This window comes from Ahaetulla prasina, chromosome 1, assembly GCF_028640845.1.
Source record: "Ahaetulla prasina isolate Xishuangbanna chromosome 1, ASM2864084v1, whole genome shotgun sequence".
Lineage (NCBI taxonomy): Eukaryota > Metazoa > Chordata > Lepidosauria > Squamata > Colubridae > Ahaetulla > Ahaetulla prasina.
This window is the reverse complement of record NC_080539.1, coordinates 10075849-10147937: the sequence shown is the minus strand read 5'-3', so window position 1 is coordinate 10147937 and position 72089 is coordinate 10075849.

The window sequence follows — 72089 nt, the reverse complement described above, 5'->3', positions numbered from 1 at the left end:
TAAGACCATAGGCAGGGACGCGGTGGCTCAGTGGCTAAGACGCTGAGCTTGTCGATCGAAAAGTCAGCAGTTCAGCGGTTCGACACCCTAGTGCCATGTAACGGGGTGAGCTCCCATGACTTGTCCCAGCTTCTGCCAACCTAGCAGTTTGAAAGCACGTAAAAAATGCAAGTAGAAAAATAGGGACCAGCTTTGGCGGGAAGGTAACAGCGTTCCGTGTGCCTTTGGCATTCAGTCATGCCGGCCACATGACCACGGAGACGTCTTCAGACAGCGCTGGCTCTTCGGCTTTGAAATGGAGATGAGCACCGCCCTTTAGAGTCAGGAACGACTGGGCACACGTTCAAAGGAACCTTTACCTAAGACCATAGGAAGGAAGGGAGGGAGGGAGGAGGGAAGGAAGGAAAGAAGGGAGTGAGGGAGGAAACAAAAGAAGGAAGGGAGTGAGGGCGGGGTGAAATCCAGCAGGTTCTGACAGGTTCTGGAGAACCGGTAGCAGAAATTTTGAGTAGTTCCGAGAACCGGCAAATACCACCTCTGGCTGGCCCCAGAGTGGGGTGGGAATGGAAATTTTGCAATATCCTTCCTCTGGAGTGGGGAGGGAATGGAGATTTTGCTGTATCCTTCCCTTGCCATGCCCACCAAGCCACGCCCACAGAACTGGTAGGGAAAAATTTTGGATTTCACCCCTGAGGGAGGGAGGGACAGATGATTTACAACTGATCCTTGGACTGACCACCATTGAAGCAGCCCCGTAATCACGTGATCACCTGAAGGCAGGACAAGAAACAATGGATGGAAACTAATCAAGGAGAGACCCAAGCTAGAACTAACCAGTGGAACGGCTTGTCATCAGAAGTTGTGGGTGCTCCATCACTGGAGGTTTTAAACAAGAGATTGGACAACCATTTGTCCAGTATTGTTCTGTCTCCTTCCCCACTTTGGAGCAACGAGCTGGCCTTCAGCCAGTGGATTCACGGCTCTTATCAGTCCTGGCAGAGAAATTGCAGCTGCCTGCCAAAGTTCAAACAAATGACTCACGTAGCAAGACTTTCAGCTCTCTTTGAAACGGTTCAGCTAATTTTTGCTTCCCGTGGAATGAGAGCAGTCCCAAAGCTCCTTATATATCCTGTGGGGTGGGGCTCCTGCCCCACTCTTCCCTTTGATGACGCCGCCTCTCTAATCTTCTGAAGCGCAGGTCGATCCAAGCTTGATTATTATTATTATCAGCTGTGTCTGAAGGCATAGCCTGGGGAAGGGAGGAATCAGGGGATGACGGCCTCATTATGTCCTCCGACTGGTCTGGTTCTGGCTCCTGGAGCCGAGCCAAAGGCACTGGTGCTCCCGGGGTAAGCCTTATCAGCCCTTCCCCCTCACTTTTGGAGTCACTTTCAGGCATGGGGCCAGGTTCAGGGGCTGAAGTCACAACAAGTATAGTATAGAAGCAGTCACCAACTGGTGGTCCGTGAGAAAATTTTGGTGGTCCACAGAAAAATTATTTGCATTTTTTATATTGCACTAAATCAGGAGTCCTCAAACTAGGGCCCCCTTGGCCGGATACGTGCAATGAACGTTTGTGTTGCTGCAGAGAGTCTCCCCCTTTGGGGTCTTTTTGTGCAGGTGGGAGGGGGGCAGAAATTCTGACTCAGAGTCTGCTTCAGCGTCCTGGTACGGGGCTCTGGGCAAAGGCTGGAGGGAAGTGCCACTGGTGGTGAAGAGCCGGAGGGCCTCGTTCCAGTAGAACTGCATCCATGGCCTGGGAGTGGCTGACCATCGCAGCCCACTGAGCCTGCAGGCGCCGGTACCTGGCCTTGCACTCTCGCAGGTCTTCCGTCTGCTTGGAAAGCCTATGCTCCTAGTCCTAAGTGAGCTGCTTCCTTCTCAGCCAGATCCAAATTGAACTGAGCTGTTTTGCCAACTCTTTCTCGCAGTGAATGCTTAGCTCCAACAACTGCTTCCTGTTAGAGCCCTAAGGAACCCGGGCAGGCAGGCGAGGAGAACCTGGGAGAGGAGGGCCGAGTAGAGGCCGGCGAGGTGCCCCTCAATGTGAGTGACATTGAGTTGGCCACGCTCACCCAGTCACCTGACCATCTAGCCACGCCCACCCAGCCGGTCATTAGACAGATCATATTAGTGGTCCGCAGGATTTAAAATTATGAATTTAGTGGTCCCTGAGGTCCGAAAGGTTGGTGACCCCTGTAGTATAGGGTGCCCTGCTTGAGCAAGGGGTTGGACTAGAGGACCTCCAAGATCCTTTCCTATTCTGTTACCAGAATTGAATGAGAAGTAATCATAGAACAAATGCAGGATCTTTTTATCCAGCTGGCCGGTGTCCAAACCCCTGTTGTTGGGAGTTCCTATTTGGAAGGACCACGGTTAAAGCGAGTCCGTTTCTCTCTTTTTTCCCCCCCAACCTGGAATTCTTTCAGCTCCGCAGACAGATTGAACCTGCTGCTGAGACTGTTACAGTGATAAATGCACACTTGTGATAATTATCCAAACCGTGGAGGTAAGAGAGGCCAACAGAATCTGCCTCTTGTCTTGCTTTGATTAATTATTAGTTTAAATGCCATCCTGACAGGGAGTTCTCGTCAGAATAAAAGCCACGGGGAGGCCCTCCCTCACTTAGCCTCCCCCTGTTCTCTAAGGCTGAGAACCCGGAGTTCGAATTAAATCCAAAAATCTATTGGGGGAGGTGGAGGAAGGAAGCCGATTGTTCTGCCCCCGAAACGCAATGTTTCTCAAACTTGGCAACTTGAAGGTGAGCGGACTTCAACTTGTCTTCAGGTTGCCAAGTTTGCAAAACACGAGTTTAGAGTCTTCTTCATAAGCATCGTATTATCCAAAGACATTGTCTTCCTTGACTCATATTCTAAATCTCTATATAACTCCCCCTCTCTCGCTATCATCTATCCATATCTATCTGTCTGTCTGTCTGTCTGTCTCTGTCTAACTCTCTGTCTATTATCTATATCTATCTTTCTGTCTATCATCTAGCAATCTGTCTGTCTGTCTATCATCTATCTTTATTTCTGCTTGCCTATCTGTCTGCCTATCTACCCTGTTTCCCTTAAAATAAGACATCCCCTGATAATAAGTCCAATCAAGCTTTTGAACGCATGCGCTAAAATACCCCCACCCACCCCGAAAATAAGCCCTCCCCGAAAATATTTAACCGCATGCGCAGCCAGTCCCCACCATTTCCTCTGGTTAGGGTTGGGGAGACAGAGCTGGAAATCAGGTAAGATGGCAAGAAGAGCCCTGTCTTGCTCCATGCACCCCAAAATAATAAGACCTCCCCGAAAATAAGGCCAAGCGCTTATTTCCGGGTTCCAAAAAATATAAGACATATAAGGCTTATTTTTTGGGAAACACAGTTTCTATCTACATAAATCTGTCTAGCTGTCTATCATCTATCTGTCGGTCTGTCATCCATGTATGTCCATCCATCCATCCATCCATCCATCCATCCATCCATCCATCATCTATCCATCTTCTATCATCTATCAATCATCTATCGATGTATGTCTGTCTGTCTAGCTATCCAGGTCAGAGATGGTATACAGTCGGTTCGGACCGAGTCAGGTGCACCAGGAGCAGAAATTGCAGGTGTCCCCACCCCCCAGCTCTATGCCGTCCTATTTAGGCACGTTTTTTAGGCCAGGTGCATGCGCAGAAGGTGTGCACCTGAGCAAAGGGCATGCATGGAAGGCCAGGCACATGTGTGGAAGGCAGGCGCGTGTGAACCAGGCGCCTGTGCGTGTGAAGCGAGTTTGCGCGCAGCAAACTGGTAGTAATAAAATGTGAAACCCATCGCTGATCCAGGTACGTAGCTGTCCATCTGATCATCCATCCATCCATCCTTCCATCGGAACAGCAGATAAGAGATAGCACAGCCCTCAGCGGCGTAATAGGCAGAGAAAGAATGTCAGGAAAAATCCTCCCTAACTTCTCGGGTTAGAAAAGAGACAGTGGGAGATTTGTACTTTCAGACTTGCGAGCTTCTTAAAACAAAGTAGACTTAAGTTTGTCTGCTCCTGTTTCCTCTCCCTTCTACCTGGGAAGCCTGACATAAGATGATGGTGGGTCATTTTAAAACTGCTTTTAAGGGGTCAGAGAGCGAAACAGCGACAACACAAAAACACATTTACTTCCCTGTTTTAGGATGTTAATCTCCATTCGTTTCATTCTCATCTGGGATGCTTATTTCAGCTAAACCTACAATATGAGATTTTATTTTTAAGTTTTTATGCCTTTTTTCTGCCCGCCTGCAGCTTGAGTTCTTTATATTCGTCACTCTGTCTCTCTCTCCCCCCTTTCTCCTTCTCTTTTCTAATCCAAATATACATATAACCTATGAAAATGAAAGTATTCAATCTATCCCTGATCAAGCGGTGCCTGCTGAATATGTCATTTGATTAAAGAATAAATACATTAGGGATGGTATTCAGCCGGTTCAGACCGGTTCAGGCGAACCGGTAATTCCGATGATCAGCTGGCCCCACCCACCCTCCCCCCTATCTCCCCTCTCCTGTCCTATATTTCCTTCTTTCTGGTTTATCTGATTTGCGCAGCGCAGCTGATTTCTGCGCCTCCGCTATTCTACTTACCGGGGCTGCCTTAGAAGGTAAGCAGCTGAGCTTCAAATTGCTGTATTTTGAATGCTGCACGCAAGCGCATTAGGCGTACGCATGCTCACCGAACCGGTTGTTAAACCGGTTGCATCCACCACTGAAACAGATATAGGAACAGCCCCTATGCAAGTGTCGTGTCCCACTCCTCCGCTGACGGCCGGGTCAGGGAAATCCGAATCAGGCTTGCATCTGCAGCTCTGCCCAAAGTCCTAGCAAAGTCCTCAGAGCAGGCAAGAGACCAGTAAGTGACTTCAGCAAGATAAGTTCGACTTTGCCTGACTCAGAGACTGCCAGAAAGCAGATCCTTTATATAGGCCATGGGGTGTGGCTCCATGACTCAGCACTCATTAAGGCCTGCCCCTCCCTTCCTTCTGTTGCCTCCGCCTATCCAGTCTTATGATGCGAGGGTCACTCCAATCAGCTGTTGGAAGTAAACTTTCCTCAGACTCACATGCTGTGGAGGAGGGGGAGGGGTCTAGCTGCTCCGTTTGCCTGGGCATGGAGCCAGGGCTGGGGTCGGGGGATGCTCCCTCCTCTGCAGCCTGCTTGGGCATGGAGCCAGGGCTGGGACCGGGAGGTGCCCCCTCCTCTGCAGCTTGTCTGGGCATGGAGCCAGGACTGGGGCTGGGAGGCATACATTCCTCCGTGTTCGGGAGCAGATAAGCAGACCCCGGCTGCGGTGAGAGCGGGCAAGACACAACAGCAAGGCTGTACAACAGTTCAGATCTGATCACTTAGGATGCTTCAAAATGCACGAGAACATCCATCTGGAGGAACATAAGAATCAGGGTGGCCTAGTGAGGAAGATGGTCTAGAGATGGGAAGATCAGATTCCAGGTCCTCCAAGTCATGGAACCTTCTGATGACTTTGGATCACTCCTCCTCTCATCCCAAGAATCCATCTGGTCTATCCCTGGCTTATTATTGATATGCACCTGCTTGAAGTGAGTTTGCTATCTATGCTAGAAGGAAGTTATCTGATTCACAAAGTGGTTGTTGAGTTTACATTCAATGCTACTTCACCATTCTATTTCTTTTGTTTACTGAGTTTATTAAGTTGCCAAGGACATCATATGCATTGCTCTGGACATAACTCTACACTACTAATGTACAATTTTATGCCTGATTATCAGATTTGAACCATTTATGACCAGAAAGATGACTATAATCTAAAAGCAATATAATAAACCATGGATGTGTGGTCAAGAGGGCCTCTGGTGGCTCAACAGACTAATGCAGTCTGTTATTAACACAGCTGCTTGCAATTACTGCAGGTTCAAGTCCCACCAGGCCCAAGGTTGCCTCAGCCTTCCATCCTTTATAAGGTAGGTAAAACGAGGACCCAGATTGTTGGGGGCAATAAGTTGACTTTGTATATAATATACAAATGGATGAAGACTATTGCTTGACATAGTGTAAGCCGTCCTGAGTCTTTGGAGAAGGGCGGGATATAAATGCAAATAAATAAATAAAAAAGGAATCTTGCAGTGTTTGTTCATTGTGCTATGCACTTTATTTGCTTGTCCAGTGTAATAAACATTTTGTCGTGTCCCACTCCTCCGCTGACGGCCGGGTCAGGGAAATCCGAATCAGGCTTGCCTCTGCAGCTCTGCCCAAAGTCCTAGCAAAGTCCTCAGAGCAGGCAGGAGACCAGTAAGTGACTTCAGCAAGATAAGTTCGACTTTGCCTGACTCAGAGACTGCCAGAAAGCAGATCCTTTATATAGGCCATGGGGTGTGGCTCCATGACTCAGCACTCATTAAGGCATGCCCTCCTTCCTTCTGTTGCCCCCGCCTATCCAGTCTTATGATGCGAGGGTCACTCCAATCAGCTGTTGGAAGTAAACTTTCCTCAGACTCACATGCTGTGGAGGAGGGGGAGGGGTCTAGCTGCTCCGTTTGCCTGGGCATGGAGCCAGGGCTGGGGCCAGGGGATGCTCCCTCCTCTGCAGCCTGCTTGGGCATGGAGCCAGGGCTGGGACCGGGAGGTGCCCCCTCCTCTGCAGCTTGTCTGGGCATGGAGCCAGGACTGGGGCCGGGAGGCATACATTCCTCCGTGTTCGGGAGCAGATAAGCAGACCCCGGCTGCGGTGAGAGCGGGCAAGACACAACAGCAAGGCTGTACAACAGTTCAGATCTGATCACTGAGGATGCTTCAAAATGCACGAGAACATCCATCTGGAGGAACATAAGAACCAGGGTGGCCTAGTGAGGAAGATGGTCTAGAGATGGGAAGATCAGATTCCAGGTCCTCCAAGTCATGGAGCCTTCTGATGACTTTGGATCACTCCTCCTCTCATCCCAAGAATCCATCTGGTCTATCCCTGGCTTATTATTGATATGCACCTGCTTGAAGTGAGTTTGCTTCTAAGTGATCTATGCTAGAAGGAAGTTATCTGATTCACAAAGTGGTTGTTGAGTTTACATTCAATGCTACTTCACCATTCTATTTCTTTTGTTTACTGAGTTTATTAAGTTGCCAAGGACATCATATGCATTGCTCTGGACATAACTCTACACTACTAATGTACAATTTTATGCCTGATTATCAGATTTGAACCATTTATGACCAGAAAGATGACTATAATCTAAAAGCAATATAATAAACCATGGATGTGTGGTCAAGAGGGCCTCTGGTGGCTCAACAGACTAATGCAGTCTGTTATTAACACAGCTACTTGCAATTACTGCAGGTTCAAGTCCCACCAGGCCCAAGGTTGCCTCAGCCTTCCATCCTTTATAAGGTAGGTAAAATGAGGACCCAGATTGTTGGGGGCAATAAGTTGACTTTGTATATAATATACAAATGGATGAAGACTATTGCTTGACATAATGTAAGCCGCCCTGAGTCTTTGGAGAAGGGCGGGATATAAATGCAAATAAATAAATAAAAAAGGAATCTTGCAGTGTTTGTTCATTGTGCTATGCACTTTATTTGCTTGTCCAGTGTAACAAACATTTTGTCGTGTCCCACTCCTCCGCTGACGGCCGGGTCAGGGAAATCCGAATCAGGCTTGCCTCTGCAGCTCTGCCCAAAGTCCTAGCAAAGTCCTCAGAGCAGGCAAGAGACCAGAAAGTGACTTCAGCAAGATAAGTTCGACTTTGCCTGACTCAGAGACTGCCAGAAAGCAGATCCTTTATATAGGCCATGGGGTGTGGCTCCATGACTCAGCACTCATTAAGGCCTGCCCCTCCCTTCCTTCTGTTGCCTCTGCCTATCCAGTCTTCTGATGCGAGGGTCACTCCAATCAGCTGTTGGAAGTAAACTTTCCTCAGACTCACATGCTGTGGAGGAGGGGGAGGGGTCTAGCTGCTCCGTTTGCCTGGGCATGGAGCCAGGGCTGGGGCCGGGGGATGCTCCCTCCTCTGCAGCCTGCTTGGGCATGGAGCCAGGGCTGGGACCGGGAGGTGCCCCCTCCTCTGCAGCTTGTCTGGGCATGGAGCCAGGACTGGGGCCGGGAGGCATACATTCCTCCGTGTTCGGGAGCAGATAAGCAGACCCCGGCTGCGGTGAGAGCGGACAAGACACAACACATTTGCTAAGATTGTGGCTAAGCCTTTGGACCACTCCCCTGCCCTCTCTTAGCCCAACCTGCCTCACAGGGTTGCTGTTGCAGAGAAAATGAGGAGGAGGGAATATTTTGTATATGCCACTTTTAACTCCTGAAAGAAAAGCAGGATGTTAATCTAAGAAATAGGAGAGCCAGGTGGGTGTGATGGTAAGAGGGTAAGAGAAGGAGTAGGTAAAACCAATAATAAGCGTACAAAGCTAACAGATGAAGCCGGATATAACACTAACAAACCAATAAATAATAATCTGAATAGTGGTAAAGTGGTAAAAGTGGTAAAAGAGGAACAATGGGGAGGAAGAGGGAGAGGGAGAAAAGGAGGAGGAGGAGAAAGAGAAGGAGGAGCAGGAGCAGGAGCAGAAGGAGCGGGAGGAGGATAAGGAGGAGGAGGAGCGGGAGGGAGGAGGAGGGAGGAGGAGGAGGAGAAGAAGGAGAAGGAGAAGGAGAAGAAGAGGAAGAAGAAGGAGGAAGAGGAGGAAGAGGAGGGAGTAGGAGAAGAAGGAGGAGGAGAAAGAGAAGGAAGAGGAGGAGGAGGAAGAAGAAGAAGGAGAAGGAGAAGAAGAAGAGAGGAAGAGGGAGGATAAGGATGAAACAAGTACATAGATATTATCCAAGGTTATTTATTCTCAACTTAGTTTTTTGGGTCTTCCAATGTTGTTCCCATCTCTTCTAGAACTCAGTTCCTCCACCTTGATGCCAGTCATCCTCTTCTCCTTCTGTTGTGGCTCCAGCCCCCGAACCTGGCCCCATGCCCGAAAGTGACTCCGAAAGTGAGGGGGAAGGGCCGGTAAGGCTTACCTCAGGAGCACCGATTCCTTTGGCCCGGCTCCAGGAGCCAGAACCAGGCCAGTCAGAGGACGTAATGAGGCCGACACACCCTGATTCCTCCCTTCCCCAGGCTACGCCTACAGACGCAGCTGATAATCATACTAATCAAGCCTGGATCGACCCACACTTCAGAAGATTAGAGAGGCGGCATCATCAAAGGGAAGGATATATACCACAGGATATATAAGGAGCTTTGGGATTGCTCTCAGTTCCACGGGAAGCAAATTAGCTGAACCGTGTTGAAGTGAGCTGAAAATCTGTTTGAACTTTTTGGCAGGCAGCTGCGTTTTCTCAGCCAGGAGCCGTGAACCCACTGGCTGTAGGCCAGCTCGTTACTCCAAAGTGAGGACGGAGGCAGAACACCTTCCTTCTACCTGTCATCAGGTAGAGATGTCTAGGGCATTGCCTTCCCCACAAACGAAACCAGTGTTTTTCAACCTTGGCAACTTTAAGATGGGTAGACTTCAACTCCCGGAATTCTGATTCTGAATTCTGATTCATTGTTCTCGCTCTCAGGAAAATACTGAGAGTTGAAATTCACACATCTTAAAGCTAGCAAGGTTGAGAAACAGTGGTTTAAACCAAGGGTCTCCAACCTTGGCCACTTTAAGACTTGTGGACTTCAACTCCCAGAATTCCCCGGCCAGCTTTGCTGGCTGGGGGATTCTGGGAGTTGAAGTCCACAAGTCTTAAAGTGGCCACGGTTGGAGACCCCTAGTTTAAATCAATTCGTTCTGAGCACAAAGGAGTTTTGAGAGTACCCCTCCCTAAGTGTAAGAGATTACACTTCCAAAGGTGAGGAATTAAAACTCCAATTATAAAGAAGATGCACATTTTAAGAAAGGGCCTGTCTGCCCTCTACATTACAGCATTAGAGCCAACTCCCTTTGTTTCATGAAAACTGCCAAAAAGGAAAAAAATGGATGAGTTTGCCTAAGTAAGCTCTTATACACAAATTGCTGTTGTGTTCCCCACTACCATGGATCTTCTTTTCCAGATTTTATGGCTATAAATAGAATAGAATAGAATAGAATAGAATAGAATAGAATAGAATAGAATAGAATAGAATAGAATAGAATTTTTATTGGCCAAGTGTGATTGGACACACAAGGAATTTGTCTTGGTGCATATGCTCTCAGTGTACATAAAAGAAAAGATACGTTCATCAAGGTACAACATTTACACACAAATGATGGTCAATATATCAATATAAATCATAAGGATTGCCAGCAACAAAGTTACAGTCATACAGTCATAAGTGGAAGGAGATTGGTGATGGGAACGATGAGAAGATTAATAGTAGTGCAGATTTAGTAAATAGTTTTGAAAGTGTTGAAGGAATTATTTGTTTAGCAGAGTGATGGGCTTCGGGGGGGAAAACTGTTCTTGTGTCTAGTTGTTCTGGTGTGCAGTGCTCTATAGCGTCGTTTTGAGGGTAGGAGTTGAAACAGTTTATGTCCAGGATGCAAGGGGTCTGTAAATATTTTCACGGCCCTCTTCTTGATCCGTGCAGTATACAGGTCCTCAATGGAAGGCAGGTTGGTAGCAATTATTTTTTCTACAGTTCTAATTATCCTCTGAAGTCTGTGTCTTTTTTGTTAAAAGTCTGGTCTCTATATTTACAGGAACTGTACAGGTAGTCCTCGACTTACAACCACAACTGCGCCCATAATCTATGTTGCTAAGTGAGACATCTGTTAAGATAAGGCAGTTTGGCCCCATTTCAGGGGTGAAATGCTCCCGGTTTGGACCAGATTGCGCGATCCGGTAGCGATGGGGCGGGTAGTTCAGAGAACTGGAAGCAAAAATCCCTGCCCCCACCCCCCACTACCCACGCCTCGCTGTTCCTCTTCTCTGTCCCTGAAGCTCTCGGTGATGATATAGCTGCAAACGGCCTTAAATGACTGCCACTTCAAACTACAGCTGATCAGTGCTGTAGGCGGCTAGTAAACTGGTGCCTCTATTTTTAAAGAAGGTAGACCGGTGCCTTCAAAAAAAAAAAGCAAGTAGTAGACCAGTGCCTCTATTTTTAAAGAAGGTAGTGTTGTGTCTCGTCCGATCTCACCACAGCCGGGGCCTTCTTATCTGCTTCTGAACACGGAGGAATGTCCTAGTATGCCTCCCGGTCCCAGCCCTGGCTCCATGCCCAGACGGGCTGAAGAGGAGGAAGTATCTCCAGCCCCCAGCTCTGGCTCCATGCCCAGGCAAACGGAGCAACTAGACCCCTCCCCCTCCTCCACAGCATGTGAGCCTGAGGGAGGTCAATTGCCAACAGCTGCAGACTGGAGTGACCCTCGCTTCAGGAGAATTGATAGACGGAGGCAACAGAAGGAAGGGAGGGGCAGGCCTGGATAAGTGCTGAGTCATGGAACCACACCCCATGGCCTATATAAAGGACCTGCTTTCTGGCATTCTCTGAGTCAGGCAAAGTCTAAACATATCTTGCTGAAGTCACGCCGTGAGCTGAAAACACACTTATTTATTCAAGCGGGACTGGCCTAATATTTTTAAATTTTAACTGGGGTTTTATCATCATTTTAGGGTTTGGAATTTTAAATTTTAAATTTTTAATACTGGCCATTTTTTTCTAATTTGCTCGGTTTTAAATTGTTGTTTTAATTGTATATTTTTTATATTTTTTATTCTTTGGCTGTGCACCGCCCTGAGTCCCTCGGGAGAAGGGCGGTATAAAAATTTAATAAAACTAAACTAAAACTAAACTTTCTGGTCTCCTGCCTGCCTTGAGGACTTTGCTAGGACTTTGGCAGAGCTGCAGAGGCACGCCTGATTCGGATTTCCCTGACCCGGCCGTCAGCGGAGGAGTGGGACACGACAGGTAGACCGGTGTGCTCCCAAGTTTTGTATACTTTATTATTTTTATTATTTATTATTATTGGCCATTCCCATTCAGTCACAGGTAGACCGGTGTGCTCCCAAGTTTTGTATACTTTATTATTTTTATTATTTATTATTATTGGCCATTCCCATTCAGTCACCTGACCACCAAGCCACACCCACAGAACCGGTAGGGAAAATTTTTAGATTTCACCCCTGCCCCATTTTATAATATGTCTCGCCACAGTTGTTAAGGGAACCAGTGGTTAAGTTAGTATATGGTTGTTCAGTGACTTCCTCATTGACTTTGCTTGTCAGAAGGTCGCAAAAGGTGATCACACAATCCCAGGATACTGTAACCTTCTTAAATATGAACCAATTGCCAAGCGCATCAATTTTGATCACATGACCATTGGGATGCTGCAACGGTCATAAGTGGGAAATAGGGTCATAAGTCACTTTTTTTAGTGCCATAGTAACTCTGAACAGCCAATAAAGGAACTGTTGTAAGTCAAGAACTACCGGTACAGGTAGGTCATAGTTAGTGTGTGTTCGAATGAGATAATATTTGACTTCTTGTGCAATTTTGAGTGACAGAGATGGGGAGTGATAGGGAAAGAGTGTCATCTTTTTTTATACATGTGCGTCGGTACTTATGCAGAAGTAGAAAATCTAGATATACCGTTTTGTGGAATCTCCCCTTTTCACAAGAAGCGTTAACATCAGTGGTGGGATTCAGCCGGTTCCGGCCGGTTTTTGGCAAATCGGTAGTTAAATTGCTGGCTGGCTCCGCCCCTTCCTGCCTCTGCCCTTTCCTGCCCCACTTCTTTCAGGAGTCCCCACGTGCCCCATTTTGGCTCCAGGTAAGTGCAGGGAGGCCTCCTAGGCCCAAAATGGGCCGTGGGGCGGCAGAGTGGCGGGGTGTCCCCGGCGGCCCATTTTTGCTCCCATGGGGGTGCAGGAGGCCGAGTGCTGGCTGTCACACCCCCTGGCCATGCCATGATCACGCCCACCCTGCCAGTCGTTAGGGCCGAGAACTGGTTGTTAAATTATTGGAATCCCACCACTGGTTAACATGTAAACCGAGCTCATATGGAAACAGCCTTTTCCCATTTGACACTGGAGATCTTTAGAGAACATAGAATAATAGGGTTGGGACGGACCACAGAGGTCTTCTAATCCAATCCTCCGCCCATGGTAGGAGATCCTACACCATTGTTGTCCAATCTCTTCTTTAAAAAACCCAGTATAGGATTCATTCTGGAGGCAAGTTGTTCCACTGGTTAATTGTTATGTCAGGAAATTTCTCCTTAGTTCTAGGTTGCTTCCCTCCTTGATTAATTTCCATCCGTTGCTTCTTGTCCTGCCTTCAGGTGCTTTGGGGAATAGCTTGACCCCCTTTGCTTTGTGGCAGCCCCTCAAATATTGGAAGACTGCTATCATGTCTCCCCTAATCCTTCTTTTCATTAAACTAGACCTTCCTGCCACTGTTCTTCATATGTTTTAGCCTCCAGTCCCCTAATCCTCTTTGTTGCTCTTCTCTGCACTCTTTCTAGAATCTCAACATCTTTTTTGTATCGTGGTGACTAGAATTGGATGCAGTATTCCAAGCGGGGGTCTCATCCAGAGCGCCTTTGATTGCAAGGCTCTATGGGGCTCTTGATCCGAGGCAGAATTTGCACACACATCCTGTCGTTCATTAAAGAACGGGCACAGAAATCTTCTGGGCCATCAACCACCATGCAGTTTGGGTTTTGTCGTGTCCCACTCCTCCGCTGACGGCTGGGTCAGGGAAATCCGAATCAGGCTTGCCTCTGCAGCTCTGCCCAAAGTCCTAGCAAAGTCCTCAGAGCAGGCAGGAGACCAGTAAGTGACTTCAGCAAGATAAGTTCGACTTTGCCTGACTCAGAGACTGCCAGAATGCAGATCCTTTATATAGGCCATGGGGTGTGGCTCCATGACTCAGCACTCATTAAGGCCTGCCCCTCCTTTCCTTCTGTTGCCTCCGCCTATCCAATCTTCTGATGCGAGGGTCACTCCAATCAGCTGTTGTTGGAAGTAAACTTTCCTCAGGCTCACATGCTGTGGAGGAGGGGGAGGGGTCTGGCTGCTCCGTTTGCCTGGGCATGGAGCCAGGGCTGGGGCCGGGGGATGCTCCCTCCTCTGCAGCCTGCTTGGGCATGGAGCCAGGGCTGGGACCGGGAGGTGCCCCCTCCTCTGCAGCTTGTCTGGGCATGGAGCCAGAACTGGGGCCGGGAGGCATACATTCCTCCGTGTTCGGGAGCAGATAAGCAGACCCCGGCTGCGGTGAGAGCGGACAAGACACAACAGGTTTCTGTTTCTGATACTAAAAGGAAAGGAAAAATAAATTAAATCAATTTTGAGTCAGCTTTTGGTAAGCCACCATCACCCCTTAACACATTTATGCCACCTATATTAACTTTGATAAATAACCCAGGGCAGAGAGTTGTACTAATATTTCTTCCCCTTCCTATTATCCCCAGAACAACCACCTTGTAAATCAGGCTGGGCTAAGAGAGAGAGAGTGATTGCCTCAATGTGACCCAGTTGGCTTTCATATCTAAGGCGGGACTAGAACTCACTGTCTCCTGGTGATTGGCTCAGTGACCCAATCGGCTTTCATGCCTAAGGCGGGACTAGAACTCACTATCTTCTGGTGATTGGCTCAAAGGGACCCAGCCTGCTTTCATGCCTAAGGCGGGACTAGAACTCACTGTCTCCTGGTGATTGGCTCAGTGACCCAGTCAGCTTTCATGTCTAAGGCGGGACTAGAACTCACTGTCTCCTGGTGATTGACTCAAAGTGACCCAATTGGGTTTTATGCCTAAGGCGGACTAGAACTCACTGTCTCCTGGTGATTGGCTCAGTGACCCAGTCGGCTTTCATGCCTAAGGCGGGACTAGAATTCACTGTTTCTTGGTGATTGGCTCAAAGTCACCCAGCCGGCTTTCATGCCTAAGGCGGGACTAGAACTCACTGTGTCCTGGTGATTGGCTCAAAGTCACCCAGTTGGCTTTCATGCCTAAAGTGGGACTAGAACTCAGTGTGTCCTGATGATTGGCTCAAAGTCACCCACTTGGTTTTCATGCCTAAGGCGGGACTAGAATTCACTGTCTCTTGGTGATTGGCTCAAAGTCACCCAGCCGGCTTTCATGCCTAAGGCGGGACTAGAACTCACTGTCTCCTGGTGATTGGCTCAAAGTCACCCAGTTGGCTTTCATGCCTAAAGTGGGACTAGAACTCAGTGTGTCCTGGTGATTGGCTCAAAGTCACCCACTTGGTTTTCATGCCTAAGGCAGGACTAAAACTCACAATCTCCTGGTGCTTTGTTCTGAAGTCACCCGACTGTCTTTCAGGCTTAATGCAGACTAGAACTCACTGTCTCCTGGTGATTGTCACCCAAAGTCACCCAGCTCTCTTTCCTGTGCAAGGCAAAACTAGAACTCGCCAGCTTCCCTATCTTAAAGCGAAACTAGAATTCACCGTCACCTGGTTTCCAGCCTGGTGCTCTCCCCACTAGTCTACAAAGTGGCTCTTTCTACTCCTCTGAGCTCATCTACCTATAACCAGTGTTATCTATCTTCCCACGGAAAAGCAAAACTTTGTTTTTTTTTTAAAAGCCACCCCAACTCGGGGGTGGGAGCGGGGTGGTGGTGGGGGGGGAAAGGGAGATTTGCCTCTCCATCCTCCTCCCCCACATCCCTATTTTTTTTTTTCCAGTGGAACAAAAAGATTAAATTGTTTACGAGAGCGAGGAGCTCCCCGTCTGCCTGGATGAGCTGCGAGAGACAAAGGCGAACCTCCCAATTCCTCCAGCGCGCCTCGCGCAGTGCTTCCTCCGCCGTTTGCCTGTAATTCTTTTATCTGGCCTCAACACTCGAGGCATTATGCGGGTTTTTTTTTTTTTTCCCCCTCCGTTGAAAAAAAAAAAAGAAGAAAAGAAAAAGAGGCAAGCACGAAAGCAAGCAAAAAAAAATAATAAAATAAAATAAAATAAAATAAGGAAGCCAAGCTTGTGACTGAAGCAGGCAAAATTACTGTTCCCTCTGCCGTCCTCCGATTACTATCTCCTGAATGCTGATGAGTTTTCCTCTCCTCCTTTTTCTTTTTCTCCCAATCCCACCCCCCACCTCTTCGCAGCGCAAAAAAAAAAAAAAACCAACCCAAACATACACTGGTATTTAACCCTTTATCTTTAGCAAGCAGAAAAGACATGAAAACAACTCACTCAGTCAGAGAGGCGGGGCGCAGGGAGAAGCAAGGCCAGCGAAGGGAGGAAAAGGGGGAGAGAGAAGGGAAAAAAAAGAAAGAAAGAAAGAAAATAGCGTACAGGAGAATTACTGTTATCTCCTCTGCAGAAGAGCAACAGGGATGATAAGGAAAGCTGGAAGAATTAAAAGGACCCCATCATGCCGGCTGTAAATTCACACGCAGGACCGGGTTCCTATTTGTCTATCGCCGGGGCCCATAATTTCCCCGAGCTTTGATTTGATAGACTTATTGTGGGGACTGTATAGAAAAGTCATCATCAGCCCAGGGAAGAGGATGAGGCTTATTGTTGGGACTAACCGTCTGGTTACAGGCTGGGGGCAAGATAATGTGTGGACAAGTGATAAAGTCCAGCCTCTTCTCATTAAGAGTATCTGCACCTTTGCAGGCGGCTAAGAGTGGGAAGAGGGGTGGAAAGAGAGACCGGGCATAAATTATGGCGCTTGGAGGACGGTGGGTAGGGGGGGAGGAACACACCCAAGCAGAACCTGGTTCCAAGAGACGACGGCATGTTTGGGAGATGAGGACGAAAGCTATCCTGACAAGCCACCATTGGCTCCGGATATAGATGGGCGACAAATAGGATTGGGAAGATGGAAGGAATTAACCGCCGACGCTGAGGATGTTACCTAGTTGGGCCATGAAACGTCTGTGGGGAAAACCACCAAGTTCAGAGAGCACCAAGGACCCTTCATTTCAACGCTCAGCTGCAATTTTACTCTTTCATTGGAAGTAAACCGCTGCTGAAATCTTTTTTTTTGAAGGACGGACGTTGGTCTTTGAAGCGTGTCTCCTTGTCATGTTTTAATTTTTGTTTTGCAGAATGTGGGGCTTGCTTTATTTGTTACGTATTTGTTTGGGTTGCCCATCTCACTCTCCGAAGCAATTTGTTCTCCTCTCCCTGTTTAGTGGAATCTCTCTCTAATACTAATTCACTAATAGTCCTCACTTAACAACCACAATCAGGAGTGTCCTTAGCTAGATGGCCAAGGATGCAGATGCCCCCCATTTTATTACACAATTATTTCTCTTATAGTGTGCAGCCTCTTTACTTGCGTGAAATATCAGAGGAAGACCTCAGGAAAAAAAGTGCTGTCAAAAATATTCCTTCATTGCTTGTTTGTTTGTTTTTTTGTTTTTTTGTTGGTCTAGTTTAACAAAAAGAAGGACTAGGGGAGACATGATAGCTGTGTTCCAATATCTCAGGGGTTGCCACAAAGAAGAGGGAGTCGGGCTGTTCACCAAAGCACCTGAGGGTAGAACAAGAAGCAATGGGTGGAAACTAATCACGGAGAGAAGCAACTTAGAACTAAGGAAGAATTTCCTGACAGTGAGAACAATTAACCAGTGGAACAACTTGTCTCCAGAAGTTGTGGGTATCCACCTCATTGGAGGTTTTGAAGAAGAGATTGGACAACCATTTGTCTAGAATGGTATAGGGCAGAGGTGGCGAACCTTTTACTCACTGAGTGCTAAACAGGTATCGCTTCGCATGCTTCGTGCGTGCACATGTTATCTATGCACACGGCTTTTGCGTGCACCCCCCGTGCGCTGCATGCGCCACCACACCATCTGCGCATGCATGCGGCTTTTGCACGGCTTCCTCTCTCAACATTAAGAAAACTAAAATTATGGCATCCAGCTTTCTCAATTCCTGGCAGATAGATGGTAAAGAAATGGAGGTATTTATTTATTTATTAATCATACTTTTATACCGCACCATCTCCCGTAGGACTCAGGGCGGTTCACAGGCATATTAAAAGACAGTATAATAAATAAACATTAAAACCCAATTAAAACTAAATATTATCATAGCCAAATCACTAAAAACAGTACAAAACCAGTTAAAAACCCGTTAAAATTTAGCTTAAACATTTTATTCTTAGGCTAGTCCAGCGCGTTGAAATAATAAAGTCTTCAGTTCACGTCTGAAGGTCCGGAGGTCGGGGGGTTGTCGTAATCCCGGAGGAAGCTCGTTCCACAGGGCCGGTGCTGCCACAGAGAAGGCCCTCCCCCTGGGGGTCGCCAACCTACATTGTTTGGTCGACGGCACCCTGAGGAGGCCCACTCTGTGGGAGCGCACGGGTCGTTGGGAGGCAATCGGTGGCAGAAGGCGGTCTCGAAGGTATCCCGGTAGTGACAGATTTTATTTTCCTGGTTCCAAGATCACCGCAGATGGGGATTGCAGCCAAGAAATTAAAAGATGCTTGCTCCTAGGGAGGAAAGCTATGGGAAATCTAGACAGCGTACTAAAAAGCAGAGACATCATCCTGCCAATAAAAGAGCGGTTAGTCAAGGCTCTGGTTTTCCCAGTTGCAACGGATGGCTGTGAAAATTGGACCATAAGGAAGGCTGAGTGCCAAAAAATGGAGGCCTTTGAACTCTGGTGCTGAAGAAGACTCCTGTGAGTCCCTTGGACTGCAAGGCGAACAAACCAATCAGTCCTAGAGGAGATCAATCCTGACTGCTCTTTAGAAGGCCAGATCCTGAAGCTGAAACTGAAATACTTTGGCCACCTAATGAGAAAGAAGGACTCCCGGGAGAAGAGCCTAATGCTGGGAAAGATTGAGGGTAAAAGAAGAAGGGGACGACAGAGAACAAGGTGGCTGGACGGAGTCACTGAAGCAGTAGGCATGAGTTTAAATGGACTCCAGAGGATGGTAGAGGACAGGAAGGCCTGGAGGAATATTGTCCATGGGGTCGCGATGGGTCGGACACGACTTCGCAACTAACAACAAAAACAACTCTCTGTGCGCTGCACGCACAATCGCACCATCTGCGCATGCGCGTGGTTTTTGCATGTGAAATGCACGCACGAGAATGTCATCTATGCATGTGTGCACCACGTGCAAGTACTCTTGCATGCATGCACAAATGCACATGCATGCGCAGGAGAGCTCTGAAAACCAGCTGGGTCCCCTGAATCGGTCCCCAGAGGCCCAAACACCAGCTGGGCACGCTTGCATACACAGCTTCAGGTGAGTTGGGCAACAGCTTGAATGCCCGGAAAGATAGCTCTGTGTGCCATCTTGGGCACAGGTGCCATAGGTTCCCCATCCATGGTATAGGGCAGGGGTCTGCAAATTTGGCTCTTTTAAGACTTGTGGACTTCAACTCTGGGAGTTGAAGTCCACAAGTCTTAAAAGAGCCAAATTTGCAGACTCCTGGTATAGGGTTTCCTGCCAGAGCAGTGGGCTGGATTAGAAGACTTCTGAGATTCCTTCCAGCTCTGTTATTCTGTTAAGGACTGGCAAACCTGTTTGCTAAGCAACATGGTCATTAAGCAAGACATCCTTTGACCCATTTCCACTGTGGTTGTTAAGTCAATCTCCCATAGTTGCTAAGACAAAGATCATGTGACCTTCACCGGCAGTTTACTATCATTCACTCTGCTTGTCGGAAGCCAGCTGTGATGCTTGCCAATGGCAATTATGTGGCCATGGGACGCTGTGGTGGTTGCAACTGCGAGGACCGGTCGCAAAATTCGTTTTCCTGTGCTGTTGTAACTTTGAACGGTCACTAAACAGGGCAGTCGCTAAGTGAGGACTACCTGTATTGAACAGGTAGAGAGGTATTGGGTAGGAAAATTGTGCTCCTGTGCGCCAGAACTGGCCACAAATACTCTAGTGAAAATAGGAAAAAGGGCACTGGTGCAAGAGTGCCAGGGAATCGTACAGTGTAAAAATTGGAAGGGGTCTGGGAGGTCATCTAGTCCAGGCCTGTCTCACTGCACAAATGTACCATTGAAGCATTTGACAGATGGCGGTCAAGTGATGGCGGTCATCACCTCCCAAAGACTCTGGGTTCGACTGTTTTCTTGATATCAATCCTAAATTACTACACAGGTAATCCTTGATTTATGACCACAATTGAGCCCAAAATTTCCATTGCTAAGCAAGGCAGTTAAGAAGAAGAGGAAGGAGAAGAAGAAGGGGGGAGGAGGGGGAGGAGGAAGGGGAAGGGGAAGGGGGAGAGGAAGAGAAGGAGAGGAAGATGAGAAGGGAAAAGGGAAGGGGGAGGAGGAGGAAAGAGAAATGCAAGAGAAGATAAGGGGAAGAGAAGAGAAGAGAAGAAGGAGGGGAGGAGGAGAAGGAAGGATAAATAAAAGAAGGAGGGGGAGGGGAAGGGGAGGAGGAAAAGAGGAAGAGAAGGACAGGAAGAAGAGGAGAAGGGAAAAGGGAAGGGGAGGAGGGAGAAAGAAGAAGAGGAAGGAAAAGAAGAGGAGAAGGGGAAAGGGAAGAGGAGGAGGAGGAGGAGGAGGAGAGGAGGAAGAAGAAGAAAATAGAATAGAATATAATCTTTTATTGGCCAAGTATGATTGGACACATAAGTAACTTATGCTCATAAAAGAAAAAGAAAGAAAGAAAGAAAGAAAGAAAGAAAGAAAGAGAAAAAGAAGAGGAGGAGGAGGAGGAGGAAGAGGGGGAGGAGGAGGAGGAGGAGGAGGAGGAGGAGGAGGAGGAAGGGGAAGAAGAAAATAGAATAGAATAGAATAGAATAGAATAGAATAGAATAGAATAGAATAGAATAGAATAGAATAGAATAGAATTTTTTATTGGCCAAGTGTGATTGGACAGACAAGGAATTTCTCTTGGTGCATATGCTCTCAGAGTACATAAAAGAAAGAAAGAAAGAAAGAAAGAAAGAAAGAAAGAAGGAAGGAAGGAAGGAAGGAAGGAAGGAAGGAAGGAAGAGGAGGAGGAGGAGTAGTAGTAGTAGTAGTAGTGGTGGTGGTAGTAGTGGAGGAGGGGAGGGAGAGATGCTTTCTAGAGTCACCATTGAGAAGTGGTTCCTGGGCAAAAGAGTCGGGAAACCTGCAGTTGTGAATCTTGGGCTCCAACTGCCGTTGTCCTGCCAAGACGCCATGCTGCCTCTCAGTTGAAGGGCCAGCTAGAAATCCGCCCAGGGGAAAGGACGTCGCCTCATTCAAATTTCAAAAAACAAAGATTGTACTGGAGATGCCATGTCAGATGTACACATTTCTATGGCGCTCGGTTGTTCTGAAAGAAGAGATAGCCATTATAGGCAGCCCTGGGGGACAGGAGGGTGTGTTATCAGCACAACCACCTGGGTTAGGTTTTGTCACGGTTTCCCGGGGAGAGAGACAGAGAGAGAGACTTCGGCCCCCCGAGGACACCCCAGGGAGACTGTCTCGGCAGCCATTTTGAAGGTTGATGATGGGAATTCTCGCCGGCCCCGGCTCACTCGCTCACTCAGGATAAAAGGGAAGACTCTTCAGTTCCATTTGCACGCTACCCCCAATTGCCCCAAATTAAATGCTTCATGTGTTGTGTTTTGTGTGTGGGAGTGTGTGGTTGTTGTTTTTTTAACCTTGTAGGGCTAAGATGGCTTTGACATGTTTTAGGTGTAGCTTGCCATCAGGAGGAGGAGGGAGAAGGGAAATAGGAGGGAGGAGGAGGAGGAGGGAGAGGAGGAGGGAGGAGAAGGGAAATAGGAGGGAGGAGGAGGAGGAGGGAGAGGAGGAGGGAGGAGAAGGGGAAGGGGAGAAAGAGGAAGAGGAGAAACAGGAAAGAAAGAGGGTGGGGAAAGAAGAGAGTGGAGGAAAGGAGGAGGAGGAGGAAAAGAGGATGGTGGAGGAGGAAGAGGAGGAGGAGGGGAGGGAGGAGGGGAGGGGAAGAGGAGGAGGAGAAGGAGGAGGAAGAGGAAGGAAAGGGAGGGAAAGAGGAGGGTGGAGGAAAGGAGAAGGAGGAAGAGAGGAGGAGGAGGAAAGAAGAAAGTGGAGGAGGAAGAGGAGGAGGGGAGGGAGGAGAAGAGAAAGGGAAGAGGAGGAGGAGGAGGAGAAAGAGGTAAGGAAGGGAGGGAAAGTGGAAGGTGGAGGAAAGGAGAAGGAGGAAGAGGAAGAGAGGAGGAGGAGGAGGAGGAGGAAGAGAAAGATGGAAGAGGAAGAGGAAAAGGAAAAGGAGGAGGGGAGGGGAAGAGGAGGAGGGAGGGGAGGAGGAAAAGAGGAAAGTGGAGGAGGAGGAGGAGGAGGGGAAGGGGAAGGGGGAAAAGGAGGAGAAGGAGGAGGAAGAGGAAAGAAAGGGGGAAGGGAAAGAGGAGGGTGGAGGAAAGGAGAAGAAGGAAGAGAGGAGAAGGAGGAGGAAAAGGGGAAAGTGGAGGAGGAAGAGGAGGAGAAGCGTAAGGGGGAAGAGGAGGAGGAAGAGGGGGAAAGGGGAAATAGGAAGATGAAGGAGAGGAGGAAGAGGAAAAGAGAAAGGTGGAATAGGAAGAGGAAAAGGAAGAGGAGGAGGAGTGGGGGAGGGAGGAGGAGGATGAATTTTATCTCTCAGTCCCAGCTTCCTGATTCCATCCTTGATTCCTCTGCACAACAATTGAACCTCTTTTAAGAAACGGAATTTGCAGCAGCCACAGATGTGGCCGCTGGGCGACTGCAGAGGATTGGAAAACATCTGTTCTGTCTCCGTCCTCACTTTGGAGTAACGAGCTGGCCTACAGCCAGTGGATACATGGCTCCTATCAGTCCTGGCCGAGAAAACGCAGCTGCCTGCCAAAAAGTTCAAACAGATTAAGACTTCAGCTCACTTTGACACGGTTCAGCTAATTTGCTTCCCGTGGAACTGAGAGCAGTCCCAAAACTCTTTATATATCCTGTGGGGTGGGTCTCCTGCCCCACCCTTCCCTTTGAAGACGCCGCCTCTCTAATCTTCTGAAGCGCGGGTCGATCCAGGCTTGATTAGTATGATTATCAGCTGTGTCTGTAGGCATAGCCTGAGGAAGGGAGGAATCGGGATGTTGGCCTCATTACATCCTCCGACTGGCCTGGTTCTGGCTCCTGGAGCCGGGCCAAAGGAATCGGTGCTCCTGAGGTAAGCCTTATCGGCCCTTCCCCCTCACATTCAGAGTGACTTTCGGGCATGGGGCCAGGTTCGGGGGCTGGAGCCACAATGACATCTGGGCCCTGTGACGCTCCGTGAACAACCTGGCCAGGTGAAGAAATGAGGCCGCTTCCATATTGCAAGGCCCTGTCAATCATCCCGTTTGTTCCTTGTGGTATCTTTTCTTAAGGCAGAAGAACCCGGATTCCACCCTCTGAAATCAGTGACAATTGCAATCAAGAGCCGCCTAACCTCTTCCAGGACTCTGTTTGGGCCCTGCCCCCTTGACTAATGCAAAAGGAAATAAGTTAATCATGCTAATATGTTTTCGATTAAGGGGCGCGGATCACCCTAGTAAGGTGTCAAAGGTCGAGCTCCGGGAAGAGAGTTTTGCTGCCGAAGCAAGGACAGACGCTATGATAGTGGTTAATTTTAGGTGCCCGCTTGTCAGCTCTTCACTCAGAAATTGGTGGTGCCATTAAGAAATGATTTGATATTCATGGCCGCCTCTCAGTGTTACTTATCTGGCTGATGTCTCCTAATAGAAAGGCTGATTGTCATTGAGAAGTGAGGAGGAGGAAGAGGAGGAGGAAGAGCAGAAGCAGATACCCAGGAAGGAGGTGCATGGCTGAATAAAGGTAGCCCTTGACTTACGACCACAACCGAGGCCAGAACCTATGTTGTTAAGTGAGTTTCAATGTGTTAAAATTTGACTTTGGCCACGTCGTGTGGCTTTTCTTGCCACGTTTCTTAAGCCAATCGCTGCAGACGTTAAATTAGCCGCACAGTCGTTAAGTGGATTAGGTTCCCCCCCCCCCGTTGACTTCGCAGGTCGAAAGCTTGCAAAAGGAGGGTCACCTGACCCCGAGATACTGCAACCGTCGTAAATATGAATCAGTTGTAGTGCAGCTTGAATGTAAGTCACGTGGGTTCCATGGGGTTGCTTCGACAGTCATAACTGTGAAAATGATCCTAAGTCACTTTTTTCAGGGCCGTTGTAACTTCGAACTGTCACTAAACAAACTGTTGTAAGTTGAGGACTCCCGTAACAGAATATCAGAGTTGGAAGGGACTTTGAAGGTCTTCTCGTTCAACTCTCTGCTTGGGCAGGAAACCTATACCATTTCAGTCCAATCTCTTTGTCAGGGTTCCAAAAAACACCCCCTACGAAATAAAGCTCTGAGGCTTGAGGTTCCTCAAAGTTCCAATTTATTAGAGATCTCATGTTGGCACACCTGGGAAAACCCGAAACTGAAAGCTTCCAGGTTTTCCACACCCAGCTGATAGTTCACAGCTCTGCCCCACACCCACAAGTTCATCCCATTGTCCAATCAACTCTTCACACTAATTGGATACAATCTTCAGGCAGTCTCCGTCAGATGCAGGATGTCCTTGAATACGGAATGTTGTTGTGACTAATTTTCTACCGCTCCAACAACAACCCCCTCCCAACTTTCCCAGCTAAAATATGTGGCCATTAAGAAGCAAAAAGAAAATTGCTTTCCAAAACTGACACTCTTCTTAAAAACTTCCAGTGTTGGAGCATTCACAACTTCTGGAGGCAAGTCGTTCCACTGGTTAATTCTTCTAACTGACAGGAAATTTCTCCTTAGTTCTAAGTTGCTTCTCTCCTTGATTAGTTTCCACCAGTTGCTTCTTGTCCTGCCTTCAGGTGCTTTGGAGAATAGCTTGACTCCCTCTTCTTTGTGGCAGCCCCTTAGATATTGGAACACTGCTATCAGTACTAAAAGAATAATCTTCCCTAATATGAGCCTTCTTGAAGACTATGTGAATACCTCCATGCTATTTTTTCGACAGCAATAATTGAGCGGTTTGCCACTGTCTTCTTATGCCATGTTTCTTGACATTTTCAACTTGTTTTGGATTTTCTAGTGGTCTCCTATTTGGATACTACTAACCCAATCTGACCTGCTTAATTTTTAGAAGATCAGCTGAAGGTTGGCTAGGTGCTGCCACCTGCTGTTTTTCATATCACCTGTGTTCAGATTTGAATTTTGTTTTTTTTTAAAAAACTAAGAATAAGGTTTGAACATTTTTAATGCCTTGGGCTTCAATCTACAACCTTGTTGCTGGAATTGGGTATGTCTAGTTTAAGGAAAAGCAGGACTAGGGGTGTCATGGTAGCAGTGTTCTGATATTCGAGGGGCTGCCCCAAAGAAGAGGGGGGGTCAAGCCAGGGGTGAAATCTAGCAGGTTCTGACAGGTTCTGGAGAACTGGTAGTGGAAATTTTGAGCAGTTCGGAGAACCGGTAGCAGAAATTTTGTGTAGTTTGGAGAACCAGCAAATACCAACTCTGGCGGGCCCCAGAGTGGGGTGGGAATGAAGACTTTGCAAATATCCTTCCCCCAGGATTGGGGAGGGAATGAGGATTTTGCAGTATCCTTCCCCTGGAATGGGGTGGGAATGGAGGTTTTGCAGTATCCTTGTCCTGCCATGGCCACCAAGCCACGCCCACCAAGCCATGCCCACAGAACCAGTAGTAAAAAAAATTGGATACCACTACTGAGTCAAGCTATTCTCCAAAGCACTTGAAGGCAGGACAAGAAACAACAAATGGAAACTAATCAAGGAGAGAAGCAATCTAGAACTAAGGAGACACTCCCTAATCAGTGGAACAACCTGCCTCCAGAAGCTGTTGGTGCTCCATCAATGGAGGTTTTTAAGAAGAGATTGGACAGCCATTTGTCTAGAATGGTATAGTATCTCCTGCCTGAGTGGTGGGGAAGGGGAGGTTGGACTAGAACACGGGTCTCCAACCGTGACAACTTTAAGACTTGTGGACTTCAACTCCCAGAATTCCTCAGCCAGCTTTGAATTCTGGGAGTTGAAGTCCACAAGTCTTAAAGTTGCCAACGTTGGAGACCCCTGGACTAGAAGACCTTCAAGGTCCCTTACAACTCTGTTATTCTCTTAGAGTACATCTCTATTTATCACAGATCATTGCTTTAGTCTGGCAAGATTAACGTCAGGCTCAAAGAACCAAGAAGGTGGAGAAGATACTTACGAGTATTTCCTTTATTATTGTTAACCCACTGACAGAATCTTGCCAGACTAAAGCTTTGCTGGATGAAGAATTCTGGGAGTTGAAATCCACGCATCTTCAAGTGGCCAAATTGAGACACGCTGTCTTACAATCTATAGTTCACACAGAATCAGTGGCGGGATTCAGCCAGTTCGCACCCATTCGGGAGAACCGGTTGTTAACTTTCTAAGCAGTTTGGAGAACCAGTTGCTGGAAGAAATCTTATTTTGGTTTTTTCCCCCACTTTACAGGGCTAATCCTGTAAGGAAGGCAGGAAGGAAACATTCTGGTGGTGTTCCTAGCCTAATCTTTATTGCCCTGCCCACAGAAACTGCCTCTCTGGTTAACCCTTATTACATTGTAACAGCTAAGGCGAAGCGCCCATCGACGTGAGTGACGTTGAGTTGGCCACGCCCACACGGTCACGTGATCATTGAGCCTCGCCTACCTAACTGGTCATTAGGGCAGAGAACCGGTTGTTAAATTATGTGACTCTCACCACTCCACAGAATGTAATCTCTAAGTTTCTTCTGAAACAATTTGCGGACTGCCGAAGCCAGTATTTCTCAACCTGGGCACATTTAAATTGTATGGACTTCAACTCCCGGTTTCCTGCCTGAGAAGATGGGTTGGAACTAGCAGACCTTCAAGATTCTTTCCAATTCTGTTATTCTGCGGGGGGGGAAAGGAGATTTGGAAATTTAAAATCTAGAGAGGCCTAGTGGTAAGTTCAGAATCACCTCTAAAATATAAAACCAGATACTCCTTGACTTACAACCATTTGGTTAGTGGCTGTTTGAAATTACAATGACCATGCAAAAAGGGACCTACGACAGGTCTCGCACAACCATTGCAGCCAGCGGTGGGCTTCCAATATTCTTACCACCGGTTCGCCCCGCGCGCATTTTCCATGCATGCGCCCGGCCTTGAAAACGTGCCTAAATAGGAAGGTGTAACCATGGGAAAGTTACTGCAAAATCCCCGTTTCCTCCCGATCAGCTGGGACTCGGGAGGCAGAGAATAGATGGGGGCGGGGTCAGTCAGAGATGGTATTTACCGGTTCTCCGAACTACTCAAAATTTCCGCTACCAGAACTGGTCAGAACCTGCTGAATGCTACCTCTGCTAACACTGATGATGTTACCTAGTTGGGTAGTGAAACGTCTGCAAGAGAACAAGCAAGTGTCGTGTCCCCCTCCTCCGCTGACAGCCGGGTCAGGGAAATCCGTATCAAGCGTGCCTCTGCAGCTCTGCCGAAGTCCTATCAGAGTTCTCAAGGCAGGCAGGAGACCAGGAAGTGACTTCAGCAATCCAAATTAGACTTTGCCTGACTCAGAGGATGCCAGAAAGCAGATCCTTTATATAGGCCATGGGGTGTGGCTCCATGACTCAGCACTTATCCCGGCCTGCCCCTCCCTTCCTTCTGTTGACGCCGCTTATCAATTCTCCTGAAGCGGGGGTTACTCCAGTCTGCAGCTGTTGGTAATTGACCTTCCTCAGGCTCACATGCTGGGGGGAGGGGGAGGGGTCTAGTTGCTCCGTTTGCCTGGGCATGGGGCCAGGGCTGGGGGCTGGAGGCGCTTCTTCTTCCTCAGCCTGTCTGGGCATGGAGCCAGGGCTGGGGCCGGGAGGCATGCTAGGACATTCCTCAGTGTTCGGAAGCAGACAAGAAGGCCCCGGCTGCGGGGAAAGCGGACGAGGCACAACAGCAAGCTCAGAGAGCACCAAAGACCCCCACAATCCTTTCTGCTCCTCCTCCTCCCATCTGCAATCCCCACTCCCCCTTCTAGCGCTGATGATGTTACCTAGTTGGGTAACAACTAGGTAACAACTAGCAAGAAGGGCCTCTGTGACTCAGACTGGTAAGACAGTCTGTTATTAACAGCAGCTGCTAGCAATTACTGCAGGTTCAAGCCCCACCAGGCCCAAGGTTGACTCAGCCTTCCATCCTTTATAAGGTAGGTAAAATGAGGACCCAGATTGTTGGGGGCAATAAGTTGACTTTGTATATAATATACAAATGGATGAAGACTATTGCTTGACATACTGTAAGCCGCCCTGAGTCTTTGGAGAAGGGCGGGATATAAATGCAAAAAAAAAAAGTTTCTGCAAGAAAACAAGCGAACTCAGAGAGTACCAAGGACCCCTCATGTCAACCCTGAGCTACAAATATTTTCCTTCATCAGTTTTGATTCTGGTTTTAGCATACAGTACCATTTCCCTTCTCTCTAGATTGGCTGCAGGTAGTCCTCAATTTACATCAGTTCCTTTAGTGACCACTGAAAGCAACGACACTGAAAAAAGTGACTTATGACCGTTTTTTCACACTTACAACCGTTGCAGCATCCCCTTGGTCACGTGATCAGAATTCAGGCGCTTGGCAACTGGTGCGTATTTAGGTAGGTGGCATCGTTCTGCGGTCACCCTTTTGTGACCTTCTGACAAGCAAAGTCAATGGGGAAGCCAGATTCGCTTAACAACTGGGTGACTAACTTAACAATTGCAGTGTTTCACTTAACGACCGGGGCAAGAAAGGTCATAAAATAGGGCAAAGTTCCCCTAACGAATGTTTCGCTTAGCAACAGAAATTTTGGCCTGGATTGTGGTTGTAGACAAGGACCATCTGCTGTATGCTACATTTAAAGGCCAACCAGAGGGAAGACAATTTTGGGAGATACTACCTTATGGAGACATTTATCCTTTTTATCTCAAGCATCTACTACGGGACCGCCTTCTGTTACCTCATGCCTCCCACCGACCCGTACGCTCCCACAGAGAGGGCCTTCTCAGGGTGCCGTCCGCCAGACAATGTCGGCTGGCGGCCCCCAGAGGAAGATCCTTCTCTGTGGGGGCCCCCACTCTTTGGAACGCACTCCCCTGGTTTACGCTAAATTTCTGACCTTCGACTTTTCATGAACTGAAAACATATTTGTTTGTTCGCAATGGGCTTTCTTAAATTGTTGAATTTTAAATTTTAAATTTTCTCTAGTTTTAATTGGGGTTTTAGATTCATAATTCTTAATTATTTCGGCCATACTGTATAATAAGTTTTTTAATTGTATTTTAACTGTATATTGTTCTTTTTTATCCTGGCTGTACACCGCCCTGAGTCCTTCGGGAGAAGGGCGGTTTATAAATCCAATAAATAAAATAAATAAATAAATAAATAAGCAGCAGCATGTGTTCAGAACAGGCAAGTTAAACATTATCTTGATCTTGGAGGGATCCAACAGCTTCCACGTACATCTGAATTCGTCTCATAAGCAGAAAAAAATGAAATCCCCACCAATAGATAATACAAGGAACCGTACTGTGAAACTCAGCCGAGAATGGGTAATTTTATGGAATCTCTGCCAAGAGGAATCCAGTCACCTGCCTTCTTTCCAAAACAAAAAAATAGGCATTTTTTAACCCATTTTCCAAGGCATAAGCAATTTTTGTTAATGTCTGTTTTCTTCTTCTTCTTCTTCTTCTTCTTCTTCTTCTTCTTCTTCTTCTTCTTCTTCTTCTTCTTCTTTCTTTCTTTCTTTCTTTCTCTTTCTTTCTTTCTTTCTTTCTTTTGCTTTTATGTACACTGAGAGCATATGCACCAAGAGAAATTCCTTATGTGTCCAATCACACTTGGGCAATAAAAAATTCTATTCTATTCTATTCTATTCTATTCTTTCTCCTTCTTCTCCTTCTTCTTTCTTTCTTTCTTTCTTTCTTTCTTTCTTTCTTTTTCTTTCTTTTTCTTTTATGTACTCTGAGAGCATCTGCACCAAGAGAAATTCCTTATGTGTCCAATCACACTTGGCCAATTTCTATTCTATTCTATTCTTTCTCCTTCTTCTTCTCCTCCTCCTCCTCCTCCTTCTTCCTTCCTTCCTTCCTTTCTTTCTTTTTTTCTTTCTTTTTTCTTTTTATTTTATGTACAGTGAGAGCATCTGCACCAAGACAAATTCCTTATGTGTCCAATCACACTTGGCCAATAAAAAATTCTATTCTATTCTATTCTATTCTATTCTATTCTATTCTATTCTATTCTATTCTATTCTATTCTATTCTATTCTTCTTCTTTTTTTTCTTCTCCTCCTCCTCCTCCTCCTCTTCTTTTTCTTCCTCTTCTTCTTTCTCCCTCCTCCTCCTCTTCTCCTCTTCTTCCTCCTCTCCTTTTCCCAACTCCTGTCCTGAATGCATTCTTTTTCCTACTCCTTACTCAGGAGTAACCAAAACCAGGAGCACAGTCTCCTTATAGCTCATGTATGAAAGTAGTTTCAGCAAAATTGCTTTGAGGTAGAGTCCAGCTTTGCAAGATACTCGGGGCCCTTGCAAAATCCGCAGCTAATAATGTTGGCAGATGGACAAGCGAGAGAGAGAGAGCGAAAAAGCAGAGGGACTGAGTAAAAGGAAGGCAAGTTTTGTCATTTAAATGCAACTCGATTGCAAATATCAACCTGGGAGAATATCAGCAGGTGTTTTTACAGCCCACTTCCTTCTCTTCCCACCTTCTCCTACCCACCCTCTAATTTATTTAAAAATAGTAAAAATTGCTCAGGGACAGGAAAGCAATTGTTACTTTCTCGCTCTTGCAGACAAAATAGTGCATTGGTCATTGTTTGGAATAATAAGGCTATAACAATTATTTTCCAGCTGTGATTGTTTGGGCAAAATTACCCTTAGTTAAAGCCACCCAAAGCTTCCAGCCCAAATATTTTCTATGAATATGTATCTCTTTTGAACCCATGTGAGGTTTTTGTCATTACGGATGCAGCTTGGAAGTAATTTCTGTATGAACACAGTAGGTTGCTTCTTTCTCGTTCTGAATTATTCCCATGAATGGTCCCAACCAATCAGGGATCATGTTGTGAAGCGTCTCAGAGAATTTTAAAGTTGGAGCGTCCCTCAGCTTATCCAACTTCCTACAGGTAGTCCTCGATTTACAACAGTGATGGGCTGCTGCTGGCTCGGACCAGTTCAGACGAACTGCTGGGACTGGGTAAACCAGTTCGGGCGAACCTGGGCGCAATCCTATCTTATATTGCTGTGTTGTTTGACGCTGGACACATGCATAAATGGCGCACATTTCCGGTGCTGGGCGAACCAGCTGTTATGGTATGTGACGCCCACTTCTGATTTATGACCACAGTTGAGACCAATATGTCTGCCACTGAGTGAGACATTTGGTAAATGAGTTTTGCCCCGCTTTATAAGACCTTTCATGCCACCGTTGTTAAGTGAATCATTGTAGTGGCTAAGTGAGCAACACGGTTTTTAAGTCAATCTGGCTTCCCCATTGACTTTGCTCGTCAGACGGTCGCAAAAGGGGATCAGATGATCCTGAGACACTGCAACCGGTCATAAATATGAATCAGTTGCCAAAGTGCCTGAATTTTGATCATGTTTTTGATCTAATTGTTTTGATCTAAGTGCCAAAGCTCACTGTAACAGCATTGCTAAAAAAAGCATTAAGAGTTGTTAACCTAATCTTCCGTAGCTTCTTCTCCGGTAATATTGAACTGCAAACTAGGGCATACAAAACTTTTTGCTAGACCAATTCTTGAATACAGCTCATCTGTCTGGAACCCGCACTGCATATCGGACATTAATACAATTGAATGAGTCCAGAGATATTTCACAAGAAAAGTCTTCCACTCCTTTGCTCACAACAAAATACCTTATGCCACCAAACTTGAAATTTTGGGCTTAGACATCTTAGAACGTCGCCATCATCGGTCTGACCTAAGCATAGTACATAAAATCATCTGCTACAATGTCCTTCCAGCCAATGAATAATTCAGCTTCAACCAAAACAATCCAAGAGCACACAATAGATACAAACTCGTGGTAAACCGATCCAAACTAGACTGCAGAAAATATGACTTCAATAACAGACTGGTCAACGCCTGGAATGCACTACCTGACTCTGCGGTTTCTTCCCAAATCCCCAAAACTTTAACCTTAGACTGTCTGCTATAGACCTCATCCCATTTCTAAGAGGTCTGTAAGGTATAGTGACCAGATGTCCTGCTTTTGGCGGGACAGTCCCGCTTTTTAATAATTTGTCCCACGTCCCACGGCAATTCCAAAAAGTCCCAATTTTTTTTGTTTTGTTTCACTCCCATTCTGAAAATGGCAGGCAGCAACGCAAGAGGAGGAGGCAGAGAAGGGGGAGTGGCGGAGAAGGGGGCGCGAGTGGGAGGAGAGACGCCGCTTGACTTCACCCGAGAGGAAGAGAAGAGTGGAGAGGAAGAGAAGAGCGGAGAGGAGAGCCGAGGAGAGCCAAGCCTGCCTGGAAGAGCCGAGAGGAGAGCCGAGCCTGCCTGGAAGAGCGGAGAAGCAGCAGCCGCTCCTCCTCCTTCAGGCAGGTGGCAAGACTCAGCGCGCAAGCGCAGCCCCCCCACCCCCCACCCCGGTCAATGGTGTCCCGCTTTGCCATCACTGAAATCTGGTCACTTTACTGTAAGGGGCCTGCATAAGCGCACCAGCATGCCTACCGTCCCTGTCCTAACGTTTTTCTTTTATTCATACCCTTTACTTGTGTTTATAATCATGTTTACACTTCTTTCTGTCATAAAATACATGCTTGATGAAATAAAGAAACAAACAAACAAATAAAATAAATGTGACCATGGGGAAGTCTCAACAGTCATCAATGTGAGAAATAAATAACTGTTTCAGTGCTGTTGTAACTTTAAACGGTCACTAAATAAATCTTGGACTCAGTGCTGAAATCGTTTGGCTATCTTTGGTGTTCTCTGAGCTTGGTTGTTTGCTGGCAGAAGTTTAATTACTTGACTAGGTAGCACCTTTGGTGCCATCAGGCATCAAAGAAGTTACCTAGTCAAGCTCTGATGATGTTACCTAGTTAAGTAATGAAACATCTCCAAGCAAACAACCAAGCTCAGAGTCTATGGAGATTCTCAGTCATCCAGGTCATGGTGTTTTTTTCAGGAAGCAACTGGACTGCCTTGTTTTATAGAATAGAATAGAATAGAATAGAATAGAATAGAATAGAATAGAATAGAATAGAATAGAATAGAATAGAATAACAGAGTTGGAAGGGACCTTGAAGGTCTTCTAGTCCAACCCCCTGCTTAGGTAGGAAACCCTACATCACTTCAGATAAATGGTTATCCAACATCTTCTTAAAAACTTCCAGTGTTGGAGCATTCACAATTTCTGGAGGCAAGTTGTTCCACTGGTTAATTGTTCTAACTGTCAGGAAATTTCTCCTTAGTTCTAAGTTGCTTCCCTCCTTGATTACTTTCCATCCATTGTTTCTTATCCTGCCTTCAGGTGCTTTGGAGAATAGCTTGACTCCTGCTTCTTTGGGGCAGCCCCTGAGATATTAGAAAACTACTATCATGTCTCCCCTAGTCCTTCTTTTCATTAAACCAGACACACCCAGTTCCTGCAACCGTTCTTTATATGTTTTAGCCTCCAGTCCCCTAATCATTTTTGTTGCTCTTCTCTGCACTCTTTCTAGAGTCTCAACATCTTTTTTACATCGTGGCGACCAAAACTGGATGCACTATTCCAAGGTATTATAAAGTGGTATTAACACTTCACATAATCTTGATTCTATCCATCTGTTTATGCAGCCTAGAACTGTGTTGGCTTTTTTGCCAGCTGCAGCACACTGCTGGCTCATATCTAAATGGTTGTCCACTAGGACTCCAAGATCTTCTCACAGCTACTACTATTGAGCAAGGTACCTGTGCATTCTTGTTTTTCTTGCCTAAATGTAGAACCTTATTTTTTTCACCATTGAATTTCATTTTGTTAGAGAGCGCCCAATGATCCAGTCGTCTGAAGACATTTTGCTTCTCATCCGAGAAGCTTCTTCAGCTCTGACTGGATGATAGGGAATGGAAGGAATTACAGGAGCAGCTGTCTGCAAGGAATATAAAGCTCTTGTTTTCTGCTTATCTAGTTGTCCCCTAGAAAGTTGTTGTTACTAACTTAACAATTGCAGTGATTCACTTAACAACTGTGGCAAGGAAGGTTGTAAAATGGGGCAAAACTCAATTAACCAACGTCTCATAAATTTTGGGCTCCATTTTGGTCGTAAGTCAGACTACCTGTAGTCCAAATATTTTTTCCTCTTACATTTTGATTGTTTTCCCCTTGCACCAATGTTGATCTCCTTTCCTCCTACTTTTTGTAAACATCGTGGATTTTAAATTTCACTGTTAATGGCACGGAAAGATTCAGCTACTAGGTGGTGTACAAGCTCTGCTAATAAACTTTGACAATAGCCTCTTTTTTGACTTTTATCAGATCACCTGGCCCAGGGATAAAATTGTATATAGAAAGGTGAAGGGAAAACAAAGGCAGGTTTGCAAGAAATTAGAATAAAGTAACCGCAGACCTTGGTGAGAAGTGAAGACGCAAGATCTCTCCAGGAAAGAAACTCATGTCTTGCCTCCAGTCACACAGGAGTGTGAAATGTTACACAATCCTTCTCTACACTTAGCTATCGGATTGTCAGCTGGATGTCAGTCCAAGATTAGCTTTGTTCCCAGCAAAACCGATGATGACTAAATCTGTATATATCAAGCCCTCTCCGGCAACCTTAGCACTCTTGACCGCTCCATCGATTTAGTGTGAAAAGTGTTGGTTGTGTAGCATTTTTGCTTTACCACTGTTAATGAGGCAGCAGTATGTGGGTCTGTTGCAGGCATGCAAAGGAAGAATGTTTGGCTTGTTAGCTGCTTAGTTAGGGGCCACAATAAGGCTGACCAAAATCTTCGTGGGTGGCATTTTGTCTTGTTTTTGAAGACTCTACCTCCATTATATTCTGCAAAACAAAACCAAAAAAGGTAGAAATGCTGTCTCAGAAAGGCACTATATAACAGAATAACAGAGTAGGAAGGGACCTTGGAGGTCTTCTAGTCCAACCCCCTGCTCAAGCAGGAGACCCTATATCATACTGGACAAATGGCTGCCCATTTCAGACAGGTGGCTGTCCAATTTCTTCTTAAAAACTTCCAGGGTTGGAGCATTCACATTTTCTGGAGGCAAGTCGTTCCACTGATTAATTGTTCTCATTGTCAAGAAATTGCTCCTTATTCCTAGGTTGCTTCGCTCCTTGATTACTTTCCACCCATTGCTTCTTGTCCTGCCTTCAGGTGCTTTGGAAAATAGCTTCACTCCCTCTTCTTTGTGGTAGCCCCTCAAATATTGGAATACTGCTATCGTGTCTCTCCTAGTCCTTCTTTTCATTAAACTAGACATACCCAGTTCCTGAAACTGTTCTTCATATGTTTTAGCCTCCAGTCCCCTAATCATCTTTGCTGCTCTTCTCTGCACTCTTTCTAGAGTCTCCACATCTTTTTTACATCGTGGAGACCAAAACTGGATACAGTATTCTAAGTGTGCCTTACAAGGCCTTATAAAGTGGTATTAACACTTGATCTTGATTCTGTCCCTCTGTTTATGCAGCCTTGAACTGTGTTGGCTTTTTTAGCAGCTGCTGCACACTGCTGGCTCATATCTAAATGGTTGTCCACTAGGACTCCAAGATCCCTCTCACAGGTACTACTATTGAGCAAGGTACCACATATACGGTACCTGTGCATTTTGTTTTTTTGGCCTAAATGTAGAACCTTACTTTTTTCACTGTTGAATTTCATTTTGTTAGATAGCGCCCAATGTTCAAGTCTGTCAAGATCTTTCTGTAACTTGAGCCTATCTTCTGGAGTGTTGGCTATTCCTGCCAGCTTGGTGTCATCTGCAAATTTGATGAGTTCCCCATCTATCCCCTTGTCCAAGTCATTGATGAAGATGTTGAAGAGTACTGGGCCTAAAACAGAGCCTTGGGGTACTCCACTGCATACTTCCCTCCATGTGGATGTAGTTTAGTTGAGGACTACACGTTGAGTGCGGTTGGTCAGCCAGTTACGAATCCATCTGGTGGTGGTGCTGTCTAACCCACATTTTTCTACTTTATCTAGTAGTAGGTTATGGTCTACTTTATCAAATGCTTTACTGAAGTCCAAGTAAATTATATCGACAGCATTCCTCTGGTCTACTAATTTTGTCATTTTGTCAAAGAATGCGATAAGATTAGTCTGGCATGATCTGCTTTTGACAAATCCATGTTGGCTTTTGGTTATTACTTTGTTTGCTTCTAGGTGTTCGTGATTCGTTGCTTGATTATCTTTTCCAGAATCTTCCCGGTATTGAGGTCAGGCTGATAGGTCTGTAGTTTCCTGGATCTGTTTTTTCCTTTTTGAAGATGGGAACTACATCAGCTCTTTTCCAGTCCTCTGGCAGCTCCTGTGCTCCAGGATCTTTGAAAGATATAGTTCAGTGGTTCTGAGATCACGTCTGCCAGTTCCTTCAGAACCTTGGGTGTAATCCATCCGGTCCTGGTGATTTGAACTCGTCTAGGTAGACAGGTGTTCACTTACCATTTTCTTCCCTATTTTAACTTGTGTTTCTAATCTGTTTTTGTAGTGCTGTTTTGATAGGTTGGATTGTTTTTCCTTTTGTGTAAAGACAGATGCAAAAAATGAGTTAAGTAGATCTGCTTTCTCCCTGTTGCTTGTCATCTTCTTGCCACTTTCTCCCAGCAATGGGCCAATTGTTTCCTTGTTTCTTGCAGATGTGTTCTCAACCGTCAGCAACCACGTGGCCACTTTTCCTCTGCTCTTATTTAAACTTAGAAAGGGATGTCTAATTTCTTAGTTATAATAATAACCATTAAAAAATAATTAAATTTATATCGACAGCATTCCTCTGGTCTACTAATTTTGTCATTTTGTCAAAGAATGCAATAAGATTAGTCTTGCATGATCTGTTTTGAACAAACCCATGTTGGCTTTTGGTTATTACTTTGTTTGCTTCTAGGTGTTCGGTGATTCGTTGCTTGATTATCTTTTCCAGAATCTTCCCCGGTATTGAGGTCAGGCTGATAGGTCTGTAGTTTCCTGGATCTGTTTTTTTTCCTTTTTTGAAGATGGGAACTACATCAGCTCTTTTCCAGTCCTCTGGCAGCTCCCCTGTGCTCCAGGATCTTTGAAAGATATAGTTCAGTGGTTCTGAGATCACGTCTGCCAGTTCCTTCAGAACCTTGGGTGTAATCCATCCGGTCCTGGTGATTTGAACTCGTCTAGGGTAGACAGGTGTTCACTTACCATTTTCTTCCCTATTTTAACTTGTGTTTCTAATCTGTTTTTTGTAGTGCTGTTTTTGATAGGTTGGATTGTTTTTCCTTTTGTGTAAAGACAGATGCAAAAAATGAGTTAAGTAGATCTGCTTTCTCCCTGTTGCTTGTCATCTTCTTGCCACTTTCTCCCAGCAATGGGCCAATTGTTTCCTTGTTTCTTGCAGATGTGTTCTCAACCGTCAGCAACCACGTGGCCACTTTTCCTCTGCTCTTATTTAAACTTAGAAAGGGATGTCTAATTTCTTAGTTATAATAATAACCATTAAAAAATAATTAAATTTATATAAGCAGCCCTCAACTTGCAAGTTCATTTAGTGACCATTTGAAGTTACAACGGCACTGGAAAAAAAGTGACTTATGACCGTTTTTCACACTTACAACCATCGCAGCGTTCCCGATGGTCGGGTGGGGTCAAAATTCAGGCGCTTGGTAACAGACTCATATTTATGACGACTGCAGGGTCAATAATTAGCAATAATATTATGGCAATTTTCAATAATAAAAACCTTTTATCGGCCTGCCCTCCATGACTTTTTCTAACCCTCTGTTGTGGTCCGCCAGCAGCCTGCGGAGCTAACAGTGGAGTTGGACAGTGAGGACAATGGGCCAGTCCTGGAGTCAGGGGAAGGCCCGGACGAGGGCTCTGCGTCAAAGGCAGAGTTGGGGCCAGGGCCATCTGGGAGCGATGCGCGGATTCCGAAGCCTCCAGAGGCAGACATCAGAGAGGCAGAGGAACAGGAGTAGCCTGTTCCTAGTGCATACATGAGAAGAGCTGCCAGAAGGCAAGAGCAGCTGAAGCAAAAAGGACGACTCAGGAGTAAGGCCAGGAGATGATTGGTCTTAAAAGAGCAGCAATGAGCCATTAGGTTCTTTGTAGAAAAGCAAAGTTGATTCCATTGCTTCTTGTCAGCGTCTCTTGAACTTTGTGGGGGTTTTGCCAAGAAAAGCCTTTGGCAGGTTGCCAAAGACATCAGAGGATGATAAGGCCAAAGGACTGTTTATGAAGAATTTGTTTTGGACAAAGCTGAGAATGAATTAATTCTCAGCTGTTCTAATAAAAAGTAAGTTTGTTGAGGACTGAATTGTGTTTGGTAATCACTACTTGGGCCTCAGTCACAACACCCTCTTCCAAAGCTAACCACGTTAGGGACCATCACAACCTCTTGTGATAAAAATATTCCACGGGACTGATCTATTTTTCTTTTTTCTTGTTTGAATTTTCTCCCAATCAGCTCCGTTGGGGGCGGGGGGGATGTCCAAATTCTGATTGTTTTGAAACAAGACTGAAGAGCATCTTTCTGTTCATTTTTATTTTTTTGGGCTAGGTCTGTCCAAATGAGATGGGGCTTCTTTGAGCCAATGATCACAACTGCCTTCTTGACACACACATCCACAAAATTCTTGGCAAACACCCCTGATGTTTGCAAAGAAAGACCAACTGTCTGGTTCAGTTCTGCAACCCAACAAGAAAAACACAGACTTCAGAGGATAATTAGAACTGCAGAAAAAATAATTGCTACCAACCTGCCTTCCATTGAGGACCTGTATACTGCACGAATCAAGAAGAGGGCCGTGAAAATATTTACAGACCCCTCGCATCCTGGACATAAACTGTTTCAACTCCTACCCTCAAAACGACGCTATAGAGCACTGCTAAACTAAATTAAACTAAACTAAACTAAACTAAACTAAAACTAAAACTGCACACCAGAACAACAAGACACAAGAACAGTTTTTCCCCGAACGCCATCACTCTGCTAAACAAATAATTCCATCAACACTGTCAAACTATTTGCTGAATCTGCACTACTGTTAATCTTCTCATAGTTCCCATCACCAATCTCTTTCCATTTATGACTGTATGACTATAACTTGTTGCTGGCAATCCTTATGATTTATATTGATATATTGACCATCAATTGTGTTGTAAATGTTGTACCTTGATGAACGTATCTTTTCTTTTATGTACACTGAGAGCATATGCACCAAGACAAATTCCTTGTGTGTCCAATCACACTTGGCCAATAAAAATTCTATTCTATTCTATTCTATTCTGAGATGATTAAAGGCCTGGAGACTAAAACATAGGAAGAACGCTTGCAGGAACTGGGTAGGGCTAATCTAGCAAAAAGACTAGGGGTGACATGATGGCAGAGTTCCAGTATTTGAGGGGCTGCCACAAAGAGGAGGGGGTCAACTTAAAACTTGCCAGAGCACCAGACGGCAGGACAAGAAACAATGGATGGCAACTAATCAAGGAGAGAAGCAACCTGGAATTAAGGAGAAACTTCCTTAACAGTGAGGACAATACACAGTGGAACCGCTTGCCACCAGAAGTTGTAGGCGCTTCATCACTGGAGCTTTTTAAAGAAGAGATTGGACAGTCACTTGACTGAAATGGTATAGGGCCATGATGGTGAACTTACGGCACACGTGCCGGATGTGGCACCCAGCACCCACTCTGTGTGCATGCGAGCCATCGCCCCAGTTCAGCTCCGCCACACATGTGTATGCGCCTGTTGTGTCTCGCCCGCTCTCACCGCAGCCGGGGCCTTCTTATCTGCTTCCGAATGCTGAGGAATGTCCTAGTATACCTCCAGCCCCCAGCTCTGGCTCCATGCCCAGACAGGCTGAGGAGGAAGAAGTACCTCCAGCCCCCAGCTCTGACTCCATGCCCAGGCAAATGGAGCAACTAGACCCCTCCCCCTCCCCCACAGCATGTGAGCCTGAGGAAGGTCAATTACCAACAGCTGCAGACTGGAGTGACCCTCGCTTCAGAAGAATTGATAGGCGGCGGCGACAGAAGGAAGGGAGGGGCAGGCCTGGATAAGTGCTGAGTCATGGAGCCACACCCCATGGCCTATATAAAGGATCTGCTTTCTGGCATTCTCTGAGTCAGGCAAAGTCTAATATATCTTGCTGAAGTCACTTTCTGGTCTCCTGCCTGCCTTGAGAACTTTGCTAGGACTTTGGCAGAGCTGCAGAGGCACGCCTGATTCGGATTTCCCACTCCTCGTCAGCGGAGGAGTGGGACACGACAGCGCCAATGGTGAAATCTAAATTTTTTGGGTACCGGTTCTGTGGGCGTGGCTTGGAGGGCGTGGTGTGGCTTGTTGTGTGTGGCAGGGGAAGGATACTGCAAAATCCCCATTCCCTCCCCACTCCTTGGGGAAGAATATTGCAAAATCTCCATTCCCACCCCACTCTGGGGCCAGCCAGAGGTGGCATTTGCCAGTTCTCCAAACTGCTCAAAATTTCCGCTACCGGTTCTCCAGAACCTGTCAGAACCTGCTGGATTTCACCCCTGATGCGCGCTTCCAACTGGCCTGCTGGTCTTTGGGTCTCTGCCGTGCATGCGCAAGGGGCGGGTCGCATGCAGCGGCCGCGTGCACATGCACGAGGGGGGGCGCATTTCATTTTGGGGGTTTAGGCATACACGTGCGTTTTGGGTTCTCGATCTGGAAAAGGTTAGCCATCACTGGTATAGGGTCTCCTGCTTGAGCAGGGGGCTGGACTAGAAGACCTCCAAGGTCCCTTCCAGCTCTGTTATTCTGATTGATTTGATGTCAATGGACCTGCGCTGGGATTCTTCACGGACGGCCCTTTTCTATTTTGGTGTTAGCAGAGGCGCGAGCCGCAGGATGGGTGAGTGACGCCATTAAATAACATAGCGGATAAACTCGAGGATTGTCAGTTAAGCGGACTTCTGAAAGCCCAGCGGAGCCGGGGCGGCTGAAGGAAAAGGGAAAATTACAGGCTGCACAAAGAAGGCAAAGTCAAAAGTGAGCGGTCCATAAAAGAAAGTGGGCACCCATTATGGAGGAAAATGCCAACTCATTACGAAAGAGCCAAATAAGAGAGAAATACAGCAGTTGCCTGTAATGGCAGTTTACAAGAGAACATTGTACTGCAACATAGCACGGGTGCTATAATTTGCTCTAACAACTCCAATTATGCCTTTTATTGATTTGGCAACACATTTAATAGGAGTAGCCACACCTCTTGTGTTACAAATCATTAAAGGTGTTGAACAGTGTAATTTTAAAATTGTCCTCCTCCTACAGATGTCAGGATGACAGCGTAATTTCCCCCCTCCAATTCCTGCCATGTAAACACCGGGCGCTGGAGCAATTTCCCTTTTACAAAGCCGAGATTGTGGCTGGCTCCGGTGTTTATTTTATTTATTTATTGGCAGGGGTGCGTGGCCACATCCATTCAATGCGTCTTGAAGCCCCTTTCTAACCTCCTGGTGGCTGCAGCCTTCTTTTCCACTTTATTTTTTCTTTGTTAATAATAATAATAATAATAATAATAATAATAATAATAATAATAATAATAATAATAATAATAATAATAATAATAATAATAATAATAATGAACGAAATCCAGCATAATTATCTCATTTGCTGTGTATACCGTCATTTTGTGTAAATAATAATCATCATCTCAGTTGACTGAGTTTCTTGTTTAATGAATAAAGTAAACAATAACGTAAATAATAATAATAATAATAATAATAATAATAATAATAATAATAATGTCAGTTGACTGAGTTTCTTGTTTAATGATTAAAGTAAATAATAATAATAATAATAATAATAATAATAATAATAATAATAATAATAATAATAATAATAATATCCCAAATGCAGACTCTGCAAAGAAGCAGATGAAACCATTGATCACATACTGAGCTGTTGTAAGACAATAGCTCAGACCGACTACAAACAACGGCACAACACAGTCGCTCAGATGGTCCACTGGAACTTGTGTCACAACTACCATCTGCCTGTAGCAAAGAACTGGTGGGGTCATAAGCTTGAAAAAGTGATTGAAAATGAGCATGCAAAACTACTGTGGGATTTCCGAATACAGACTGATAAAGTTTTGGAACACAATACCCCGGATATTACGATTCTGGAAAAGAAAAAAGTGCAGATAGTCGACATTGCTATACCAGGTGACAGCAGAATTGATGAGAAACAACTTGAAAAAGTCACCAGATATCAAGATTTGAGAATTGAATTGCAGAGACTCTGGCACAAACCAGTGCAGGTGGCTCCAGTGGTACTCGGTACACTGGGAGCTGTGCCTGAAGACCTAGGCAAGCACTTCAAAGCAATTGGCGCTGACAAGATCACCATTGGTCAGCTGCAGAAGGCCACCTTACTGGGATCTGCTCGCATAATTCGCCGATACATCACGCAGTCCTAAATGCTTGGGAAGTGTTCGACTAGTGATCTGTGCTACGAAATCCAGCATAGTTATCTCATTTGCTGTGTATACTGTCATTTTGTGTAAATAAAATAATAATAATAATCTCAGTTGACTGAGTTTCTTGTTTAATGAATAAAGTAAATAATAATAATAATAATAATAATAATAATAATAATAATAATAATAATAATAATAATAATAATAATAATAATAATAATAATAGAACAGAATAGAATAGAATAGAATAGAATAGAATAGAATAGAAAATATGATATGGATTGGAATGGAATGGAATGGAATGGAATAGAATGGAACGGAACGGAACAGAACGGAACAGAACAGAACAGAACAGAACAGAACAGAACAGAACAGAACAGAACAGAACAGAATAGAATAGAATTTTTTATTGGCCAAGTGTGATTGGACACACAAGGAATTTGTCTTGGTGCATATGCTCTCAGTGTACATAAAAGAGAAGATACCTTCATCAAGAATCATAAGGTACAACACTTAATGATAGTCATTAATCATTATACAAATAAGCAATCAAATCATATTAGGAAACAGCCAATATAAATCGTAACGATACAAGCAACAAAGTTAGTCATACAGTCATAAGTGGGAGGAGATGGGTGATGGGAACGATGAGAAGATTAATAGTAGTGCAGACTTAGTAAATAGTTTGACAGTGTTGAGGGAATTATTTGTTTAGCAGAGTAATGGCGTTTGGGAAGAAATTGTTCTTGTGTCTAGTTGTTCGTGTGCAGTGCTCTATAGTGTCGTTTTGAGGGTAGGAGTTGAAAGAGTTTATGTCCTGGATGTGAGGGATCTGTAAATATTTTCACGGCCCTCTTCTTGATTTGTGCAGTATACAGGTCCTCAATGGAAGGCAGGTTGGTAGCAATTATTTATAATAATAAATTATTATAATAGTAAGTATTATAAATAGTAAGTAAATAGTATTATAGTAAGCAATTATTAATAATAATAATAGCAACTTTGCAGAGAACAAACAGGCTGTTTTCCCACCAATGACACCTCTTTGACTGCAATTTTTAATATTCACTTAATGTTAGGAAGGTGACGTGGGCTACCGAACGTCATAAAATCAGCTTTTTAATAACCTTGGTTAGTCTGAAAAGGTGCTACAGGTTAGTTCACAACCTGCAAACATTCATTTACTGACCACTGAAAGTTACCATGGCACTCCGAAAGGGGCTTTTTCAAGAGGCAATTGGACTTCCTTTGTTTTTCCTTGAAGGCGTTTCGCTTCTCATCCAAGAAGCTTCTTCAGTTCTGACTGAATAGTGGGGAATGGAAAGATTTATATATTCCTGGCTTGCAGTCATCTGGTCGTTACCACTCTCTCTGAGAGTCCTGGAGGCTTATCTGTGCCCTCAGGGTCACCGGAATAGTGCAAATGGATGTGGAACTTTCTTGGAACTGCCAAAAGGATTGTGTGTAAACAGGAAATCTGTGGAGACAAGGCTCTTCAGTTTTAATGTCAGTGGCCTGCAAGGAATAATTGAAGAAGCTTGTTGTGCCTCGTCCTCCCTCCTCTCCTCAACCGGGCCCCTCCCATCTACACCCGGGCCTGTTATCAGACTTCGAGTCTGATAATGAAGATGAATGGCCTGTCGTGCCTCCAGCCCCCGGCCCTGGCCCCATGACCGGAGAGGATTCCAGGAATGAGCAAACAAACCTGATAAACCTCACTCCTACAGCGTGTGAGCAGGAAGCCAGCCACGTGCTAGAATTACTGACAGCAGATACCAGCTGAAGAGAATTCAAAGTGGGAGGATCCTCGCTTCCAGAGATCTGAGAGGCAACGCCAGCAGAAGGAAGAGAGGGGCAGGCCTGGATAAATGCTGAGTCATGGAGCCACACCCCACAGCCTATATAAAGGACCTGCTTTTGGCATTCCAACCTTGAGTCAAGCAAAGTCTCATCTAGTTTGCTGCTATCGCTGAAGTCACAACTTGGACTCCTGCCTGCCCTGAGAAGCCTTGAAGGAATTTGACAAGCTGCAGAGGCTTCGTTGCCATGCTTGATACGGACTTCCTAGACCCGGTCGTCGGAGGGGGAGTGGGACACGACAAGGCTTCTTGGTTGAGAAGCGAAACGTCTTCAAGAAGAAACCAAGTGTCGTGTCCCACTCCTCCGCTGACGACCAGGTCAGGGAAATCCGAATCAGGCGTGCCTCTGCAGCTCTGCCAAAGTCCTAGCAAAGTTCTCAAGGCAGGCAGGAGACCAGAAAGTGACTTCAGCAAGATATGTTAGACTTTGCCTGACTCAGAGAATGCCAGAAAGCAGATCCTTTATATAGGCCATGGGGTGTGGCTCCATGACTCAGCACTTATCCAGGCCTGCCCCTCCCTTCCTTCTGTCGCCGCCGCCTATCAATTCTTCTGAAGCGAGGATCACTCCAGTCTGTAGCTGTTGGTAATTGACCTTCCTCAGGCTCACATGCTGTGGGGGAGGGGGAAGGGTCTAGTTGCTCCGTTTGCCTGGCATGGAGCCAGAGCTGGGGGCTGGAGGTACTTCTTCCTCCTCAGCCTGTCTGGGCATGGAGTCAGGACTGGGGCCGGGAGGCATACTAGGACATTCGGAAGCATTCGGAAGCAGATAAGAAGGCCCTGGCTGCGGTGAAAGCGGGCGAGACATAACACCAAGAAAGTCCAACTGCCTCTTGAAAAAAAGCACCTTTGGGAAAACCATGACCTGGATGACTGAGAATTTCCATAAACATTTACAACAGCACTGAAAAATAGTGACTTACAATGAGTCCTTGCACTTATGGACCATTGCACCACCCTGACGGTCATGTGATCAAAATTCAGGTGCTTGGAAACCGGGCATGCATTTATGATGGTTGCGGGACAAGAAACAATGGTTGGTAACTAATCAAGGAGAGAAGCAACCTGGAATTAAGGAGAAACTTCCTAAGAGTGAGGACAATTAACCAGTGGAACAACTTGCCTCCAGAAGTTGTGGGTTTTCCATCCTTGGAGGTTTTTAAGAAGAGATGGACAGCCACTTGTCTGAGATTGTATAAATTCTCCTGCTTGAGAAGGGGGCTGGACTAGACGACCTCCAAGGTCCCTTCCAGCTCTATTCTGTTCTGTTCTGTTCTGTTCTGTTCTGTTCTGTTCTGTTCTATTCTTGAGATCATGTGATTGCCAATTGAGACCTTCCCAGCCATCTTCTGCCAAAGTCAAGGCACGAAGCTGGATTTGCTTCATGTCCGCCTGATCCACTTAACAACTGCCATGACTCTGGCGCAAACGTGGAAACAGATTAACACACCACCTGAAGAAATAGTAATTTTAAAAATCCTCGAATGGATAAAATGACAACGGAGATTCAAGAAGAAGATGACTCAGACTATGACAAAGTGTGGAATAGATTCTATACGTGGCTAGAAAATAGAAATCAAAATGAGAAATAAGAATGTAAATTTTGACTAACTGAAATCTAAAAGTATTGAATATTGGTAAGGCTAAAATACTGACTATGTCAATATAACAAAATTGTATATACATAAAAATGCTCAATATGGTTACACAAGAATAAGGGATTATTTAGAAAGATTGAATTTAATTACAAAGAAAACTGTCGATGCAGAAAGTTGTAAAATATTACATAATGTTGTTATTTATGTTTTGTATTTTGTATTTTAATGTTTGATGTGTGTGTATGTCTTCTTCTTTTTTCTTTTTTCTTTTCTTTTTTCGGTTTTTGTCTTTTTCTATTATGTTTCTGGTTTTAAAAATGTAAAATATTCAATAAAAAACTATTTTAAAAAAACCAAAAAAAAAACACCAACTGTCATGATTCACTTAGCAACCCTGGCTAAAAATCAGGTGTGCCTCACTTAACAATCTCTTTGCTTAGCAATGGAAATTCAATTGTGGTTGTGGTTATAACTCAAGGACTACCTCTACTGGGCTCCTCATGATTTTTAGCGATCAAGAGACGAAGACGACTCTTCCCATTACCATTCAGGTAGTCCTTGACTTATAACCATTTGTTTAGTGACCATTCCAAGGTACAAGGCAATGAAAAAAGTTACGACTGGTTTTCACACTTACTCAAAATTCAGACACTTGGCAACAGGCATGTACTTATGACAGTTGCAGTGTTCCGGGGTCACGTGACACTTCTTTTGCGATATTCAGCCAAACACAACAGTGATTGGTCTCATTCGAGACAATGACGAATCCGCATATAGACGAGAGGTCGAACAACTAGCCTTGTGGTGCAACCAAAACAATCTGGAACTGAACACACTCAAAACCGTAGAAATGGTGGTAGACTTTAGGAGAAACCCTTCCATACTTCCACCTCTCACAATACTTGACAACACAGTATCAACAGTAGAAACCTTCAAATTTCTGGGTTCTATCATATCGCAAGATCTCAAATGGACAGCTAACATCAAAAACATCATTAAAAAAGGACAACAAAGAATGTTCTTTCTGCGCCAACTCAGTAAGCTCAAACTGCCCAAGGAGCTGCTGATCCAGTTCTACAGAGGAATTATTGAGTCTGTCATTTGCACCTCTATAACTGTCTGGTTCGGTTCTGCAACCCAACAAGAAAAACACAGACTTCAGAGGATAATTAGAACTGCAGAAAAAATAATTGCTACCAACCTGCCTTCCATTGAGGACCTGGTATACTGCACGAATCAAGAAGAGGGCCGTGAAAATATTTACAGACCCCTCACATCCTGGACATAAACTGTTTCAACTCCTACCCTCAAAACGACGCTATAGAGCCCTGCACACCAGAACAACTAGACACAAGAACAGTTTTTTCCCGAAGGCCATCACTCTGCTAAACAAATAATTCCCTCAACACTGTCAAACTATGTACTGAATCTGCACTACTATTAATCTTCTCATAGTTCCCATCACCCATCTCTTTCCACTTATGACTGTATGACTATAACTTTGTTGCTGGCAATCCTTATGATTTATATTCATATATTGACCATCATTTGTGTTGTAAATGTTGTACCTTGATGAACGTATCTTTTCTTTTATGTACACTGAGAGCATCTGCACCAAGACAAATTCCTTGTGTGTCCAATCACACTTGGCCAATAAAAAAAAAATTCTAAAAAAATATAATCAACGGGAAAGCCAGGTTCCCTTTACAACGGTGTTACTACGTTAACAACGGCAATGATTCAACTATGGCAAGAAAGATCGTAAAATTTCTCACTTAGCAACGTACGTTTTGGGTTCAGTTGTGGTCGTAAGTCAAGGACCATCTGTAGTACAAATATTTTGTCTGCTTATATTTTGATTGATTTCCCCTGACAGTGTAAGTTTTAAAAATTCCATTTTAATCTCCTTTAGTAACAACTGTCTCTCTTAGTTAACAGAAATTTTGAGCTCCATTGTGGTCGTAAGTCAAGGACTACCTGTACTTGAGAAAGGGAGAATGACAGAAACATACAGGTAGTCCTCGATTTACAGCAATTCACTGAGTGACCGTTCAAAGTTACAACAGCACTGGAAAAAAGTAGCTTATGGCCATTTTTCAGACTTATTTTTTTTTTTTTGTTTACATTTATATCCCGCCCTTCTCCGAAGACTCAAGGCGGCTTACAGTGTATAAGGCAATAGTCTCATTCTATTTGTATATTTACAAAGTCAACTTATTGCCCCCCCAACAATCTGGGTCCTCATTTTACCTACCTTATAAAGGATGGAAGGCTGAGTCAACCTTGGGCCAGGCTTGAACCTGCACTAATTGCAGGCTTTGTGTTCTTAATAACAGGCCTTACCAGCCTGAGCTATCCGGCCCCGTTATGACCGTTACAGCATCCCCATGGTCATGTGATTTACATTCGGATGCTTGACAACTGACTCACATTTATGACGGTTGCGGTGTCCCTGGGTCATGTAACTTTCTTGGCAAGCAAAGTCAATGGGGGAGTCAGATTCGCTTAACAACCGTGTTACTAATTTAACGACTGCAGTGATTCACTTAAAAAAATGTGGCAAGGGAAGTCGTAAAATGGGACAAAACTAACTTAACAAAGGTCTCACTGAGCAACAGTGAGTAAGTTTTTGGCTCAGTTGTGGTCGTAAATCGAGGACTACCTGTATTTTGATTTAATCTGGATCGGTTGCTCCCTTTTTAAAATGAGCCTCTCTGCGCCTGTTTTACATTTGGCTCGTTCCTATAATTCTATGAACATAATGGACTTCTTTTGCTTTTTAAAGTTTAAATGCTTTTAAACCCCAGTGCTCCAAAAGAATAAACTCAAGGAAAATCCCCAGTTCAGAAAAGGCCAGGAGATAATATTTATTTATTTATTTATTTATTATTCATATTTGTATACCGCCCTATCTCCCGAAGGACTCAGGGCGGTTCACAGGCATATAAAACATTTATATACAAATTAAAATAATCATTAAAAAACTTATTCTAATGCCCAATTATTAAAAATAGAAATATAAATATTAAAACCAGTTTAAAACCCCTATAAATTTAAAATCTAAGCCAGTCCTGCACAGATGAATAAATGTGTCTTGAGCTCGCGACGGAAGGTTCGGAGGTCCGGAAGTTGACGGAGTCCTGGGGGGAGTTCGTTCCAGAGGGTGGGAGCCCCCACAGAGAAGGCCCTTCCCCTGGGCGTCGCCAGACGACACTGCCTAGCTGACGGCACCCTGAGGAGTCCCTCTCTGTGAGAGTGCACGGGTCGGTGAGAGGTATTCGGTAGCAGTAGGCGGTCCCGTAAATAACCCGGCCCTATGCCATGGAGCGCTTTGAAGGTGGTTACCAAAACCTTGAAGCGCACCCGGAAGGCCACAGGTAGCCAGTGCAGCCTGCGCAGGATTGGTGTCATACGGGAGCCCCGAGGGGCTCCCTCTATAACCCGCGCAGCCGCATTCTGAACTAACTGCAGCCTCCGGATGCCCTTCAAGGGGAGCCCCATGTAGAGAGCATTGCAGTAGTCCAGGTGAGACGTCACGAGGGCGTGAGTGACCGTGCATAATAACCTCCTTCTTAGTCCTTTAGGATAGAATTAGGCAGCCTGAGAGCTGCTAAAATCCACTGAAACTTAGGAAGAGAACATAGTAGGCCTGGGTTCAAGATATTTAATTTTCTTTCCCAAGCTCCAAGAACACGGCTGTATTGGTTACCATGACAACCTGGCCTACCTCTGCTTCCTGATCGTTTACCCTATTGCCACAACTGTGTGCGTATGTGTGTGTGTGTGTGCGTGTGTACCTCTGTATATGGACCTTTATGAAGGTACTTGCTGGACGCCCGTGCTTCGCTACGAAACTAGGTACTCGGGCTTGAAAAATTGACACTTCCAGCCTGAAACTTAATGTAGAATGTGTAACTCCGTAGCATCAGAGTGTGTTAATATAATGCAGCTGACAGTTGGAACAGAGGGGGAAGGGGAGTAGAATGTCCCAGCCCGCAGCATCCATCAGTATTCATCTGGCTAGCATCCTGTCAGTGTGTGAGAGAGTTGAGGGGGTGTTTGGAAACTCAAACAGTATTTGCTGTGTGAGCAAGAAGGAGACAGGAAGGAGGCTGGGCCTGGCTTGGCTCAACTGTTCCATAGTAAAGCTGTTTGCTGCTGTGAAAGGAAAACTGAAAGTGAAACTCCTCTCCTCTGCTTGTGTTTTGCATTTGGAACAGATTTCTTTTCAGGTGGGGAGGGGGAGTAGAACTCCTTAGCATCAGAGCGGGTTAATCATAATATAGGAAATACTAATGCTGTGATGGTCATTTTGATAAATCCTTTCTTAGTGAGCACCTAGAAGCCAAGAGGAACATACGTGGCAAATTTCAAGTTTGTAGGCTTTACGGTTCTGGAGATTTTGTGATTAATGCATGAGTGGTTTTCGTTTATATATATATATATACCTAGATTGTAGGAAGTTAGCACCCACCCCTCTCCTAGAAGAATGAAATATTCTAGGAAATATTAAACCTCCCTGGATGAGAAATGGCAAAACATGATTTTTAGGCAGGAAGCAGACTCACTCTTAATAGCCCCCACCCTCCTCAATAGCCCACAGCAGATGTGAGCACTTAAAGAGATAGATAGGTCTATTCATAAGCAAATGCCCTCACCCAAGATCCAACAACAATACACGAGCACACAATAGATACAAACTTAAAGTGAACTGCTCCAAACTCGATTGCAGAAAATATGACTTCAGTAACAGAGTTGTTCATGCCTGCAATGCACTCTCTGACTCTGTGGTTTCTTCCCCAAACCCCCAAAATTTTAACCTAAGACTGTCTACTGTTGACCTCACCCCATTCCTAAGAGGTCTTTAGGGGGCGTGCATAAGAGCACCAGCATGCCTACCGTCCCTGTCCTAATGTTCCCTTTAATTGTATTCATTTTATGTATTCAATTCATGCTTATACTTATATATATTATCTAATATATAAGAAGGGCCGTGATAGCTCAGGCTGTTAGAAGCCTGTTATTAGAACACAGCAGCCTGCAATTACTGCAGGTTCAAGCCCGGCCCGAGGTTGACTCAGCCTTCCATCCTTTATAAGGTAGGTAAAATGAGGACCCAGATTGTTGGGGGGGCAATAAGTTGACTTTGTAAATATACAAATAGAATGAGACTATTGCCTTATACACTGTAAGCCGCCCTGAGTCTTCGGAGAAGGGCGGGATATAAATGTAAATAAAAAAAAATGTACTCGACAAAATAAAATAAATAAAAGGTAGGATTAGCCCTCAGCCATAATAGGAATTGGCCCAAACCCTCTTCATTACATCATCACCCAGCAAGATTCAACCAGGCCTGGGACTCAAAAGACAACCTACAACCATTCTCTCTCTCTCTCTCTCTCTCCTATCTATTCTCTGCCTCCCGAGTCCCAGCTGAGTGGGAAGAAATGGGGATTTTGCAGTAACCTTCCCCTGGAATGTGGTGGGAATGGAGATTTTACAGTATCCTTCCCCTGCCACGCCCACCAAGCCACGCCCACCAAGCCACACCCACCAAGCCATGCCACGCCCATCAAGCCACACCCATAGAACCGATAGTAAAAAATTTTGAAACCCACCACTGCCCTGCAGATTCAGGCTCCGACGGGGGCATGACAGGTTGTTAAGTGAATCTGGCTTTTCCCTCCATGGACTTCGTTTTGTTGGAAGCCATCTGGGAAGGTCTCAAATCACGGGAAATAGGAATGCTGCAATGGCCATAAATAAATGCCAAATGTCCCAATTATGATCACATGACTGCCGGGATGCTATGATGTTTGTAAGGGCAAGGATCAATCGTAAGTTCCTTTTTTTTTCTTCCAGGGGTATAAAAACATCATATATAATAGTGACATCATATAAAATAAAAGAACGCCAGAGCAATAACTGAATAACAGAGTTGGAAGGTACCTTGGAGGTCTTCTAGTCCAACCCCCCACTCAAGCAGGAAAACCTATACCAAGAGTGTTAAACTCAAGGCCCGTGGGCCAGATCTGTCCCATGGAATTCTTAGATCTGGTTCACGGGGCTGCCCTGGGAACAACGAAGGACCGGCCCGTAGTGACCCAGGCCCAAGTAGGTATTATTAAACGCAATCAGTTCAAAAACAAAGACTTTATTAGAACAGCTGAGAATTTAACTCATTCTCAGCATCGTCCAAACTAATTCAAAACAAATTCTTCATAACACAATTCTTCAGTCTTATCGCCAACCTTGGTCTAATTAGGCAAACTGCCAAAGGCTTTTCTTGGCAAAAGTTCAGAAGCAGAAGACGCCGACAAGAAATAAATGCAGCAAGACAAGAAACAAGTCTATCAATGTTGTTTTCCGACAAAGAGCCCAAGAGCCGTTGCTGGTCTTTTAAGCCTTATGGGAGGGGCAAACATCTCTTGGCCCTACCCCCGAGTTGTCCTTTTTGCTTGAGCTGCTCTTGCCTTCTGGCAGCTTTTACTCTTGGGTGCATTAGGAACAGGCTTCTTGTTGTGACTCCAGCCCCCGAACCTGGCCCCATGCCCGGAAGTGACTTGGAGCCGGGCCTGCTGCCAGAAAGTGACTTGGACAGTGAGGGGGAAGGGCCGTCAGGACTTACCTCGGGAGCACTGGCTTGCCTGGCTCAGCTCCAGGAGCCAGAAACAGGCCAGGTGGAAGAGATAACGAGGCCTCCATCTCCTGACTCTTCCCCCCTCCCAGGCCACGCCTGCAGACCCAGCTGATGGCAGTCAGGCTTGGTTTCGTAGGCAGGAGAGGAGGGAACAACAGAAGCAAGGGTGGGGCAGGCCTAGGAAGTGCTGAGTCATGGAGCCACAACCCACAGGATATAAAAAGTAGCCAGAGCTGCTGTGTCTCTTTGTAACAGGCAAATCCACTGATTGACTAGAGCTGAAGTTTGTGACTCACCAGCGTCATGGAAGATAACGAGGGCTCTTGGCAGACGCTGGCTCTTTTGTCGCCAGAGTGATAGTGCCGGCTAATTAAGCCATCATTCAGACGGAGGCGGAGGAGGACAGAACACTCCTCCTGTTCTCTGCCTCTCTATTGTCAGCCTCTGGAGGCTCCGGAGTCTGCACATCACTCCCCGATGGCCCTGGCCTCCCATCTCTGCCTCCGACGCAGAGCCCTCATCCGGGCCTTCCCCAGCCTCCAGGTCTGGCCCATGTTCTTCCTCAGCCTCATCGCTGTCTGACTCCGTTGCCAGCTCCGCAGGCTGCTGGCGGACCACAACAGTGCCTCTGCCAGCGAAAATGGACCAAACGTGGCCCTCCTGAGTTCTGTTTTCGTTGGTAGGCCGTTCAGGCCACCACAGGTGCCCCCGACATGAGTCATGTTGAGCTGGCCACGCCTCCCGGCCACTCCCCTCCCCAGGTCAAACATAACCCTGATGCGACCCTCAATGGAATTGAGTTTGACATCCCTGCCTTACTTATACCATTACGGACAAAGGATTGTCCAATCTCATCTTAAAATCCTCCAGCGTTCGAACAGGTTTTATATCAAATTTGTCCTTCTCCTTTGAAAGAATTTCGAAAGCACATTCCCTTTTTATGAAATTGGATGAGAAATTAGTAGGGGATAAATTACAGTGAGGTTTTTCTGTAACGCGCCACTGAGAACTGGTCTGTGACCATGTTCTAAAAGCGGATTTGGGCATCTGGGCAAATTTACAGATTCTTATTCCTCCTTAGGGACGCGGTGGCTCAGGGGCTAAAGGCGTTGAGCTTGTCGATCGAAAGGTCGGCAGTTCAGCGGTTCGAATCCCTAGTGCTGCGTAACGGGGTGAGCTCCTGTGACTTGTCCCAGCTTCTACCAACCTAGCAGTTTGAAAGCACATAAAAAATGCAAGTAGAAAAAATAGGGACCACCTTTGGTGGGAAGGAAACAGCGTTCCGTGCGCCTTTGGCATTGAGTCATGCTGGCCACATGACCACGGAGACGTCTTTGGACAGCGCTGGCTCTTCAGCTTTGAAACGGAGATGAGCACCGCCCCCTAGAGTCGGAAACGACTACCACGTATGTGCGAGGGGAACCTTTACCTTTACCTTATTCCTGCTTACTCCTGCTGATGCTGTCCTTTGAGCTGTATGCAAAGCATGCCCTGTTTGGGAGGGATTGGGATGTATATAACTGTCTATTTTAGAGCCATTCATTATTTATTCGGCTTGGCTTTACAGTCTTGTTTGCGTGAATTACAACTCTCCATAAGAACTTCCCGAGATGGAAGGAGCTATAAACACCGCTAATTGATTGTAACCGTATGGATTATAATTTTGATTTTAATGTACTGATTTTACTATTGGGATTTCTATTTTTGCATTTATTTATTTTAAAAAAAAAAGAAATGATTGTATATCACCTTAAGTGTTATACAAGCAGAAAGGCAATATGAATCCAATCGTATATTATTCCAATCATGTATTCATTAATAAATTAAATAAATTGCTTCACGGGCTTTTCTTCAATGCAGCTTTAAATTCCTTAATTTGTCTTTGCTAAACTGCCTGGAAATAAAGCCACCTTATGAGACCCCTTTCAGGATTTTGCCTATTTCTTTGCTTTGGCCCCAGGAATGGCCAGAGAACATCAGGTTGGTGCTACGTTTCCTGCTTCTTATCTGCTCCAACCCACAGGTGGACTTTTACATCATGTGGTCTCCAGTGATAGGAGCCATTTCCTGTTGCCTCACTCTTGTGGGTGGGCTTCTTCCCATCTGATGCATCCATTTGGGAAGGAGGAGAGGGGAGGGGAGGGGATGGGATGGGAGGAAAGGAAAGGAAAGGAAAGAAAGGAAAGGAAAGGAAAGGAAAGGAAAGGAAAGGAAAGGAAAGGAAAGGAAAGGAAAGGAAAGGAACGGAACGGAAAGGAAAGGAAAGGAAAGGAAAGGAAAGGAAAGGAAAGGAAAGGAAGAAAAAGGGAAAAGAAAGAAGAGGAAGAGTGAGTGAGTGAGTGAAGGAGGGAGGGAGGGAGGGGGAAGGAAGGAAAGGAAGGAAGGAAAAGATGGGAGGAAAATAAGGTGTCAGGAAGGGAGGGGAGAAGAGGACAGGAGAGGACAGGAGAGGAGAGGACAGGAGAGGAAAGGAAAGGAAAGGAAAGGAAAGGAAAGGAAAGGAAAGGAAAGGAAAGGAAAGGAAAGGAAAGGAAAGGAAGTGTGAGTGAGGGAAGGAGGGAAGGAGGGAGGGACGGGGAAGGAAGGAGGGAGGGAGGGGGAAGGAAGGAGGGAGGAAGGGGGAAGGAAGGAAGGAAGGAAGGAAGGAACAAAAAGATGGGAGAAAAATAAGGTGGCAGGCTTGGAAGCCATCTTTTGCATTAGGCCTTCAGACCTGCCACATTTCCTACTGTGGGAAAGTGGGAGGGGGGATTGTATGGAGCATGAGTGATATATAGTCATAACATTCCTTTCTCAGAGAGTCAAGGACATCTTGCCCTGCACCTGGAAAGCTGGAACTGGGAGGCATCTCCAGCTGGGACGGTGCATTGATTGGACATGCGGGTGCGGAGGGAAGGGACTTGGATTTATTTTTGAGAGGGGAAAACCTGGAAGCTTTCAGATTCGGGTTTCCCCAGATGTGCCAATATGACATCTCTCATAAAATGAGGAACTTCAAGCCTTGGAATCTTCTTTTGTTGGGGGATGTTACTTGGAACCCTGACAGAAGGGAAGAGAGAGAAGAGGAAGAGTGGAAGGAAGAGAGGGAGGGAGGATGGAAAGAAAGAAGGAAGGGAGGAAGGAAGGAGAGGGGAAGGAGGGAGGGAAGAAAAAGGAGGGAGAAAGGAAGGAAGGAAAAGATGGGAGGAAAAGAAGGGAAGTTAGAAGAGGGAGGGATGGAGGGAGGGAGGAAAGAAGGGAGGAAGGAAGGGAGAGAAGGGAGAGAGGGAAGAAAAAGGAGGGAGGGAGGAAGGAAAGGAAACGAGGCAAGGTGAGTGGGAGGAAGGAAGGAAAAAAGGGAAGAGAGAGGAGGAAGAAAGGGAAGAAAGAAGAAGAGAGGGAGCGAGAAGGAAGGAAAAGATGGGAGGCAAAGAAGGGAAGATAGAAGAGGAAGAGAGGGAGGGAGCGAGGGAGGAAAGAATAGAATAGAATTTTTTATTGGCCAAGTGTTATTGGACACACAAGGAATTTGTCTTGGTGCATATGCTCTCAGTGTACATAGAAGGGAGGAAGGAAGGGAGAGAAGGGAGAGAGGGAAGAAAAAGGAGGGAGGGACGGAGGAAAGGATTGTCTTCTCTTAAATTAAGACTGTCTGTCCATGGGGGGGCTGCTGAAGGTGTATAATTCAGGCCTTTTCAGCCTGTAGCATCATCCCACTTCAGGTGTTATTGACAAACAGGCACACCTGCATATAGTAAACACTTCCCCCCCACACACAAAAAAAGCCCCTGAAATGATTGCATGGCTTTGAGCGCATCAAGATTCGTTGTGGAAAGGAAGTTTCCCCCCCCCCCCGCTTTCTTTCTTTCTTTCCTCTTCTGTTCCAATGCCTTAAACGTAACACTAATGCAATCTGGAAATACGATGATGCTGCCAAGCCAAGCGGCTCCCCTTTTCCCCTCTTAATGATGTTTCTTACACGGAAAGGTTGAAGGGGCTTCGTCTGTTGAATCCGGGAAAGAGATCATTAACTATCTTCAGCTATTGGAAAGGCTGTCACTTAAAGAGGGAAGCGACACCGTTCCTTCGGCTTCGCCAAAGAGGAAGCTACCAACTGGTTCCAGTTATGAGAAAGTGGAATCTAATCGGGAGTAAATATAGAGGTGGGGGTGGCTTTTTTAAAAAAAAATAAAATGTATGAATTGTTAAAGGGGACAACAGACTCCTCCTAGCAGAAGGAGGAAAGAGGAAAAGTAAAAGAAAGGAGAAGGAGAAGGAGAAACTGGGCCGTGGTGGCTCAGGCTGTAAGATAGCCTGTTATTAAAACACAACTGCCTGCAATTACTGCAGGCTCGAGTCCCACCAGGCCCAAGGTTGACTCAGCCTTCCATCCTTTATAAGGTAGGTAAAATGAGGACCCAGATTGTTGGGGGGGGGGAATAAGTTGACTTTGTAAATATACAGATAGAATGAGACTATTGCCTTACACACTGTAAGCTGCCCTGAGTCTTCGGAGAAGGGCGGGATGATCTTCGGACCTTCCGTCGTGAGCTAAAAACATACTTATTTATTAAAGCGGGACTGGCATAATAATTTTGATTTTAAATTGGGGTTTTATTAATATTTTTAAATATTTTAAATTTAATTTTAATCATTAGCCGTTTTGTAATTTTGCTAGGTCTTAATTTGTTTTTAATTGTATATACTTTGTATTTTATCTCCGGCTGTACACCGCCCTGAGTCCTTCGGGAGAAGGGTGGTATAAAAATTCAATAAATAATAATAATAATAATAAAAATGTAAAGAAGAAGAAGAAAGAAGAAGAGGAAAAGAATGGAGAAGGGGAAGGGAGAAAGGAGAAGGAGAAGAGAAGGAGAGGGAGAAGGAGAGGGGACAGATAAGAAAGAGAAGAGGAAGGAGAAGGGAAGAAGGAAAAGAGGGAATAAGGGGAAGAGGAAGAAGAGAAAGGGGAAGAAAAAGGATGAAGAAAGAGAGAGAAAAGGGTAAGGAGGGAAAAGAGAAAGAAAGGGAAAGGAAGAGCAAAAGAGGGTAAGGGGAAGAGAGAAGAGGAGGAGAGAGGAGGAAGGAGAGGGAAAGGAGGCAGAGGAGGGGGAAAGGGAAGAGGAAGAGGAGGAAGGAAAAGGAAGAAGGAGAGAAGGAAAAGAGGAAAGAAGAGGAAGAAGGAGAAAGAAGGGAAAGGGAAACAGGAAGAGGAAGGAAAAGGAGGAAGGAGAAAGAAGGAAGAAAGGGAAGAGGAGGAAGGAAAAGAAGGAATGAGGAGGGAATGAGGAAGGAAAAGAAGGGAAGAAAGGGAAGAGAAAGGGAGGAAAGAAGAGGAAGAAGGAGAAAGAAGGGAAAGGGAAACAGGAAGAGGAAGGAAAAGGAGGAAGGAGAAAGAAGGAAGAAAGGGAAGAGGAGGAAGGAAAAGAAGGAATGAGGAGGGAATGAGGAAGGAAAAGAAGGGAAGAAAGGAAGAGGAAGGAGGAAGGAAGAGGAGGAAGGAGAAAGAAAGGAAGAAAAGGAAGAGGAAGAGGAGGAAGGAGAAAAAAGGGAAAGAGGAAAGAGGAAGAGGAGGAAGGAAAAGGAAGAAAGAGAAAGAAAGGAAGAAAGGGAAGAGGAAGAGGAGGAAGGAGAAAGAAGGGAAAGAGGAAAGAGGAAGAGGAGGAAGGAAGAGGAGGAAGGAGAACGAAGGGAAGAAAAGGAAGAGGAAGTGGGGAAAGGAAGCGAAAGCAAACGAAACTGCATAAATAGAACACCGAATATTTTCTGTTTTCAAGCCAGCCCTTCTCTTTGGGCCGGAAAGCGCGGGACCCCCGGGGGCAAAAGCCGGCCGCTCATCAGCCGGCATCAGCCTCGGGAACCGGAGAGCCGGGGGTCGAAATCCCGCAACCAGCCTCCAGTCTTTCTGCCCAGCAAACACAGCCCGCCCGCCCCCGATCCTTTCCCCCCACCCCCCACCCCGGTGCAGCGGCGGCCGGGCGAGGCGCGTCTCTTGCGGCCGATCCCCGCGCGGGGCCAGCGCAGCCGTCAGCCTGCCTGATTTTCCCGGAGCGCTTCTCTCTCTCTCTCTCTCTCCCGTCAGCGCCCAGTCCGAAGGCATCCGCCAGTGGCCGGGCGCTTTGACGGGCCCTCCGTGCTGATGGCCCCGGCCTCGCTTTTCCTATGAACCTTTCCTTTGCCCAGCTCGCTCCCCCCCCCCACCAAACCTCCTCCTCCTCCAGCTTTCAGCCCTTTTACAACAGCTAACCCTGGTTGAAGGGAAGGAAGGCAACGGGGCTTTCCTCGGAACCAATCCTGGGTAGGAAATAGGGATTCGCCTTTTCGACCCATTCCTTCCTTCCTTCCCTTCCTTCCTTCCCTGCCTGCCTTTTTTCCTCTCTTTTCCCTTGTTCCCTCTTTCCATTCTTCCCTCCCTGTCTTTCTTTCTTTCCTTTCTTCCTTCCCCTTTCCTTTCCCCCCCTCTCTTTTCCCTTGATCCCTCCCTCCCTCCCTCTTTCTTTCTTTCCGTCCTTCTTTCCTTCCTTCCTTTTCCCTCTTTTCCTCTGGGTCTTATTTCCTCCCTCCCTCTCTCCCTCTTTCTTTCTTTCGTTTTCTCTCTTTTCCCTTGATCTCTCTTTTCCTTCCTCCGTCCTTCCCTTCTTCTATCCCTGTCTTTCCTCTTTTCTTCCTTTCTTCCTTTTCTCTCTTTTTTCCTTGATCTCTCTTTTTCTTCCTCCCTCTTTCTTTCTTTCTTTCCTTCCTTTCTTCCTTTTCCCTCTTTTCCCTTGATCTCTCTTTTCCTTCCTCCACCTTCCCTTCCTCCATCCCTGTCTTTCTTCCTTTCTTTCCTTCCTTCCTTTTCCCTCTTTTTCTCTTGATCTCTCTTTTCCTTCCTCCCTCTTTTCTTTCTTTCTTTCTTTCTTTCTTTCCTTCCTTCCTTCCTTCCTTCCTTCCTTTTCCTCTTTTCCCTTGATCTCTCTTTTCCTTCCTCCCTCTTTCTTTCTTTCTTCCTTTCCTTCCTTTCTTCTTTTTCCCTTTTCCCTTGATCTCTCTTTTCCTTCCTCCGTCCTTCCCTTCCTCCGTCCCTGTCTTTCTTTCTTCCTTTCCTTCCTTCCTTTTCCCACTTTTCCCCTTGATCTCTTTTCCTTCCTCCCTTCCTCCATCCCTCTTTCATTCTTTCTTTCCTTCTTTCCTTCCTTCCTCTATTTCCTTCCTCCCCTTCCTTCCTTCCTCCCACCCTCCCTTCCCTTTTTTCTTCCCTTCCTGCAGATTCCTAATTTTTCTTTCTTCCTCTATTTTCATCTTATAATAAAGTTGAATAAAAGTCTTGATTTAAAAATAATAATAATAATAATAAAGGGTAGGTTTTCTTCCCAGATTGTTAAGTCCTTCTCCAAAAATGCTTTCCAAGGTCCTTCCTTGCCTTTCAGAAGCCCCACCCCAGAGACCTTTTGAAAAATGCCTTCTGAATCAGCCTCAAGAGAGGAGAGGATCAAGGGGCAGCCCTGGATTTACAACCCTCTGAAGGAAATGCATGCTCAGATCCCGTAAATCCACCGAGAGTTAATCATGTCTGCATTGGCCGTTGAGTTATATGAGGTCAGAGCCATCGGTCTGGACCGTTTCCCACAACCAAAAGGAAGTCAACTATTAATTGCTAGGAAGGAAATGATGACACCATCCCCTTTGCAGGATTTTGGGGAAGGGAGAAGGTGCTGGGAGGAGGTGAGGGGGGAAACCCTACAAATATGGATTGGGAAGTTACATTAAAGGTAAAGGTTCCCCTTGCACATGTGTGCTAGTCATTCCCGACTCTAGGGGGCAGTGCTCATCATCTCCGTTACAAAGGCGAAGAACCAGTGCTGTCCGAAGACGTCTCCGTGGTCATGTGGCCGGCATAACTCAATGCCAAAGGCGCACGGAACGCTGTTCCCGTCCCACCAAAGGTGGTCCCTATTTTTCTACTTGCATTTTTTTTACGTGCTTTCGAACTCTAGGTTGGCAGAAGCTGGGACAAGGAATGGGAGCTCACCCCGTTACACGGTAGCACTAGGAATTCGAACCGCTGAACTGCCGACCTTCTGATTGACAAACTCAGCATCTTAGCCACTGAGCTACCATGCCCCCAAAGATGAGATACAAATCAATAAATAAAATAGATCTCCCAGATCCTATCCTCGAGGCTCACATTTTTCCTGCCCAAATGCTGAATGGTGCGTTTGTCTCCCTATTTTTCTACTTGCATTTTTTTACCTGCTTTCGAACTGCTAGGTTGGCAGAAGCTGGGACAAGTCACAGGAGCTCACCCCATTACACAGCACTAGGGATTTGAACTGCTGAACTGCCAACCTTTCGATCGACAAGTTCAGCGTCTTAGCCACCGAGCCACTGCATCCCTCGGGAGGTTACATTACTACACTCTTATTCTCCTTATTTATACAGTTAGTCCTCGAATAATGACGGTTCGTTTCACAATGGTTCAAAGTTAGGATGGACTTTGAAAAAGTGACTTACTCGCACTTATGACTGTCGTACCACATCACCCCCTCCCCCCCCCCCACGATGTTTGCAATTCTTGTGGTTGGCAACCAGCTGGCATTTACAACTGGTTGCAGCGATCCTATGTGACTGCGATTTGAGACTTTTTCTTTTTCTTTTTGGCTGGTTTGTGGCAAAAAAACGCCCATTGGGAAAGCTGGATTTGCTTGAATGACTGTGTAATTCCCTGAACAGCTGGGAAGGTTCGCTTAACAACTGGTCTGACTTGACTTACGACCGCAATGACTTACAATGGAAATTCCAATCCCAATTGTGGTTATAAGTCGAGGAGTGCCTAATTTAATTCTGTTCTCAATAGAGATTTCTATTCTATTCTATTCTATTCTATTCTATTCTATTCCAAATAAATATTCTATTCTATTCTATTCTATTCTATTCTATTTCTTGTTCTTTTCTATTATTTCTATTTTATTCTATTATTTCTATTCTATTCTTGTTCTATTCTATTAGTTCTATTCTATTATTTCTATTCATTCTATTATTTCTGTTTTATTCTTGTTCTATTCTATTAGTTCTATTTTATTCTATTCTATTATTACACTTCTATTATTTCTATTCCATTCTTGTTCTATTCTATTAGTTCTATTCTATTATTTCTATTCTATTCTATTCGTTCTATTATTTCTGTTCTATTCTTGTTTTATTCTATTATTTCTATTCTATTCTATTCTTGTTTTATTCTGTTATTACTATTCTATTCTATTCTATTCTATTCTATTCTATTCTATTCTATTCTATTCTATTTCTACCTAACATACTGTATTATTAGTTGCTCTATGAGGGACAAAATATGATAAATAAATACGGTTCTAAAAACAAACAAACAAACAAACGAATAAATAAATAAATGGCCACCCAGTGCAGGGCCCTACTACTTCTCTCTGCACCAAGGCATCCCCATTACACAGTCTCGATTCGGCCTCCAGGTGAGCTACTGTAGGTTGAATCGCTCTGTTTCAAAAACCTTTTTCCTAAACGTCGTGTGGTTAGTTAGAGGAACCACCTCCTAGCTAGAAGCTGGCTTCTTTCCCCAGGTGGTTCTGCGCCATGCCATAAATTCATAAGGGAAATTAATGTAAAGTGGTTCCTCTCCTTTTCTTTCCCCTAATCAGGACAGCCAATCCGGAAGGGTCAAAGCCGGGAGACTTATATCCCCATATCTCAGCTCGTATCTTCCCTCTTTACCTCCATCCATCCATCCCTCCTTCCCTCCCTCCTGCCAGGTTGCTCCCCTTCCCCCCCACACACAGCTTGGCTCCCACCTATGAAAAATCAGCAAATAAAAAGTTACATTAACCCCAGCGTGACCTCTCCGATATAATAGACGGTAGGCTGATGGGCCAGCTTTCCAGCACCCATTGCAAGCTGTCATTCTCCACCAAACCAAGTATAAGCGAGGGAACATTTACTGCATAATTAATATATTAAATGCATGAAAAATAGTTACGCGGATCTCGCTCCTTTCTCATCCTTCCCCCCACCCCGCACCGCCCCGACCCCCCTCCGCGAGGGTGTCAGAGGCAAGAAAGGAGAGCGAGAGAGAGAGAGAGAGAGAGAGAGAGAGAAAGCAAAGGAGAGAATTTAGGGAGAGCAACTGTTGGAAAGATGGATACGGGCCCCCAGACCATCAATACCGGCTCATCCCTTGAATCCCCTCGTAAAAACTGTTCATAATTTTATAGCTTCATTCGGTTTGGAGTACCATAAAGGAACGCAATAGGCCTTGCACTGAAAATGCTCGTAAAACAAACAAAAAACAAAAAAAAGGAAGAGGAGGAGGAGGAGGAGGAGGAAAATGGGTATATAAGAAGAGAGAAAGGTTGGCATTAGGGAGTCAGAAAGAGATGGTGAAAATCGTAGTGATAGTACGTGTGATAGTATTTAGATGGAGCGAGGGAGGGAGGGAGAGAGAGAGAAGGAGGGAAGGATGGAGGAGCTAAGGAGAGAGAGAAATGTAGAGAGGGAGGGAGGGAGGGATGGCAGAAGAAGATCAAGAGGAATGGAGAGAGGGGAGGATAAAGGATGGAGAGATGGATGGAAGTAGGGCAGAGGGAGAGGAATGGAGAGAGGGGAGGATAAAGGATGGAGAGATGGATGGAAGTAGGGCAGAGGGAGAGGAATGGAGAGAGGGGAGGATAAAGGATGGAGAGATGGATGGAAGTAGGGCAGAGGGAGAGGAATGGAGAGAGGGGAGGATAAAGGATGGAGAGATGGATGGAAGTAGGGCAGAGGGAGAGGAATGGAGAGAGAGGGAAGGATAAAGGATGGAGAGATGGATGGAAGTAGGGCAGAGAGAGAGGAATGGAGAGAGGGGAGGATGGAGGGGTGCAGGAAGAGATGGCGGGAGGGAGGAGGGGTTGGATACATAGATACATGGATAGATGGAAATTGGAAGGGAGGGATGCATCGTCGTTGACCCCAAGCATTCAAAGCTTCAATAATTATTAATTGAAGAATCTTTTTTTTTTTTTGCTGACTTTAGAGTTGTCTTTTTTACAAGGACGAAATGATACCACAAACGTCCTATCCTCAAATTTCGTCCTTCACCTTCCAAAGAGCTAACAACGCGTCTTTAATCTCTCTTTCCCTCCCTCCCTCCCTCCCTCTCTCCTTCCCTCCCTCCCTCTCTCTCTCTCTGTCTCCCTCCCCCTTCTCCCTTTACCCATTTCCTCAACACAAAATTCATGAGCTGGAGAGCAGATTAACAAATAAATTACAAGGCAGGCAAATGAGTGGCAATAAAACAATAATAACCATCATAAAACGGGGTTCCTTCACCTTCAGAGGAGTCCGCTCTCAGCGACAGGCAGTTCAAACCGAAGCAAATTTAAATCTTCTCTCCTTGCAGGGATAATAATGAAGTTTCCCAGCATGGAAAACGAGAAGCCTCAAAAGAGCCTTCTTCCTGATGTGCTACTTTTCTACCTGCGGGGATGATTCCCTCACAAGCGTCTCCTGCACGTAGACCTATAGCTTGACATGAACAGAGTTTATGAAAATGCAAGGAATTGTATTTTTCCAGTAGATCCCAAAGGTGCTTTTTTTTTTTTTTTCAGGAGACAACTGGGGCTTTCTTGTTTTTTTCCTTGAAGACTTTTCCCTTCTCATCCAAGAAGCTTCTTCAGCTCTGACTGAATGGGGAGGAATGGAAGGATTTCATACAGTCAAGAGAGAGTCCAGAGATATTTTACGAGAAGAGTCCTCCACTCCTCTGCTCGCAATAAAATACCTTATGCCACCAGACTCCAAATTCTGGGCTTAGACAACTTAGAACTACGCCGACTTCAGTCTGACCTAAGCATAGTACATAAAATTATCTACCACAATGTCCTACCCATCAATGACTACTTCAGCTTCAACCACAACAATACACGAGCAAATAATAGATACAAACTCAAGGTAAACCGCTCCAAACTCAATTGCAGAAAATATGACTTCAGTAACCGAGTGGTCAATGCCTGGAATGCACTACCTGACTCTGTAGTTTCTTCCCCAAACCCCCAAAACTTTAAGCTTAAACTGTCTACTGTTGACCTCACCCCATTCCTAAGAGGTCTGTAAGGGGCGTGCATAAGTGCATCCGCGTACCTACCGTCCCTGTCCTAATATTCCTTTTCCCTTATTCTTTTCATGTATATATCCAAATTGTGTTTAGACTTTTACCTGTTATCTTATTTATGATTGACAAATAAATAAATAAATAAATAAAATAAGATTTATATTCCTTGAAGACAGCTGGTCATTTGCATCCTTTTAGAGAGTACGGCATGACCTGAGTATAACTCATAAAATCATCTGCTACAACATCCTTCCTGTCGAAGACTACTTCAGCTTCAATCCCAACAATACACGAGCACACAATAGATTTAAACTTAATGTGAACCGCTCCAATCTTGATTGCAGAAAATATGACTTCAGTAACAGAGTTGTTAATGCCTGGAATGCACTACCTGACTCCGTGGTCTCTTCCCAAAATCCCCAAAGCTTCAACCAAAAACTGTCTACTGTTGACTTCACCCCATTCCTAAGAGGTCTGTAAGGGTCGTGCATAAGAGCACCAGCGTGCCTACCGTTCCTGTCCTAATGTTCCCTTTGGTTGTATCCAATTTGTATGGTTATTTCATGCTTATACTTATATATACTGTTGTGTTTGACAAATAAATAAAATAAATAAAATAAAATAAATAAAAATAAGGGTCCTTGAGGCCACCTGGAGGTTTATCTATGTCCTCAGGGTCACCGGAGTAATGCAGATGGGTGTGGTGGAGCCTACTTGGCTGCAGGATGTTTTCTGCGCCGTGTCCCTTCCCTTGTTGAAGTCAGGCGCAGGCTGTTGGGGATGAAATTGTATTGTCTGCATGTCAAACTGAAGCACATATGGGTCCTGTAGTCTGCCATTTTTCTGGAAATCTGCTCATACTCCCCCCCCCCCACTCCTTCAAAGGGTGATCATCCCAAATTGCATAGCTAAAAGTCTGTAGAGATTCTCAGCGATCCAGGTCATGGTTGTCCCAAAGGTGCTTTTTCAGGAGGCAACTGGACTTCCTTGTTTTTGTTTTTTTTTTCCTTTGAAGATGTTTCGCTTCTCATTCAAGAAGTTTCTTCGGCTCTGCCTCCGTTTGCACTACGGTAACCCTGAGGGCCCAGATGAACCTCCAAGTGGCCTCAACGACCCTCTAAAACAGGGGGTCCTCAAACTTTTTAAACAGGGGGCCAATTCACGGTCCCTCAGACCGTTGGGTGGGAGGGAGGCAGATCTGCTGGGTGGGCGTAACTAGGTGGGTCATGTGACTGGGTGGGCGTGGCCAGTTTAGCAGCCCGTTAAACATTACGCACAAATTAAACTTTAATTTGTTATGCTCCTGGGGCTGGAAAGCAGGTTAGGGAAGGGATGTGGCTGCCTTGAAAAGGTGGGTGGGTGAGGGATTTCTATTTGTGTGTGTATATGTCTCTCTCTCTCTCTCTCCCTCCCTCCCTCCCTCCCTCCCTCTCTCTCTCTCTCTCTGGAAGCTGGGTGGGGGCCGCTGGGTAGGCGGGGCAATATGGGCGGGACAGCCTCCTCCTCCCGCATGGGCCGGAGTAATGGCTTTGGTGGGCCGCATCCGGCCCGCGGGTCGTATTTTGAGGATCCCTGCTCTAAAAGAATGCAAATGACCAACGTAATGCAAAGAATATAGCAGAGGTGGGTTTCAACAGGTTCTGACCAGTTCTGGAGAACTGGTAGCAGAAAATTTTGAGAAGTTCGGAGAAGTGGTAATAAAAATTCTGACTGGCCCCACCCCCATCTATTCCCTGCCTCCCGAGTCCCAGCTGATCAGGAGGAAATGGGGTTTTTGCAATAACCTTCCCCTGGATTGGGGAGGAATGGAGATTTTACAGTATCCTTCCCCTGCCACGCCCACCAAGCCACACCCACCAAGCCATGCCATGCCCACCAAGCCACACCCATAGAACCGGTCGTAAAAATTCTGACTGGCCCTGCCCTCATCTATTCTCTGCCTCCCAAGTCCCAGCTGATCAGGAGGGAATGGGGATTCTGCAGTAACCTTCCCCTGCCACACCCACCAAGCCACGCCCACCAAGCCATGTTACACCCACCAAGCCACACCCACAGAACCGGTAGTAAAAAAAATTTGAAACCCGCCACTGGAATATAGGACCCGATGATAACAGAATAACAGAGTTGGAAGAGACCTTAGAGGTCTTTTACTCTGCTCCCCTGCTCGGGCAGGAGGCGCTACACCATTTCAGACAAATGATTGTCCAATCGCTTCTATAAAAAAAACTCCAGTGTTGGAGTATTCACAACTTCTGAAGGCAAGCAGTTCCACTGATTAATTGTCACCGTCAGGAAATTTCTCCTTAGTCCTAAGTTGCTTCTCTCCGTGATTAGTTTCCATCCGTTGCTTCTTCTCCTGCCTTCAGGTGCTTTGGAAAATAAGTTTTTTTAAAAAAATCTTGCATTGGGATGCCATGAGGGGTATCTAAAAAATCAACATCAGGACCACAAAAGTATCATTGAGACTCATAAAAAGAATGTAGGCTTCAAGATCATGGTTGCCATGCCTTCTCTACTTTTGGGAAGCCCTGCCCTTCATCCACTTCTCCACAATATTCCGTGTTCGGCCGATCTTCCCATTTCGTTACTCAGTGTGACGTCCCAAAGACGAGTTAATTCGATAATCAAACGAAACATCCTATGCAAATGCAGCCATTGGATGATCGCGGCTATTTGCATTTTAATTAGACTTCCTCCATTGTTCATTACCGAGAATTGCTTTGCTAGAATTTGGCCATAGAGAGAGGCTCCGTTTGAGAATTTTATGCCGAACGTTCTCCTAACGCCACCCTCTCTCAACTGGAAGCAAAAATCGAGGGTGTATATGGGACGCAGGGCAGAAAGCATCGTGTAGCAAGCACAGCCTCACAACACGGTCCTTTCAGCAGTTCCAAGAAGGCTCCCCATCTATTTGCACTACTCAGGTGACGCTGAGGACATAGATGAACCTCCAAGCGGCCTCAACGACTCTCCACAAGGATTGTGCCATTTGTAATTTGAAACGGTCGTTAGAGGAACGGTTGTAAGTTGAGGACTACCAGTAACTGTTTGCCTTCCGTCCCCCACCCCAAAATGGAGCTGTCTTTTGCATTCCTTCTCCCCCTCCCCCTCCCCCAGTGAATATATAAGTTTTTGCATCATCCTGGTCTTTTTATGGGATGTGGCTCCACAGTGTCCAGTGACTGGGCCTTTTCAGTTGTGATGTCAATCACCCCGACTTGGTCAGTTAGAAAAGACAAACTCTCAAATCCATTGTCCCAAAGGCGCTTTTTCAAGAGGCAGCTGGACTTTCTGGTTTTTCTTTGACGACGTTTCGCTTCTGATCCAAGGAGCTTCTTCAGCTCCACTCATTTGCATCACTCCGGTGACCCCGAGGACACAGATAAACCTCCAAGTGGCCTCAATGACCCTCTAAAAGGATGCAAATGACCAACTGTTTGCGAGGAATATAAATCCTTCCTTTCCTCACCATCCAGTCAGAGCTGAAGAAGCTTATTAAAAATAATTAAATTAATTAATTAATTATTAATTAAATTATTAAAAATAATTGCTACCAACCTGTCTTCCATTGAGGACCTGTATACTGCACGAATCAAGAAGAGGGCCGTGAAAATATTTGCAGACCCCTCGCATCCTGGACATAAACTGTTTCAACTCCTACCCTCAAAACGACGCTATAGAGCACTGCACACCAGAACAACTAGACACAAGAACAGTTTTTTCCCGAAGGCCATCACTCTGCTAAACAAATAATTCCCTCAACACTGTCAAACTATTCACTAAATCTGCACTACTATTAATCTTCCCATCGTTCCCATCACCAATCTCTTTCCACTTATGACTGTATGACTGTAACTTTGTTGCTGGCAATCCTTATGATTTATATTGATATATTGACCATCATTTGTGCTGTAAATGTTGTACCTTGATGAAGGTATCTTTTCTTTTATGTACACTGAGAGCATATGCACCAAGACAAATTCCTTGTGTGTCCAATCACACTTGGCCAATAAAAAAAATCTATTCTATTCTATTCTATCTATTCTATTCTTGGATGAGAAGTGAAATGTCTTCAAAGAAAAAAACCAAAAAAGTCCAGTTGCCTCTTGAAAAAGCACCTTTGGCACAAACCATGACCTGGATAGGACTGAGGGTCCCCATAGACATTTGGCATCTCAAATCCATTGGTCACCGGAGTGGTGCAAATGAGTGGAGCTGAAGGTAGGTAAAATGAGGACCCAGATTGTTGGGGTCGGGCAATACAAGTTGACTTTGTATATAATATACAAATGGATGAGACTATTGCCTTACACAATGTAAGCCACCCTGAGTCTTCGGAGAAGGGCGGGATATAAATTCAAAAAAAAAAAAAAGAAGAAGAAGCTTCTTGGATGAGAGGCGAAACGTCGTCAAAGAAAAACCAGAAAGTCCATTTGCCTGTTGAAAAAGCGCCTTTGGGACAATGGATTTGAGAGTTTGTCTTTTCTAACTGACCAAGTTGGGATGATTGACAGCACAACTGAAAAGGCCCAATCACTGGACACTGTGGAGCCACGTCCCATAGAAAGACCAGGATGATGCAAGAACTTATATATTTACTTGGGGCATGGGGAGGGGGAGAAGGAATGCAAAAGACAGCTCCATTTTGGGGAGGGGGAGGTAGTCCTCAACTTACAACTGTTCCTTTAACGTCCCTTTAAAGTTACAGTGGCACTTACGACCAGTCCTCTCACTTGAAACCATTGCAGCCTCCCCCCACAGTCATGTGATCAAAATTTGGGGGCTTGGCACAGGGGGGAAATCTACTTACTGGTTCGGAAGTGCACACGCCCCCCGCGCGCAAGCGCTTCGCTAGTGCATGTGCACACGTCACATGCGTGCGCAGACCCTCTGTGCATGCGCAAAACCTTTCTGCGCACACGCAGAGGGTACAAAACACATTACTTCCTGGTTAAAACCAGGAAGTAACGACAGCCGGGCGGGTGGGCAGAGCCTCGCACCGCGATTCCTATCGGTTCTCCGAACTACCCGCCACGATCGCAACTGGATCAGGCGATCCAGTCTGAACCGGGAGCATTTCACCCCTGGCTTGGCAACCGGCATGAATTTACAATGGTTGCACTGTCCCAGGGTCATGTGATCACCATATGCAACCTTCCCAGACAGCTTTCCGTGGTGGCGCAGTGGTTAGAATGTAGTACTGCAGGCTAACTCACTGCTCACTCCAGGAGTTTGATTCTGAGCAGCTCAAGGTTGACTCAGCTTTCCATCCTTTACCGAGGTGGGTAAAATGAGGACCCAGATTGTTGGGGACAATATGCTGACTCAGTAAACTGCTTAGCGAGAGCTGTAAAGCATATGAACCAGGATATAAGTCTAAGTGCTGTTGCTATTGCAGTCTAACTCTGTCCACTGTCCACTTAACAACTGTAAGGTTTCACTTAACAACCAGGGCTTTTAAAAGGGCATAAAATCAGGTGGACCGCATGCGTGTCTTGACTTGTGACAGAAATGCCAGGCTCTGTTATGGTCGTCTGTCGAAGACCGCCTGCACTATTTCCAGAAAACCGCCCTGTATCCTTCAGAGCTCCATCTTAGTTCCTCTTGATGTTTTCACAGCTGACCTGCTGTGATACCTTTAAAAACATTTTTGTCTTCCCAAAGGCTAAGAAGAAAAAAAAAATATTGGCAGGAAGGAGCAAAGGGTGGGTTGCTTGCCAGCCGGTCGCTCCGATCGGTTTGATATTCTTTTTAACTCTTCTCTGCTCCATAATTACATTGCATTGCCTGATATTTCCATGGTATATTAACCCAAGTCAGGTGATTTCTCGTCTCTCACCCCCACCCCCACCCCCCACCTCGCAACGCCTCTCCGTTTCCCCATAAGACAGCCCTCCCTTTTCAGACCCTGACATTATTAATAGTCCTATTCATTAAGTATTACTCTTGTAGAATGAGTAGCATAATATTGGCCTGGAGATAGGAAAAGGCAGAAGGAATAAGTCAAATTAATTTTCCGCAGCAAACGCCCCGATTCTGTAAATGACATTCTATACTGTTAGCATTTTAAATGTGACACAGAAATGGCAGGAGATACAATTTGGGAGCCAAATGCTCCGAGAACTGGCTCAGGATATAATAGGCTGCATAAAAATTCAATAACATCACTTAGAAGGAGGGAAAGGAAAACCGAATCATCAGCGGGAAGGGGGGGGATGCAGTATTCTTTTTAAATATATATATATAATTTAACCCCCTCTGTCACTTGCCAAAAGATTCTGCTCCAAGTGGTAGATCTGTCAGTAGGATTGGAAAGTCCTCACAAAAACACCCTGGTCATCTGAATGAGGATGGGGAAAAGATTTCCAGTTTTCTCTTTTCAAACTTTGGAACAAACAAACAACTATAAAAAATAGAAAGAGTGCAGAGAAGAGTAACAAAGATGATTAGGGCAGTGGTGGGTTTCTACCAGTTCGCCCCGGTTCAGAAGAATTGGTAGCAGAGGCGGGAGGCTCTGCCCACCCACCCAGACGTCATCAAAAATGCTCTGCGCATGCGCAGAAGAGCCGCACACTTGCGTGCTACCGATAGTGAACAGGTAGCACCAGGATTTGAAACCCACTACTAGATTAGGGGACTCTAAGATAAAATATATAAAGAACAGTTGCAGGAACTGGATATGTCCAGTCTTATGAAAAGAAGGACCAGGGGTGACATGATAGCAGTGGTCCAGTATCTCAGGGGCTGCCACAAAGAAGAAGGAGTCAAGCTATTCTCCAAAGCACCTGAAGGCAGGACAAGAAGCAATGGGTGGAAACCAATCAAGGAGAGAAGCAACCTAGAACTAAGGAGAAATTTCCTGACAGTGAGAACAATTAATCAGTGGAAAAACTTGCCTCCAGAAGTTGCGAATGCTCCAACATGGGAAGTTTTTAAGAAGATGTTGGATAACCATTTGTCTGAAGTGGTGTCGGGTTTCCTGCTTAAGCAGGGGGTTGGACTGAAAGACCTCCAAGGTCCCTTCTAACGCTGTTAGAACGTTTTCTACAGAGCTGGGTCCTCACGCCATATGTCCAAACTGTCAAACCCTTCACAGTCTTGAAAGAAATTAGCAGACAGCCAAAGGGAATCCTCTCCCAACTCATTTTCCTTCTTGAATTAAGAAAACGCAAAGAGGAGACGGTAGCCGAAGAGGCGGACAAAACACGTCTGCCAGGAAGACACAAGAGTAAACATAAATATTCATGATTCGGTGCCAGATTTACATTTATATGAGAAAGCTTTCGCCGGCTCTGGTGCTGTTTCTGCTCCATGGCCGGAGGAAGAGAATAACAGTACTTAGAAAATGGAGGTGAGTTTGGCCCCCTGTTCATTTTGAATGTCGAAATGAATTTTGGGGGAGAAAAATCAATCGGTTTGAAGGTTTGAACATCTAACAGTAAACAATGTCCCCATCAAAGAATGACTGATTTAGACAATTAGTATAGAGTAGTCTAATCTGGGAACCACCAAG